This window comes from Callithrix jacchus, chromosome 10 (genome assembly GCF_049354715.1).
Source record: "Callithrix jacchus isolate 240 chromosome 10, calJac240_pri, whole genome shotgun sequence".
NCBI lineage: Eukaryota > Metazoa > Chordata > Mammalia > Primates > Cebidae > Callithrix > Callithrix jacchus.
Window position 1 is genome coordinate 6948969 of NC_133511.1, and position 60948 is coordinate 7009916.

The 60948-nt window shown below is 39.9% G+C and overlaps 1 long non-coding RNA gene across 1 annotated transcript; it reads left to right on the forward strand.

Moving 5' to 3' along the window:
* Positions 1–44572: 44572 nt before the first annotated feature.
* LOC144577955 (uncharacterized) lies at positions 44573–60738 on the forward strand. The gene is made up of 3 exons (XR_013522797.1): positions 44573–44963; positions 57736–57809; positions 58661–60738. It is a non-coding gene; the product is annotated as an uncharacterized LOC144577955 (long non-coding RNA).
* Positions 60739–60948: the final 210 nt, after the last annotated feature.

Here is a 60948-nt window from a genome sequence, read left to right on the forward strand (position 1 = left end):
CAACTCTTTCTACCTATAATTCTTTGATCAAAGTATTAACGTCTCTGAACTTGCTTTCATATCTTTAAATTAATGATAATACTTTTGCATACTGCATCTGTGAAGACTAAATAGACTAATATATGGCTACACCCTAGTATGGTGCCACTAAGCTCTAAACTCTAGAGAAAGCTGCAGTTCTGCCCAGCCTCCAGGACCCTGGTCTTGAGTAAGATTTAGGGCATTTACTTTATTTTTATTTGAGTCCAACCAAAGATGCTGTAAAATTAATGGTGACAATGGCTATATTGAAACGTGGGGTGCCAATCCTATTGACCAAGGGCACAGCCTCTTGGTTGGAGAAATTATTTTCAAAGTTCAAGGTTCCTGGAGTTTTACTAACAGAGACCACTTAGCACTGATTTTTCTATGTCTTTATTCTGTTCAAAATGTTATAGAAAAGACATATTTTTCCATAAGTCTCTTGTGCATATATTGCTGTGTTAAAAAAAAAAAAAAAAGCTAATTTCCAAATACAGCAGTTCAAAATAACCAAATTTAAAAAGCAGGGGTTTAGTTAGAAAACCAAAAACAGCTTAGCTAAGGGTCTCTGTCCCAAGGTCTCTCATAAGCTTATGAGGTCGTATTTGAGCCGTAATTTGGGACTATTGTTTCATCTGAAGCCTTGATGGGAGAAGTATTGAAGGGGATTGATTTCTAATCTGCATATAGTTGTTGAGATACCTTGGTCTCTCACCATGACAGCCTCTTCGCAAAACATGGCAGCTGAATTTTCCCAGGGCAAGTGATTTAAGAGAGTAGTGCTATGGTTTGACTATTTGTCCCCTTCATAACTTCTGTTTAAATTTAACCTCCAGTGTGGCACTACTGAGAGGCTGGGCCTTTAAGAGGATATTGGGTCATAGGGCTTCTGCCCTTATGAATGAACTAATTTAGTATGGATTAATGGATTAACAAGTTAATGGATTTGTGAGTTATTATGGGCGTAGAACTAGTGGCTTTATGAGAAGAGAGGTTTGAGTTAGTGTGCTCAGCTCCCTCACCATGTGATTTCCTGCGCTGCCTTGGGACTCTTCAGAGAGTCCCTTCCAGCAAAAAGGCCCTTTGCCAGATGTGGGCCCTCAACCTTGGACTTCTCAGCCTCCACAACTAGAAAATAAATTTATTTTCTTTATAAATTACTTCATTTAGGTATTGTGCTTTAAGCAACAGAAAATAGACTAAGACCATGAAAGAGTACAAAAGATAGAAGCACAGTGTTTTTTATAACCTAATCTCAGCAGCAACATTCCATTACTACTGCCATATCTTTTTCATTAGAAGTATAAGATCCTCAATTCATCCCACACTCAAGGAGAGGTAATTTCACAAGAGAATAAATACCAGGATGTGGGAATCCACTTAGTGGATAATCATTTATGTCTCAAAGAAAGGCTGGATGACTGCTCTCTGGCAGTGACCAATTTGTTGAGTTTCTGGACCATCGGAATCCTGCTGCTACCTCTCCCACTTCTTTACCAAGTTTTTAGGAACTAGAAACCCCTCACCCTTTAGCAAAGTTTGTATGTGATGAGTCTATCACATGGCTTCAGACCATGTTTATAGCCCATGCCTACTTAGTACAGTTTCATGATGTGGCTTTGTGAAAAGGGCAAATAAATAACATGCTCCAGAAGACCCTTGTCACTGGTACTTCTGTTCAAATTCTACTCTTGGCTAAGCGAATGCAATAGAGTTAGAATGCTGTGCAGTCCCTGATTGTCCTGGTATTTATAAGTCTTCCAACCTAAGCATGAATATTTCCATAAGCATTAGTTCAGCCCTCTGGAAATCTGTTTGGGCCACAGCGGAATACAGCAGTGTGTTAAATGTAGAGGTGTTACCCTTGAAGTTTGCTAAATGTTTCTCTTGTGACCCGACACAGGAGTTAATATGACACACATGGCTTAATTTGTAACGAGGATGGTAATTGAGCATTGAACATACCAAAGAAGCTTATATTGGTGTCCTACTGAGATCTGGCTTATAGTCTTTGGAAACAATGCATAAACATATAATGACTTTTTTCTTTTGTGCCTGGAAAATTAGAAATTATATTTAAACACCACTAGAACACAAAGATTATTAGCAAAAGGAACACACCATCAATTTGAAAACTAAGTAACTTTTCTTCAAAAGCCAGAAAAGGCATATTACTATGAAAAAACAAATAATCATGGCCATAAAGACAACTGAAGAAACAATAATTTTCAAACTGCATTACACGGCACCTTGGGATTCCCTGTAAAAGCTCCCAGGAACCTACCGACAAGGGAAAGGGGAAGCCGACTGGACGAGGCTCTGAGTGCTCCCGAGTTGGACTCCCGCTCCACTCAAGGTTGCTGTGCCTTTCTGCTTCACAAACAGGCTTAGTTTATAATGTTATGCAAAAATGGATTGTATTCGGCAAGGCAACCTTATGAGAAGTGAGATCTTATGCATGCACTGTAGGTGAGCATGCTAAACATTGTAACACCTTCGAGGGTGATCTATCTACAGAGTCTATCACAACTGTACTCTGAATACATTCTGCCCCAGAGAGCTTGTATCTGAAGTACTACAATGGGCTAATAGCCAGCTCTTGTGCGGCATAAATTCAAACAGAATGATACATTTACTAGGATAATAAACATCTTTTGACTTTGGGATAATAACATAGCCCCTTACTGATTTAATAAATTAAACTAGCCCTACCCTGTTTTGAACCCCTATGGTACACAGGCATTTACAAAATTTGGAAAAAAAAAAAAAAAAAAGACCATATTCAGGACAATGTTTATCTTTCATTGGACAATAACCTTTTTGTAAAAGAGTTTATATTTTGTATTTTCATATCCAGCCAGCATGACCACAGACTGATACAAAGGAAGTGTCTGAAAGATGTTTGCCGAGTCATTAAATAAGTGTTAAATAATATGTAAATACATAAAGAAGAAGTGATAATAACTATCATTGCTTGACAGTGTCCCTGGAAAGGGCTCCTTTCAGGACAATCAACCAGCCGCTTATTGTATACTATCTCCCTCATTTTCTACTCAGATCCACAAAAGAAAGAAAAAATGTCTCATAGAGAATGGTAAATTAAACGGATTGCTCCATTGCCATGGAAAAGATGGTAGGCTATGTACCTATGACAGTATCAACTCTAGGTATGTTTATTATCGTAAAGGGCAATAAACCTTTACCGTATTGGACATCTCCAGGTAACAGGGAAAAACGCAGTTCGTTTTGTACTGTCAGTTAGACAGCAAGTCACTAACATAATAATTCTACTAAGCATCTTCAGTGACAGCCTAGAGGAAAAGTTTGCCTGATCCGAAACATAATTTCCCTTGACACAGTCTGTGTCACTCCATAGTCTCACACTTTAGTGGACAAGATACAGAAATACAGCTTTTCTTCACATGCTTAGAAAAGCAAAAACTGTACAACGATGCCATCTCTACTGCACTTCTACCAAGAGGTAAAAAATTGTTTAATGCCCAAAGTATCAGCTCAATAAGGGAACGGAATATATATATATATTTAAATTTTATATTCAATAACTAGTATGTTATTTGACACATAGCAGATATCAACAAATACCTGCTGTTGGGTGATACTCCCAACAGTTACTATACATGCCCTACCTGACTCAGTATCATCTGTCTTTTCTACTCCACTGTCATTACTTGAAATAAGGGCCAAAATATCTGTAACAGCTTTATCCAGGTATAATTGACATATAATAAAATTCACCTGGGTGGTAGAATTGGTATTTTCTACTGGATAGGCCAAATATCTGAAACACCTATCATTTGCAAAGCTCCTTCTAAGGGGCTTCATCGAGTCCCCTTCTTAACAACTTTCACACCAGTCCCCATGCTACTGCCACATCACCTGTCAAACTGCAATTAGCTGATTTAAGGAGGGATGGGTCCTGACCCAAAGGCAGTCAGTCCACAGATATCCCTTGAATCATGAGGTGAGTTTTAAAAAAAGGTATCTCCATTAGGCAAGATGGTAAACACCTGTGCTGATCACATACCTCTGAGAGGGTTTGACATTAAGATATATAGAATTCAGGACCTAGAAGTTAAACTATAACACCCAGAATGTAGCAGAGACAAAGTGAGAAACTGTAAGCACACCAGAGGGAACATATAACCCCAGTTGTGAGGGGTCAATGAGAGAGTCTGCTCCCCAGAGCTGAGAGACTATTCTAGCCAACTCCATGGAGGGGTAAGTGAGCCCTATCTAGCAACTGAGGCACAAGAGTCATCAGTGTTCACTGTCTAGCCAAAGCTGCCACTGATCTCCCAAGACATCTTAACAATACTTGGTTTTGACCCTAGTTACGCCCATTTCCCCAGCCTTGTATGCTGTCCTTGTCCACATAGCTTCTTCGATTAAGTCAGGTAAGCCCCAGAAGCTTATCTTATTGCCTTGAGCTGCCAGTCAGAGTGCAGGTTCACTGATTTATTTTCTTCTAAGTCACTGGCAAAACTATTTTGCTTCTAATAAAAATGGTGGTGGTAATACCTGACATTTGCTGAGCATTTCTTCTTTACCCAACCCAACTTTATCAGACCGAATTTTTCCAAGAACCACAAGTAAGATTGGTCATTACCCCTATTGTACAAGTAGACTAAGTCTTAGAGAACAGTAAGTAACTGGACGAAAAGGCATGCCTGGTAAGTGGAGTCCAATTTTAAGCCAGGACTGCCAGATGCCTGGTCCTGAACATCTAGCCACTAAGCACATTGCCTTGAATTGATTAGGTTCAAAGGATAAGGCTATGACCCCGGGATATCCCAGGGAGAGTTAGATACAAGGAAGAACTTAGAAAAATATGTAGCAGAGCCAGTTGTGCTCTGCAGGAGAGTAAAAAGTGATGAAAATAAACCAAGGACCCTGCCACGTCCTTAAGAATTAACTTATACACACCCACCTCAAGGAGACTCTAAAGGCCTAACCATCCTGAAGAGAATGAAAGGGACACAGAGCAAAGGCAATCAAGAGCAGCAGGATCCTGCAGCTCATGGGTCTATTAAGATGACTTCCAGTTCCCCTGAGACCAAGCTGTGCTGTACTGTCAACTTTCCGTAAAGGCCATGGTAGAAGCTACTGTTCTCTCTATGCCTATTGATGTTCCCACAACAAAGTCCTATTACTTAAACTAGTAGGGGTGTGGCTTAGCTCCTTAAATCTAAAACCAAAACAGAACAAACAAAAAACTCTAAAACATATGTCATCGCAAGGAAAAGCATTCCTCCTTTGTTTCCTTCTACTAAAGAATGGACAGTAGAGCTAGGAAAACAAAGATGGGGTGCATAACAATTATTTATTCTTCATAACTTAGTTTTCATTCGCTTCTCTTTTTCTAACTTCTTAATGAGGTAAAAACCAAGAACACTAATTTAAGATTTTTTTTCTAATGAAGTTTAGTGCTATTAATTTTCTTGTATATACTATTTTAGCTGTTTCCTACATATCTTAATATGTTGTTTTAATTATCATTTACTTAAAATTTTTAAATTTTATATTGTTTCTTTGAATCTTAAATTATTTAGAAATGTGTTAGTGTATTTTTTCTGATTTTTTTAAATTGGCTATTTAATTCAGTTTTGCTCAGAGAAACTGCTCAGTATGTCTTGACTCACATAATTTATTCAGACTTGTTTTATGGACAGTGATATTATCTGTCTTAAAATATGTATACTTAAAAAGTACTTGTCATTTGGTGGTGCCGTCTACAAATGACACAGGTCAAGTTGGTCTAGAGTGTTGGTCAAGTCTTTACATTCTTGGTATTCTGTCTATTCATTTTAGGTATTATTGAAAGAAGACTTCAAATGACTGAACTACAATTGTGGATTTCTCAATTTCTATTCCAACACTTTTTGCTTATTTATTTTGGAGCTCTGTTAATAGGTGTACAAACATTTGGACATTTTTTTAAGTTCAGGGGTACAAGTGCAGGTTTGTTACATAGGTAAACTTGTGTCATGGGGGCTTGTTGTACAGATTATCACCCAGGTATAAAGCCTAGTACTCACTAGTTATTTTTCCTGACCCTCTCCCTCCTTCCACACTTCAACCTCTGATAAGCTCTAGTGTGTGGTGTTCCCCTCTATGTGTCCATGTGTTCTCATTATTTAGCTCATTTTATTACACTTCGGAATCGTACACCCTCTTGATAAACATATCCTTTGTAACATTACAAAATGATTCTCTTTATCTCTGGTTATATTTTTTGCTCTAAAACCTAATAGCCACTCCAGCTTTCTTTGGCTTAGGGTTACTGCGGCATACATATTGTGACCATCCACACTGCATTTAACCTAGTTGTGTCTTTATATTTAAAGTTCCGACTGACAGTTTCCTCCAGACCACTCTACTAGATAACCAAGAAATGCTAGGGAGGAAGAAGGTAAAAGAACTGACGACGAGCATTGAATTTGCTTATTTGTAAAACTAAGACTAAAACAAATGTGTGGATTCAGATCATAAGAGAAAATAAGAGAGGCTGTGCCAAGATGGCCAAGAGGAGACGACACGAGAATGCAGCTCCCAGCAAATGAGATGCAGAGGGCTGGAAGGCTTCACAATTCCAAGTGAGGTGCCAGGTGCATTTTGGAGGGACCAGAAAGACTCTGAAAGTAGCCCGGGGAGGGAGCCAAAGCAGGGTGAGAGCCGCCCAGGGAGAATGAACTAGGGCAGGGCGGGGAGCATCCCCACCTGGAACGTGCAGCCAGATCGGAGGCTCAGGAGACTTCACTCCCTCAGTGCTCCTGTTCAGATCCTGTGCTTACCTCATCCCCTCTGCAACCCATGGTCCATGAGAGCCCCGCCAGACTAGGGGCACCATGGGTTGTTCACGCAAATCTGAATGACAGCTCCCACCTGGTGCTGTAAGTTGTCAGCCAGACCAGGGCAGGAGTTTGCACTAGTACCAGTGGGACAGAATAACCTGTCCCAGAGAGAGAGCCAGAGTTGAAAGCAGGGAAACAGGTCACAAGGCCTGGCAAGCCCATCCCCTACAAAACTCAAACTGAAGCCCACGTGCCAGAGAGCTTGGCAACGAATACACCAATCTGACCCTAACCTGGAAGATCTAGATCAGGAAAGGAGAGATGCCATTGAAAAGGTGGGGCTAATTTCACCTGCAAACAAACCCCAGGGAAGACCACCCATCCAGCAACCCGAATGAATACGAGGCAGCCCAGCAGCGCCTCTATAGGCCAAAAGAGATATAGCTCCAACTGCAACAGAAAGGACAGACACTCAGATTTCTCCTGAAATCACCTTCAAAGATCAAATGGAGATAAACCCACGAAGATGGGGAAAAAACCAGCACAAAAAGGATGAAACCTTCAAAGACCAGAACACCTCTTCCTGTTCCAGGGATTGCAACTCCTCACCATCAAGGGAACAAAACAAGACAGAAAAAGGGTGTGATGAATCAGAAGCAGGCTTCAGAAGGTGGATAATAACAAAATTCTCTGAGTTAAAAGACCATGTTCTAACCCAACGCAAAGAAACTAAGAACTTTAAAAAAAGGCTAGACGAAATGCTAAATAGAATAACCAGCTTAGAGAAGAAGACAAATGACTTGATGGAGCTGAAAAATACAGCATGAGAACTTCACGAGGCATGCACAAGTTTCAACAGCCGAATCAATCATGCAGAAGAAAGGATATCAGAGATAGAAGATCAAATCAATGAAATAAAACAAGAAGACAAGATTAGAGAAAAAAGAGTAAAAAGAAATGAACAAAGCCTCCAAGTACTATGTGATTATGTGAAAAGACCAAATCTATACCTGATCAGTGAACCTGGATATGAGGGGGAGAATGAATCCAAGTTGGAAAATATTCTTCAGGATATTATCCAAGAGAACTTCCCCAACCTAACAAGGCAGGCCAACATTCAAATAGAAGAAATATAGAGAACACCACAAAGATATTCCTCAAGAAGAGCAACCCCAAGGCACACAGTGGTCAGATTCACCAGGGTTGAAATGAAGGAAAAAAATCCTAAGAGCAGCCAGAGAGAAAGGTCGGGTTACCCACAAAGGAAAGACCATCAGACTCACAGTGGATCTCTTGGCAGAAACTCTAAAAGCTAGAAGGGAGTGGGGGCCAATATTCAATATACTTAAAGAAAAAAATCTGCAACCCAGAATTTCACATCCACACAAACTAAGCTTCAAAAGTGAAGGAGAAATAAAATCATTTATGGACAAGCAATTGCTGAGAGATTTCATCACTACAAGACCTGCCTCACAAGAACTCCTGAAGGAAGTACTAAACATGGAAAGGAAAAACCAGTACCAGCCACTTCGAAAATATCACACCTACTCTAAAATTGATTACATAATTGGAAGTAAATCACTCCTCAGCAAATGCAAAACAACAGATTTCATAACAAACAGTCTCTCAGACCACAGTGCAATCAATCAAAAGCAAAAAGAACAAAGCTGGAGGCATCATGCTACCTAATTTCAAACTATACTACAAGGCTACAGTAATGAAAACAGCATGGTACTAGCAAAAGAGAGATATAGACAAATGGAACAGAATAGAGGCCCTGGAGAAAACCCCACAAATCTACAACCATCTGATCTTTGACAAACCTGACAAAAATCAAGGAATGGGGAAAGGACTCCCTGTTTAATAAGTGGTGTTGGGAAAACTGGCTAGCCATGTGCAGAAAGCAAAAACTGGACCCCCTTCCTGACACCTTACACTAAAATTAACTCCAGATGGATTAAAGACTTAAACATGAGACCTAACACCATAAAAACCCTAGAAGAAAACCTAGGCAAAACCATTCAGGACACAGACATAGGCAAGGACTTCATGACTAAAACACCAAAAGCATTGGCAACAAAAGCCAAAATAGACAAATGGGACCTAATTAAACTGAAGAGCTTCTGCACAGCAAAAGAAACAATCATTAGAGTGAACCAGCAACCAACAGAATGAGAAAAGATTTTTCAATCTACCCATCTGACAAAGGGCTAATATCCAGAATCTGCAAAGAACTAAAACAGATTTACAAGAAAAACACAAATAAACCCATCCAAAAGTGGGCCAAGAATATGAGCAGACACTTTTCAAAAGAAGACATATATGAGGCCAAGAAACATGTAAAAAATGCACATCATCACTGGTCATTAGAGAAATGCAAATCAAAACTACATTGAGATACCATCTCACACCAGTTAGAATGGTGATCATTAAAAAATCTGGAGACAACAGATGCTGGAGAGGATGTGGAGAAATAGGAACACTTTTACACATTTACACTGTTGGTGGGAGTGTAAATTAGTTCAACCATTGGGAAGACAGTGTGGCGATTCCTCAAGGACCTAGAAATAGACATTCCATTTGACCTACCAATCCCATTACTGGGTATATTTCCAAAGGATTATAAATCGTTCTATTATAAAGACATATGAACATGTATGTTCATTGCAGCACTGTTTACAATAACAAAGACTTGGAACCAACCCAAATGCCCATCGATGATTGACTGGACAAGGAAAATGTGGCACATATACACCATGGACTACCAAGCAGCCACAAAAAATGATGTGTGAGTTCGTGTCCTTTGTAGGGACATGGATGAATCTGGAAAGCATCATTCTCAGCAAACTGACACAAGAACAGAAAATCAAACACCGAGTATTCTTCTCACTCATAGGCAGGTGTTGAACAATGAGAACACATGGACACAGGGAAGGGAGCATCACACATGTCTGTTGCGGGGGACAAGCAGAGGGACAGTGAGGAGTAGGGAGTTGGGGAGGGATAACATAGGGAGTAATGCCAGATATAGGTGATGGGAATGGAGGCAGCAAACCACATTGCCATGTATGTACCTATGCAACAATCCTGCATGTTCTTCACATGTACCCCAGAACCTAAAGTGCAATTATATATATATATTTAATCTAATGTGAGTCTTGGTGTTGTTGCTTTGTCACCAGTACAGTTCCTTATGGAAACCAGTCTTGGTTTCTACTCTGCATGAACGGAAAAAGCAGCCAGGTGCAGTGACTCACGCCTGTAACCCCCACACTTTGGGAGGCTGAGGCAGGTGGATCACCTGAGGTCAAAAGTTTGAGACCAGCCTGACCAACATGGAGAAACCCAGTCACTACTAAAAATACAAAATTAGCTGAATGTGACAGTGCATGCCTGTAGTCCCAGCTACTCAGGAGGCTGAGGCAAAAAAATCTCTTGAACCCGGGAAGCAAAGGTTGCAATGAGCCAAGATGGTACCATTGCACTCCAGCCTGGGCTACAAGAGCAAAACTCTGCCCCCGAAAAACAAAAAAGCATTTAGCCAAATTGCATCTACCACTTAGGTGCTACAAATTTTAAACTCACTAAGTTACTATCCACAGGCACATTTCTTTTTAAAATCATAAAGATTTTATTTTCAAATGACACTGTAATCAGATTCAATAAAATTTAAAATGCTTCTTAATTCAATTTCCTTTAATGTTAAAATTCATTTGAGTATGAAATAACAAGCAAACAAAGATGCGTTGGTTAGAAATAATTCAAGTTTTATTTAACCAAATATACTAGAGTTTGGTTTAAGACATTTGCTAACACTTCTCAGCCCCATATCCTTCCATAGTTCTCTAGCATGAGGCCTGCCTCAGATTCTGCTCTGAGATCAACTGACTCTCAGGTAGTGTTATGGTCTCTTATTACTATCTCCAAATGTAGAGGAACACCTTTCAAAGTACCTTTGAAGAAATTCAAGAAAATAATTTTTCTACCTACTACGGATAGTTCCTGGGAACTCTGCCATCCCAAGTAGAAACGGAGCCCAATCTGTTTTAAGATAAGGTTAATAATTGAAACATGATCAAAAAATTAAATTGAGTACTGCAAACTTGACAACCCAATGCGACTATCTTCCAGAACCTCTAACTCGGTGTCTCGCGCTGAGTAATTAACATATCCCAGTATGGTAAGAACTTTCCAAATCTCTAGTCCTTTGGTGACTTTTTTAGAGCAGCATCAATAAAGGGCTGAGAAATAAGCATGGATTTTCCCCATTGGCTTTCTTCAAAGCCTGAAACTGCCTTGCAATGGAACAAAAAGGATTAACAAGTTTTAAATATTCAAAAGCAGTGGGCACAATGTTCCAGAGCCTGGGACATAATAGAAAAAACTGAACTGTTCCACTATGAGTAATTCAAGCAATTATCTGAGGAATGCAGATAGCATATATAAGGCTTAAAAATATAGGAGCACAGTCAAGGAAATATAATTGGAGCTGTTGGGTTGAGAGGGGAAAGCAGCATTGGTTAACTGGTTACTGAAGTCGCCACCTTTTGCATCGGGAAGTGTCCTGGGTTTAGGTGAGAAGGCCAGATTCCTAGACCACCTCTACTATTATCATCTGTACGACATGAGGTAAGTGACATATACCCTAATTCAGTTCCTGCAGAAGTAATACAATCTTCTTAGGACAGTTACAAGAATGATATTTTTAAATATAAAAGCACCTGGCATCTCAGCACCTGGAGATGGATTTAAGACTTGGCTTTAATGGTCTGAATTAGTGTCTTTAACATGTCACTCAACATTTCTGAACGTCAATTTCTTTCCTCTGTGTTTAAAAATTGCTGGTATGACTCTGATGCTTGGGCTGACTACCAGAGAGCAAACATAAACCAGGCCCATACCAAGAGATTAGGACTCGAAGGATGAGAACCAGAAATGGCTTAAGCTACGTGGACAATGGACACTGATATATACCTGTAATGAGCAGGGCTCAAAAAAACTGATGTCATTTGTGACTTTATGAATTTATGAATGCAAAGAAGAATTGGTACCAATCCTATTGACATTATTCCACAAGACAGAGAAAGACGGAACCCTTCATACTTCATTCTATGAAGGGAATACCACCCTAATACCAAAATGAGGAAAGAAAGTAACCAAAAAAGAAAACTACAGACCCATGTCCCTGATGAGCATAGATGCTAAAATCCTTAACAAAATGCTAGCTAACCAAATCCAACAACATATCCAAAAAATCATCCGCCATGATCAAGTGGGTTTCATACTAGCGATGCAGGAATGGTTTAACATACACAAGTCAATAAATGCCAGACACAATATTAACAGAATTAAAAACAAAAATCACATGATCATCTCATTAGATGCAGAAAAAGCATTCAACAAAATCCAGCATCGCTTTATGATTAAAACTCTCAGCAAAATCAGCAAACAAGGGGCATACCTCAGTGTAATAAAAGTCGCCTATGACAAACCCACAGCCAACATAATATTGAATGGGGGAAAATTGAAAGCATTCCCTCTGAGAACTGGAACAAGACATGGATGCCCACTCTCACCACTCCTCTTCAACATAGTACTGGAAGTCCTAGCCAGAGCGACCAGACAAGAGAAAGAAATAAAGGGCATCTGGGACGGGCGCGGTGGCTCACGCCTATAGTCCCAGAACTTTGGGAGGCCGAGGTGGATGAATCACGAGGTCAACAGATCGAGACCATCCTGGTCAACGAGGTGAAACCCCGTCTCTACTAAAAATACAAAAATTAGCTGGGCATGGTGGTGCATGCCTGTAATCCCAGCTACTCGGGAGGCTGAAGCAGGAGAATCGCTTGAACCCAGAAGGTGGAGGTTGCGGTGAGCCGAGATCGTGCCATTGTACTCCAGCCTGGGTAACAAGAGCGAAACTCCGTCTCAAAAAAAAAAAAGAAAAGAAAAGAAAAAAGAAATAAAGGGCATCTGAATTGCTCAAGATGAAGTGAAACTGTTGCTGTTTGCTGATAATCTAATTGTTTACCTAGTAAACCCTAAAGACTCCTCTGAAAAGCTCCTAGAACTGATCAAAGAATTCAGCAAAATTTCTGCATACAAAATTAATGTACACAAATCAGTATCTCTTCTATACACCAACAATGACCAAGCTGAGGATCAAATCAATAACTCAACCCCTTTTACAAGGGCTGCAAAAAAATAAAGTAAAATACTTAGGAATATACCTAACCAAGGAGGTGAAAGACCTTTACAAAAGAAATGACAAAACACTGCTGAAAGGAGTTATTTATAGACAAAACAAATGGAAATATACACCCCATGCTCATGGACTGGTGGAATCAATACTGTGAAAATGACCATACTGCCAAAAGCAATCTACAAGTTCAACGTAATCCCACCAAATATCACCATCATTCTTCACTGAATTAGACAAAAACAACTCTAAAATTCATATGGAACAGCAAAAGAGCCCTCATAGCCAAAGTAAGACGAAGAAAACGGAACATTTCTGAGGGCACCACATTACCAGATTTCAAACTAGAATATAAGGCCACAGTCACCGAAACAACATGGCACTGATATTAAAAATAGGTACACAGACCGATGGAACAGAACAGAGAACTCAGAAATAAGCCCAAATACTTACAGCCAACTGATGTCGTACAAGGCAAACAAAAACGTTAAGTGGGGAAAGGACACCCTTTTCAACAAATGGCGCTGGGATATTTGGCAAGCCACATGTAGTAGAAAGAAATTGGATCCTCATCTCTCATCTTACACAAAAATCAACTCAAAATGGATTAAGGACTTAAACGTAAGACCTGAAACTATAAAAATTCTGGAAAATAACATTGGAATAAGCCTCTAGACATTGGCTTAGGCAAGGCTTTTATGATCAAGAACTCAAAAGCAAATGCAACAAAAACAAACAGCTGCGTCTTAATTAAACGAAAGCACTTTGGCAAAAGAAACAGCATAGTAAACATACAACCCACAGAGTGGGAGCAAATCTTCAGTCTGTACACAAGTCAAAGAAGAAATCATCAGATCTACAGTGAACTCAAACAAATTAGCAAAGATAGAAACAAAAAATCCCATCAAAAACTGGGCTAAGAATATGAAAAGACAGTTGTCAAAAGAAGATGTACAAATCGCCAACAAACACATAAAAACATGTTCAACATCAGTCACTAATGGTCAGGGGAATGCCAATCAAAACAATACATTACCATCTTACTCCTGCAAGAATGGCCATAATAAAAAAAATCAAGAAATAGATGTTGGCATGGATGTGGTGAAAGGGAACACTTCTACACTGCTGGTGGGCACGTAAACTAGTACAACTACTATGGAAAACAGTGTGGAATTCCTTAAAGAACTGAAAGTAGAGCTACCATTTGATCCAGCAATCCCAATACTGGGTATCTACGTGGAGGAAAAGAAGTCATATGAAAAACATACTTGCACACGCGTATTTATAGCAGCACAATTCACAATTGCAAAAATGTGGAACCAACCCAAATCCCCATCAACCAACAAGTGGATAAACTCAGATATATACACACATATATACACACACATTATATATATACACATATACACACATATATACGTGTATATATATACACACACATATACATATATACACACACATGTATACACGCATATATATGTGTATATACATGTGTGTGTATATACATATGCATATATATATATGTCTCTGATGGAATAGTAGCCATAAAAAGGAATAAATTAATGGTATTCACAATGACCTGGATGAGACTGGAAACTATTATGCCAAGTAAAATAACTCAGGAATGGAAAACCAATTATTATATGTTCTCACTCAGAAACGGGAGCTAAGCTACAGGGATTCAAAGGCATAAAAATGACACAATGGATTTTGGGGAATCCAGGAAAGCATGGAAAGGTGGCGAGAGATAAAATGAAACAAATAGGGTGTAATTTATACTGTTCAGATGATGGGTGCACCAAAATCTCACAAATCACCACTAAAGAACTTAACCATGTAACCAAACTCCACCTGTCCTGCAATAACCTATGGAAATTTCTAAAAAATTAAAAAATATTTTCATGATGAAAATTCTCAACAAATTACATATAGAAAGAAATTGATTCAACACAATAAGTTAAAAGTCCCCAGTTAACATCTTGCTAAACGATGAAAGCTTTTTCTCCAAGATCTGAAGCAAGGCAAAGATGCCAACTCTCACCTCTACTCACCATTATACTGAAAGCCTTAACCAGAGTAATTAAGCAAGGAAAAAATACATCTAAATAAAGAAAAAAGTTAAATCACCTGTTTGCAGATATAGACAGAAAACCCTAACACTTCCACAAAAATGTTATAATTAATAAATGAATTCAGCAAAATTGCAGGATATGAAATCAACATACAAAAATTAATTCCATTTCTATATCCTAACAAAAATTAACCCAAAAAATTAAGGAACAATCCATTTTTCACCCAATTCTTTCTCCTCCTTGGTTACGTTTATTCATTAATATTTTTATTTGATACAACAATGTAGGGGGTGCATGGCAATACATTCAAACTTGGCATTTGAGGTGGGGGGCATGGAAAATTACAGAGGCACTGTGTATGTTATTTGTGTATAGGAATGAACCTCCTTGAACCTGAAAACAGGACAAGGAGTAGAGTGTGTGGTGTGATTCGAAATGCTGAAAACAGCCTCCTGAGAATGGAGTTTGAGTGTGTACAAGGTCACAGGTGCCTCAGCAACCCACCTCAAATGACCATCTAGTGGATGTCTCTAGTTAATACAAGCACTATCAATAAATACTTGGTGGATGGATGCTGGGACAGACTCTCTCGGAAGAGCTACGCCCTAGCCCTGCTCAGCTGGACCTGAGTACTTTGTTCTTGGTGGTCACCGCAAGCTATAAACTCTGCAACTCGTGCCCCCAACGTAAACGCTTTGAATTTATGCATGGAGGAGAGATCATCAATTTTGGGGGAATACTGCTAAGAGACAGTCCTGATTCCCATCAAAAGGATGGGACGCACATGTAAAATATCAGGGGCTAGGTTATCATGGGTCAAAAAATGCCCAAAGAGCAGAAAGCGTTATTTAAAACAGTGCAGCAGGTACTTAAGGCTATTCAGTGCCCTGCAGAGCCTGGAGCTCTGCGCAAGCTTATGCGCCTAACTTGGTAGGAAAGCCCTTGGTTTCCTGATCAAGGAACGTTAGATTTAGAGTTATGGGAGCAGGTAGGTCACTGCCCAAAAAGAGGATATGAGCAAGGTCATTTTACTAATGATGCTATTTTGACCACCTGGGCACGGGTACGCTTTGTATCATAGCCTCTTTATCTGCCAGATTGCAGTGAGTCAGACCTCCCATCTTCTCCACCTGAAGGAAATTCAGGAGATTTAAAGGAGAAGAAAACACAGAATCAAGAACAACAGGGAGAGTTGTCTTCCCATTTCCTTCCCTTCTATGGGGAATAAGCAGCTTTTTCTAGTGAGGGTAAGGATGGACCGGAGCCTTTTCCTCCCTCTGTAGAAAAGCCATTGCCCTCTTTTCCTCCACCTTTGAAGGGCCCTGTTGGCCCTGTTCCAATAACAGAGCCTCCCATCCCTCTTAAGGAGATTGGAGGCTGCCCAAGAAGACCCCCCAGTTAGTGAACAGCTATGTGATTGGGTGGCCGCAGCCCTTTGACAAACTTCCCTGCTGTTGGGGCGCCTCCAGGAGGGAAGGAAAGTGGCTGATTGTGATGTCTTCCTCACATGCAAGTTCTCACTTTCCACTTCCAGCATCGGCCTTTCTGGCCTTGTCTTTTTTCTGTTTCCCTGGCGTATAAGGGAAAGTCGCATGCTGCCTCCTGGGTTTATCCCAGATAGCTGCGGCTTTCTTGCTGCCCACAGAGGCCTGGGGCAGGAGAGTTGCTAAGACGCCATGGAATGCCCATTTCACTGCCACTAACAGTCTAGGCAAGTTGCCCCTTTTTGGGTTGTGGTAATAAGGGGAAAGCCAAGAGGCACAGACCGAGTCCCCAGGTGGCTGCAGCAGCTCCAGCTCAGTCCTGAGGATCCTCCTCACCATGGTCATGTGCCTTAGTAACTGTGCCCAGAAAGTGGCGTGCTGCTCGCTGTGCTGCTGTTTTGCCTACTTCTGCCCTTCCCTGCCACCCCTCACATGTCCCAGTTGACAAACAGTTTCTTGTTTTCCCTACGGAAAGGGCTAAGAAACAGTTCATGGGCACTCTGACTTTTTTAGCCGAAGGTGGGCCAAGGAGTGTGGAGCAGCCTGGAGTACAGAGCTCTGGAGGAGAAGCCCACTAATAAGGGGAGCTCTCCCATAGCCATAAGTTAAATGCCAGCTTAGGCTGAGGTGGACGAGCTCTGCCAGCTGCTGTCATCTTCAGAAGACGGAGGCAGCGGTAACAAATGTTTGTTTCCCTTTTTAACAAAATGTTTAAAAACGCTCTGGCTGGGAAACTTTACAGCAGACCCTGTGCTGCATGTCTGCTCCTCCCCTGAGCCTCTCTGCTTGGAGGTGGTAAAAATAATAAAGATATTTTCAGTACCTTACCTAACAGTGTTGGCTCCAAGCGTAGCTGGCCTGCAGGATGAGGGGAGTGATCTTCTCTCAGCCTGTTACCCTCTTGCCTCCCGCCTCTGCTCTTAGAAACTTTACCACCTGGTCATTCTCTGCTCTACTGCTACCACTTATAGCATAAGGGCAGCAACAGGTGCAGGCTGTTAAAAAAAGAGGCAGCCCAAGGCGCACGGAGCTGATGGGAAGAAACTGGCCACAGCCCTGCTTTCCCGAGCTCACCTGTAAGACATTCCAGCTAAAGGCTAATGCAGGAAAATGGCCAGGGCCTAAAGACTTTTTTAAAAAAGCTTTTTGGCAATATTTTTTCTTTTCCTTTTTTTTTTTTTTTTTTTACACACTTAAGTTAACTAAATGCAGATTTATTATTCTGGCAGCTTGCAGTCACATTCTAATAATTTTCAAAGGCCAAAATATGGTAAAAATCACTCAAATATCCATCCCTTCCATGTCTTAGTTTAGCAGGTAGGCTTTATCTTATCCCATTTCTGTATTTTATATGTTAGGTACCTGTCTTATAATCCCTCTAAACACATACAAAAGACTACAGATTTAATAGCTTCTCTTATTATAAAAGGGCACCAATATTGCATCCAGTTGTCCAATTGCCCCGCTCCTCTTTTCCTACCTTTAAGAAGGAACAATTTCATACTCTCTTAGCTTGTGATCTTGACTGGCAAGCAGCAATGGCTGACGTTATTGGTAATATCACTTCCGTTTACCAAACTCTACGCTCCTAAACCTTTTACAAACTGGACCTGTTAAATGTGTGTCTTTCGTTGCCTCGGAGCCCTTGCTTCATGCCACTACTGTCTTTATAGATGGTTCAGGAAAAAAAAAAGTGAAAGCAGCTATAGTGTGGCAGGAGGTCATGCAAAATTGGCAATACAAAATCCAGGAGCATTTTAAAACTATGCAACACGTGGAGGTAGGTGCCCTAATATTGGCCTTACAAGGTTTCCTCACCAAGACATACATATGGTTAGTGATTCTGCTCATGTGGCGCATAGTATTGTATTGCTCATATAAATCTTGCACATGTGAAGGGCATTACTAGTGAATCTCTACTAGCTTAGTTTCTCGCAATGCAAGAGCTCCTCTGTGCCCATCGTCACCATTTTTTACATCACACATATTTGCTCTCATTCTAGGTTAGCTGGTCCCTTATCAGGAGGGAACATTCATGTTGACGCTCTGATACAATCACCAATGTGGTCTGCAGACTTTCCTGCTTTTTAGTGAGCTCAAGCTGATCGTGCTTTTTTTCATCAGAATGCCAGAGTCTTAAACAACACTTTCATCTGACACGTGCTCAAGTTTGCATGATTGTTAAAACCTGTCCTAATTGCCAATAGCATTCCCTCTCCTTTCTCCTTAGGGCTTGAGGCCTACCAGCAAGATCTGGTGCCTAATGCTTTCTGGCAAACTGATGTCACTCAGTATCCACCCTTTGGATGTTTTAAGTTTCTCCACATTACCATGGACACTTATACAGGTTTAATACACGTTACCCCTGGACCAGAGAAAAAAACTAAAGATGCAGTTGCTCATTTGTTTAAATCTATTATAACTTGAGGCCGTCCACAAGCTATAAAAACTAATTATGACCTTACTATCTTAGAGCTCACTTTGCATACGCATTGTGACTTTGGCCCATACAACATAAAACTAGCATCTCTTATAACTCAACTGGTTAGGCCATTGTTAAAAGATCTCATCAAACTCTTAAAGTGTATCTTAAACAAAAAAGGGGGAATGTGGGCTCTCTCCTCAAGAACAGAACCTGTCAGTGGAGAATCGACCAGCAATAACAGTGATGACTCAGAAGGTGCCTGGCATTACCTGAGGACAGCTAAAGAAACTGGATCAGGCCGGGCGCGGTGGCTCAAGCCTGTAATCCCAGCACTTTGGGAGGCCGAGGCGGGTGGATCACGAGGTCAAGAGATCGAGACCATCCTGGTCAACATGGTGAAACCCCGTCTCTACTAAAAACACACAAAAAATTAGCTGGACATGGTGGCGCGTGCCTGTAATCCCAGCTCCTCGGGAGGCTGAGGCAGGAGAATTGCCTGAACCCAGGAGGCGGAGGTTGCGGTGAGCAGAGATCGCGCCATTGCACTCCAGCCTGGGTAACAAGAGCGAAACTCCGTCTCAAAAAAAAAAAAAAGAAACTGGCTCAACAAGCAACTATCCCACTAGCCGCCGTGGAAGCCCCTGCAACTGCAGAGAACCAGCCTCTTTTGTATCTGGTGATAATTGGGGAAACTTCTGAGAAAGTCAGACAGACAGGGGTGTTAGGGTGGCTGGTAATTCGTGTCCTTTGCCGAGTGGAATCAGCTCAAGAACACGTTTATTCGAGTCATGTTCTGAGTCCCCCTGTTTTTAATGTGATTACACGGTGGCATGCTGACCCCTTTGTCATCTAACGATACTTCCTGGACAGGAGGTCGATGGATGCCCCTGTCTTACCCCTTAGCTGAAAATTTGAGATGTGTTTAACTTAATGACTCCTTGGCTTTATTGCCTACTAATCTCCCTCTTAGTTTTTCCACAATAGCACATGGCAAGTGTGTTACGCTCATTCCTCGGGAGTCTCTTTATTCTCAGCGCAGAAAGGGATGCTAAGCTTGTGAATTTAACCTTTATTTCTGCTGTTACTGCTAATCTTACTGAGGTGTCTAATGAAGCTACACAAGTAACTGATTTTCCTATGTGATATCTGAGTAGGGACTGAAGACACATAAGTTTAAGGCCGTCCGTTAGTCTCTGTGCAGACAACCTGTGCCACACCAAGGGCCTCTGTTTAATAATGGTACCTTACTTGATTGGGGTCCCCATGTTTATGTCTGCAAATCAGACTATTGGATTTGGGAGTCCCTCCAATAGTTCTATCACCTGGTCAGAGTATGAGCTTTCAGGACCAGTATTACAACTAAAAGGGAAACAAGCTTCAAGCCCTGCTCATACCCAAATTTGGAGATTAGGTCCTTTTTTTTTTTTTTTTTGAGACGGAGTTTTGCTGCTGTTACCCAGGCTAGAGTGCAATGGTGCGATCTCTGCTCACTGCAACCTCCGCCTCCTGGGTTCAGGCAATTCTCCTGCCTCAGCCTCCCGAGGAGCTGGGATTACAGGCACGCGCCACCATGCCCAGCTAATTTTTTTGTATTTTTAGTAGAGACGGGGTTTCACCATGTTGACCAGGATGGTCTCGATCTCTTGACCTCGTGATCCACCCGCCTCGGCCTCCCAAAGTGCTGGGATTACAGGCGTGAGCCACCGCGCCCGGCCTGGACTTTTTTTTTTAATGGGTTCTTTAACATGGTGAGTACATTCCCAGTGGTGGCAACTATACTTTCTTTTTGCAGAATAATGTTACTGATACAGTCTTGAATTGTACTTCACACCCTTCTATACTTCTGTTTGAGCAAAGTGTTCCTAACGTAGAGCAGAATCAATCCTTTTATAGTATGAAAGTCTCTTCCAGTAGCTGGTATGCTACATACTTGTCTCATCAAAATGTTATACAGCTAAATATAACCTATGTCATGATCTTAATACAGACAGCAGAATTGTGGCTCCCTGAAAGTTTAACCTGGAATTGGGAAGGAGATTCCACCTTGAAATTATTTAGAAAAGTACATCTGCAAGAAGCTTATCACGACAATTTGCCTTCTCAAATGTTCACTCTTGAGTGTGAATTAAAGAAACATGAAAGCGTGGCTGCAGCAGTTACAAACAAGTCCCTTCAGCAATTACAAGAGGGCTTTCAACTTCAAACCCAAACACTTGCTTGTCTAGGTTAAACATACACCTTTGGGTGATTGGCTGCTATACTTAGTCTTTTTTGTATCTATTTGCTAGGTATTTGCAGATGGCTCTGTGCTGCCACCCCTGATGCATCTATGACCAGGGAAGAACACCAGAAGCTTACCTTATACTGCATGACAAGCACGCTCTAAGAATTAAACAAGGGGAGATGTAGGTGGTGGATGGCAAACTATTCAAGCTTACGTACAAGGCATTTGAGGTCGGGGCTTGGAAAATTACTGAGGCACTCTGTATAATATTTGAGCATGGGAATGAAACTCCTTGACCCTGAAAACAGGACAGGGAGTGCAGTGTGTGGTGTGATAAGGAACGCTGAACACAGCCTCCTGAGAATGCAATTTGAGAGTGTACAAGGTCACAGGTGCCTCAGTAACCCACCTCAAACGACATCTAGTGGATGTTTGTGGTTAATACAAGCCCTTTCAATAAATACTTCATGGACGGATGCTGGGACAGACTCTCTCAGAAGATCTACCCACTAGTCTGCTCAGCTGGAACTGGCTGAGTACTTCATTCTTGGTGTTCACTGCAAGCTATAAGCTCTGCACAACAGCATCAAAAAATACTTATGAATAAACTTAACCAAGGAGGTGAAACAATTGTACATTGAAAACTATGAAGCACTGATGAAATAAAGGAGCCACAAATAAATGAAAAGACATCTATTTTAAAAAGTAATCCAACGAAATACAAAAAATAATTCCTCATGACCAAGTGAGATATACCCAGAAATGCAGAGTTGATTTAACATTATAAAATCAACCAACGTTCCAAGCATGGCTGCATTTAAAGTTTTAAAAAAGATATAAAGAAAAGAAAATCAACTAATATAATCTACCATATAAACTAACACAAATAAAACTGTTTAATCATCTTTATAGATTCAGGGAAAAAAGAGCATTAGAGAAAATACAGCATTCATACCTCACAAACTCTCCTAGAAAACTAGGAATATAAAGGAATTTCCTCAACTTGATAAATCACTAACAGTTTATGTCATAATTAATGGTGGTAGATTGAATGCTTTCCCTCTGTGACCATGAACAAGGTAAGTCAAGGACTCTTACCATTTCTAGCCATTATTCTACTGGGGTTTCTGGCTGTGTAGTCAGACAAGAAAAAGGGATGGCCAGGTTAGAAAGGAGTAAACTAACTTTATTTGATACATGTTAAGTTTATGTATAAAATTAAATATAATCTAAAGAGAATCTACTAGATTTAATAAGTAAATTTATTAAAGTTTCAGGATATAAAAGCAATGTATAAATATTGAATGTATTTCTGTTTTCCTTTCTTTTCATTCATGCCAGAAGACCCTAAATCCAATGTATTTCTGTATGCTAGCAACAAATGATTAGAAATTTACACTAAACAAGCCCACTTACAAAAACATCAAAACTATAAGCTACTTATGGGTGAATTTTACAAAAGATGCATTAAGACTTGTAGGCTGAAATTTTTAAAAAAAAAACACTGCTGGCCAGGCGCAGTGGCTCATGCCTGTAATCCCAGCACTTTGGGAGGCCGAGGCGGGTGGATCATGAGGTCAACAGATCGAGACCATCCTGGCCAACATGGTGAAACCCCGTCTCTACAAAAAATACAAAAAATTAGCTGGGCATGGTGGCGCGTGCCTGTAATCCCAGCTACCTGGGAGGCTTAGGCAGGAGAATTGCCTGAACCCAGTAGGCGGAGGTTGCAGTGAGCCGAGATTGCGCCATTGCACTCCAGCCTGGGTAACAAGAGCGAAACTCCGTCTCAAAAAAAAAACATAAAACAAAAAAAAAACACTGCTAACAAAAATTTTAAACTATTTAAATAAAGTGACAAAACATATTCCTGAATTGGAAGACTAAATATTGTTAAGATACTGATTCTTCTCAAAATGATCTTTGGATTCAATACAATGTTGAATGTAAAAATTTACAAGCTGATTCAAAACTTTATATGCAAATATAAAGAAACTAAAATAGCCAAAATGATTTGAAAACAAATCTGAAGAGCTTGCACTACTTGATTTCAAAATTATCATAAAGCTACACTAATTAAAACAGTGTGGTATTAATGTAAAGATGACCAAATCAGTCAATGGAACAGACTAAAGAGCCCAGGAGTGGACCCACACATATATGGTAAAGTAATTTAGGTGTTTTAATAGAAAAAAAAAACTATCCATTTGGCAAGAACTGTAGTTTGTATGGATTCTAATGTCACACCTCACACACAAAATTTACCTAAAAATATATCATAGATTTAAATATAGAAGCCAAAACTATAAAATGTATAGAAAGAGACATGGAGAAGATCTTACCTCAGGCTCGGCAAAGATTTCTTAAATATGACACAAAAGTATAAATTTTAAAAGGAAAATATCCATAAAATGTATTTCATTAAAATTAAAAATATACTTCAACAGACACTGTCAAAAAAATGAAAAGACAGAATGGGAGAAAATATTTGTACAACACGTATGCAACAAAAGACCTGTATCTAGAATATATAAATAACTTTCAGAGCTTAAAAGAAACAAAATACCTAACTTTAAAATATGGGCAAAAGATTTTAAACAGATGATGGCAGATGGGAGGCATTGTTAGCATGCCTGTTCCGTTTGGAAAAACAAAATAGTGAGTAGAGATTCACCTGTGAACTTTTTTCCAAGAAGCAGCACAGAAACTTAACAGAAAAACTGAAGGAAACCACAGACCCTTTGAAAGAAATGGCCAGCAAAGGCCTACATGGTAAACCAAACTGAAAACAGTGAGTCTCCAGAGCATGAGATGGAGAGACACTAACAATATGACATACACTTGAATAGGAGAGCCAAGCAATCTAGGCCATGGGAAGGTCTTGACTCTCACCAGTGCAGGAGCTGATGTAGGGAGTGGTGGGGAGTACACAAGAAGGAGAGGAATTGAGATGTGCTTTGCATGCACTCCCGGACTCCATCAGGGATGGAAGGAAGCCATTACTGATCCTACTTCACGGGGGACCTTGCAGAAATTACATGTAATGGTCACAGATTGAAGAAGCCCCCAACCGGATTTGAAATATAACCTTGAGTGGGGATAAGCCCCACTGGCCAGAACTGAGGGATAAGAGGGGCACATGCTACAGCCATTAGCACAGGAGCTGGATACCCTTGCTTCGTGGGCACACAAAGAGAAGCATGGCCTTAGAGCCATGGTTTCTGTCTCCTTCAGGAAGGCGTACGGCCTGGGGCGGTTTTGAGTTATGAACACAGGCTGCCTGGAACCTAGGAAGCTGCTGTTAGCAGCTAACACTACGGGTATGAGACCAGCCTTGCCAAGTGTGTGGGAGCTGAGTGGGGCTTACTGCTGTGTGCCATTCCCTACTCCCCATGTAGATCCGTTTGTGCCACACACCCCCCCCCCCATCGCCCCTGGCAGGTACAGTGACCGGGTGGGCCTCCTCCCTGCGGTGATGCTACAGGCTGAAGGGCTGGGCGCACTCCTGAGAGGGACAGCTGCACTTCTCCCTGGAATGTTACCCCATTGTAAAGGGAACTACTCTCTGATCCCCATTGGGGCCACTACTCGTCCCCACATGTGGGGAGCCAAGGCACAAACTTGGCTGACACAGATCCCACTCGTTTTCACCCTCCACCTACCCCGGTAGCATAACACGATGAACAGGAGCATTTGGGACCTCCACGGCCCCACCCACTGCCTGAAACACCAGATCACCTCCCCTGGGTAACATAAGGTAAGCACAGATTCCACCATTCTCACCACAGCTGGTGCTCTTTTGCAAGTGCCACATATTGGCTGGAGGCCAACTTGCGCAGCCTATACATTATCTGCAAACACAATAATATAGCACTCAGGAAGGAGAAAACTTTTGTTCAACCTCAGCCAACAGCATTGTTTGCATCACCCTGGCTAACCAGGAGGTCTTGAGTCTGACCACATGCCCACTACATTACTACTACAGCTGGCATTTAAGAAAGCCAACACACGAAGGCTATTTATAACAAAGGAAATCTCAGTGTCTACATCATTCCTATCCCACCTTCATCAGAGCTGGTGCTGGGAGCCTAGAGGACAGGCCACATCACTGGATCCTTTACAGACATTCCCCAGCACCAGCCTAGACTGTTGCAGCCCCACCAGATGGCTAGACCCAGAGGAGCAGCAGGTTAATAATAGACTGGTCCTCAGGGATAGCTCCTCCTAGGGGAAAGATGAGGGCAACACATTGAGGGAACATCCTATGGACAAAAATACCAGACTGCAGGCCTTGCGTGCAGGAACTTCCACCTCTGAGAAGTTTTTTCAGAAGAGGCATAGGTCCAATGTTGTGCTCAGAGACGAAAATCTGCAACTTTTCCTCAATAGTCAGGTATTCCTGGTGCTCATGAAGGGTCTTAGAGAAGACTTTTTCTCCCCCTTCCCCACCACTGCAGACACAGCTGGGACTTCTCCCAGAGAGCTTGGCATGGGTACGTCTGTAGACAGCCTTTTTGGAACACTTCAGGGTAACTATATAATTACAGGAGGAGTGCCCCACCAGGGTCCAGGCTTGCATGAGAGTTAGAGTTACAATCTCTCTTGCATGGAACATCAACATTCCTGCAGATGAAAGGAGGTGTCTGTCTGATCTGAAGAGCAAGAACACTGGGTCTGGAGTGTGCCTGAGAGGCGGATCACTTTCCTGCTGGCCTGGAAGATCTGTGTTAGCCCCTGAAAACACCTCAGTGCCTTTCACTAAGAGCTTCCCTAGCCACCTCTGTCAAAGCTGAGACCTCTGCCCACTATTGGGGTATAGCGTTTACCCACCTGCTTTAGCACAGCTATTTTTTAGCTAAGCTAAATGCCATAACCTTTATGGGACCTCTGCCATTCAGTCCCAAAGGAAACACTGAACATGCTCCCACACCTACTACTATAGAATCTGAGAAAATCATCACACAAAGATTCTCTATAACTAAGTGTATTAGTCTGTTCTCACACTGCTATAAAGAGATATCTGAGACTGGGTAATTTATAAAGAAAAGATGTTTAATTGGCTCATCGTTCTGCAGGCTCTATAGGAAGCATGGCTAAGGAGCCTCAGGAAATTTATAGTCGTAGCAGAAGGCAAACGAGAAGCAAGCACATCTTATATGACTAGAGCAGGAGAAAGCTGGAGGGGAGGTACCACATACTTCTAAACAGTCAGATCTCATGAGAACTCTATCACAAGACAGTACTAAAGGGGTGGTGCTAAACCATTAGAAACTACCCCCATGTTCCAATCACCTCCCAACAGGCCCCACTTCCAACACATGGTATTATAATTCTTTGACATGAAACTTTGATAGGGACACAGAACTGACCCATATCATGAAGGAACTCATGCAGATTCTTCACCATTGAAAGGACTCAGAGTCAAAGATATTTGACAGTAAACATTAAAGTCACATCCTCAAGGGGGAAAATTTTTTTAATCCAGTTGAATAAAAAATAAACTAAAAAATACTTAGAAAAGTAATTCTGGCAACATGAAAAATTAGGGTTTTATAACACCCCAAAAATCACACTAACTCTCCAGCAATGGATACAAGCAAAGATGGAATCATTGAAATAACAGATAATGAATTTAAAAGATTATTAAGTTATTCAAAAAGATACAAGAGAAAGATGAAAAAAAAACATAAAATTTTTTTGAAAAATTTTCTAAAGAGGTAAATATTTTAAAGAAAACAAATAAGAACATCTGGAAATGTAAGACACACGTGGGAACTACAACATGCAGTGGAAAGTTTTAACAATAGACTACACCAAGTAGAAGAAAGAATTTCAGAGCTCAAAGACAAGGCTTTTGAATTAACCCAGTCAGAAAAAAATAAAGAAAAAAGAAAAGCAAGAACAAAGTCTCCAAGAAATATGAGATTATATAAAATGACAAACCTAAGAATTATAAGTGTTCCTGAGGGAGAAGAAAAAGCACAACCCTATTTGGGGGAATAACAGAAGAAAACTTCTCTCGCCTTGCTAGAGATTTGGGCATACAGATAAAAGAAGGTCAAAGAGCTCCTGAAAGACTCATTGCAAAAACGACATCACCAAAGCATACAGTCATCAGACTATGACTCAAGTCAACAAGAAGGAAAGAATTCTGAGAGCAGTGAGACGAACACGTCAGGTAACCTATGAAGGAAAACCTGTCAGACTCACAGCAGGTTTCTCCACAGAAACCTTACAAGCCATAAGGAATTGAGATTCTCTCTTTATACACCTTAAATAGAATAAGTGCAGCCAAGAATTTTGTGTTCAGCAAAACTAAGTTTTGTAAATAAAAAAGAAATAGTAATTCTCAGACAAGTAAATGCTGAGAGAATTTGTCCATTCTAGGCCAGCCCTACAGAAATGCTAAAAAGAGCTCCAAATCTCAAAATTAAAGGTTGATATGTACCAGAATAGAAATACCTAGAAGCATACAATTCACATGGCTTATCAAACAGTAACACAATGAAGAAAACAAAGTCACTGGAAACTATCAACATGATGGCTGGAATAGTACCTCGCATCTTATTGTTAACAATGAATGTAAATGGTCTAAATGCTCCAGCTATAAATATACACACTGACATAATGGATAAAGCAGCACAAACAAAATATGTGCTGTCCTCAGGAAACACACCTAATATGTAAGGATTCTTATAGATACAAGGTATAAAGAAGCGGGGAAAGATCTTTTATACAAAAGGAAACCAAAAACAGGCAGAGGTAGCTATTCTCATATCAGATAAAACAGATTTTGAAACAATAATTTAAAAAAAGACAAAGGTCATTATATAATGATAAAAGGAACAATTCAACAAGAAAATATAACAATTCTAAATATGTATGCACCTAACCCCAGAGTTCCCAGATTCATAAAGCAATTACTACTAGACCTATAAAAAGAGACAGCGGCACAGCAATAACGTGGGACTGTAATACTCCTCAGGTGGCACCAGACAGATCATTGAGGCAGAACATCAACAAAGAAACACTGGATTTAAACTGCAATCTGGAATAAATGAACCTAACAGATACTTACAAAACATTCTTCTCAAGACCTGCAGAACGTACATTACTCTCATCACCACATGAAACATTTGCCATGATAAATCATATGCTAGGCCACAAAACAAGTCTCAGTAAATTTGTAAAAGTTGAAATAATATCAAGTATCTTCTCAGACCACAACAGTGTAAAACTAGAAATCAATACCAAAAGGAACTCTCCAAACTATGCAAATACAAGGAAATTAAATGATCCACTCCTGGGTGGTTTTGACGTTAATAATAAAATCAAGATGGAAATTTAAAAAGTTTTCAAAACCCAAATCTAGCAAAAGAAAAGAAAGAACGAAGATCAGAGCAGAACTAAATAAAATTGAAACCAATATGACACAAAAGATCAATGAAGCAAAAAGCTAGTTCTGTGAAAAGATAAACAAAATCGATAGACCACTACTTATATTAAACAAGAAAAGAGAAGATTCAAATGAGCTCAGTTAGAAATGGAAATGAAGACACCACAATGTACACCACAAAAATACAAAAGATCATTTGAGACTACTATGAACAACTCTATTCACACAAACTAAAAAAAGCTAGAGGACATGAATAAGTCCTGGAAATGTAACACTCCCCTAGGTTGAATCAGGAATAAATAGAAATTGTGAACAGACCAATAACAAGCAGTAAGGTTGAATCCGTAGTTTTAAAACTGCCAACAACAACAAATCCCAGGGCCAAATGGATTCACAGATAAATGTGATCAGACATTCAAAGAATAATTGGTACCAATTATACCAAAACTATTCCAAATGATTGAGGAGGAGGGAGTACTCCCTAAATTATTCTACAAAGCAAGAATTAACCTGATACCAAAGCCAGGAATGAACATCACAAAAAATAAAAATAAAACTACAAACCAACATCCCTAATGAATATAGATGCAAAAACGGTCAATGAAATACTAGCAAACTGAATCCAAGAGCACATTAAAAAGAAATTCACCACGATCAAGTGAGTTTTATTCCGGGAATGCTGGCATGGTTCAATATAAGCAACTCAATAAGTATAATTCATCCCATAAGCAGAACTGAAAATAATACCACATGATTATCTCAATAGGTGCAGAAAAACTATTTGATAAAATTTGGCACTGCTTTGTGATTAAAAACCCTCAAAAAACTAGCCATAGAAGGAACTTACCTCAAAATAATAAAAGCTGTCAATGACAAAACTACAGCCAACATCGTAATAAATGAGGAAAAGTTAAAAGCATTCCCCTTAAGAATCGGAACAAGACAAGGATGACCACTTTCACCAATTCTATTCACCGTAGTACTAGAAGTCCTAGCTAGAACAATTATGCAAAAGAAAGAAATAAAGGACATCCAATTGGAAAAGAGGAAGTCAAACTAACTCTGTTTGCCAATGATATAAACTTAAACCTAAAAAAAAAACCCAAAACCTCCTTAAAAAGACTCCTGGATCTAATAAATGAATTTGGTAAAGTCTCAGGTTACAAAATCAATGTACACACATCAGTAGCACTACCATACATCAACAGCAGTCAAGCTGAGAATCAAATTTAAAATGCCATCCCTTTTATATAGTTGAAAAAAATACCTAGGAATATACTTAACTAAGAAGATGAAAGATCTCTACAAGAACTCCAAACACTGCTGAGAGAAATCATATATGCTACAAATAAATAGAAATACTTCCTATATTCATGGATTGGAAGAATCAATATCACAAAAGTGACCATACTGCCCAAAGGAATCTGTAGATTCAATGTAATTCCTATCAAAATAGCAACATTATTTTTCATCGAATTAGAAAAAAAGTCCTAAAGTTCATATGGAACCAAAAAAGAGCCTGAATAGCCAAAGTAATCTTAAGGAAAAAGAATAAATCTGGAGGGATCATATTGCTTGACTGCTAACTATACTATAAGTCTATAGTAAGCAAAACAGAATGGCAGTGGTATTAAAGTATATACATAAACCAATGGAATGTATTAGAAAAGCCAGAAAGTAAGCCAATTAGTTACAACCAACCGATCTTTGACAAGCCATACAAAAACATAAATTGGGGAAAGGACACCCTATTTAATAAATAGGACTGGGAAAATTAGCCACACATAGAAGAATAAAACTGGACCCCTGTCTCTCACCATATAAAAAAATTAACTCAAGGTGGATTAAAGACTTAAATCCTAGACCATAAACCATAAAAATTATAGAAGAAAAAAAACCCTAAGATAAACTCTTTGGGACATTGGTCTTATGACTAAGACTACAAAAGCAAATGCAAGAAAAACAAAAATAGATAAATGAGATTGAATTAAGCTAAAGGGATTCTATAAAGCAAAAGACATAATCAGGGTAAGAAGACAATCTACAGAATGGAAAAAAATATTTGAAAATTATGCATACGACAAAAGATTAATATCCAGAATCTACAAAGAACTCAAACAAATCAGCAAGAAAAAACAAATAATCCCATTAAAAATTGGGCAAAGGACATGAATAGACATTTCTCAAAAGAAGATATACAAATGGCCTACAAACATATGAAAAAAATGTTCAACATCCCTAATCATCAAGGAAATACAAATTAAAATCACAACAAGATACCTCCTTACCCCAGAAGAATGGCCATTTTTAAAGTCAAAGAAACAATAGATATTGGCATGGATACAGTAGAAAAGGAATGCTTATACACTGGTGATGGGAATGTAAATAAATAAAACCACTATGGAAAACAGTAAGGAGATTTCTTAAAGAACTAAACAATGTCACTACTGGGTATCTACCCAAAGGGGGAAAAAAGTCACTATATCAAAAAGACACCTGCACGCACATGTTTATAGCAGCACAGTTAACAATTGCAAAGATATGGAATTAACCTAAGTGCTCATTAACTGATGAGCTGATAAAGACAACGTTGTATATATACACCATGGAATACTACTCTACCATTAAAAAAGAAAAAAAATAATGTATTTTGCAGCAACTTGTATGGAACTGGAGGGCATTATTCTAAGTGTAGTGACTCAGAAATCAAAAAACAAATTGTACATATTCTCACATTGTAAGTGGGAGCACACAATGGTACACAGCATGATATAACGGACACTGGAGTTTCTGAACTGGGTAAAACTGGAGCAGGGTGAGGGATGAAAAATTACCTATTGGGTACAATGTACACTACTCAGGTGATGAGTACGGTAAAATCCTAGACTTCACCACCATGAAATTCATCCATGTAACTGAAAACCGCTTGTACCTTTAAAGCTATTAAAACTGAAAAAAATTGTAAGATTCACACAAATGCTTCGTCAAAGATAATATATGAATAATAAATAAGTACCTAAGAAAAGGATCAACATCATAAGTTATTGGGATATTTAAATTAAACTCACAGTGAGATACCACTCATTAGAATGGCTAGAATTTTAAAAACTTGATTAAACCAAGTATTAGCAAATACATAGAACAACTAGAACTCTCACACATTTTTTGTTGGAATATAAAATGGTACATCCTCTTTGGAAGACAGTTTTGCAGTTTCTTAAAATAAACATACACCTACCATATGACTCATCCATTCCACCCCTAGATGCTAATCTAAGAGTAGTAGTTGAGCCAACGTTCACAGCGAAGACTTGTACACAAATGTTCACAGCGAATTCTATTTGCAATAGCCAAAGATCAGAAACAGCCCATCAACAGGTGAAGGAATAAACAAATTGTCGTATAACCATAGAAACGAACTCACCAAAAGGAACGAACAGTCAGCACATCCAAGAACATAAATGAATCTCAAAATAATTAGGTGCTAACTGACAGAAGACAGACGTAAGAGTAGCTTCTTCTGTCTGATTTCATTTATTTAAAATTCCAGAAAACGCAAAGTAATTCATAGTTCGAGAAAGTACAGCCGTGTTTGCTTGAAGGTATCAGGAAAGTGGACACAGAGGGACGATTTACAAAGGGGCTTGAGGAGATTCTTGAGGGCAATGGATATATTCATTAATTTGATTGTGGTTATGGTTTCAGGTGTGTATTCACACATCAAAATTTATCAAATTATATACTTTAAATAGAATCAGTTTATTAGACATTATGTACCTCTGTAAGGTTAAAATGAAAGTGGTACTCTAAGTATGTGGGTCTCAAGGTTTGTGAAAGATGTTTTAGATAATTTTATAAACTTAGCTAGTATTTTTATAATTCATAATTGTATATGTACATTTCAAATGCAAGAGAATTCACTGGAAATATTATTTTATCTCCTCTCTTTTCTCACCTTGGATTAAGTCCTATTTGACACGCACTATAAAAGCTCAGTGTAACTTCTGGTGGTTTAGATAGGTTTTATAATTACCGATCCCGGCTGCAGCTGTTTATGACAAGCTTGAATTAAATGGAAGTATTTCCGACAGTTTCTAATCTAAAGCCAACACAAAGTCTCATTTTTCCAACATACAATGACAGCCCAAGACTGCACATATCTGTCATAATGAAAATGAGAAAAACTGAATTATTAAAGGGAAAACATTGTCCGACTGGGTAAAACACACACACACACACACACACACACACACACACTTCTGTCCACAAAAAATACATGTGCATCGAAGTCATTTAAAGAGTGGAAATAAAACAGAAAAATTATACTGGGAAAATACACATAGAAAAGCAGGGAAACTAGAAGATGGATATTTGTATCAACCAGCATTTCAAAAAAAAATTGAGATAACAAAGGACAACTGATAACAATAAAATGTAAACTTCTTATTGTTGTATTTTAATTTTCATGTATTAAACAGTAAAATATCATTTTTCAAAATGTAATCCTCCCAAAAATAAAACAGAAAGTACAATAATATTAAGGAACTTTTAATTCACCTTTTTCATCTCATAGAAAATTAAATATATAATCAAAGTAAGTAACAATATGGAGAAGACTTTTTTAAAGGGTGGACCAAAGACCACCTGCAGCAAACTTTCCCAGGATTCTTGTAAAATAAAATCTATTTCAAGACTGCACTCTGGCCTATGAAATCAGGTTTTCAGGGAGTGGTTCCCAGAAATCATCCTTTTTCTCAGCACCTTAGATGATTTTTAATGCACTGAGCATATAAATTATATACTTAATAATATAATGCTAATATATTTACATATAAGCATTGCACTCAACAGAATATATAACGTCTCATCCAGGGACTAATAAATCCTTATAAAAATGAACCAGAAAGTGTATGAATTTTTTTATATACTGTAGAAAGAGTAAAGGCCACACTCATTTTAATCATTTTAAAAAAGAGAGAGAAAAGCTATAAATTAATGTTTTTAGAAAAAAAGGAAACAACACCTTGACCAGCTGAAAATTTAAAGTTTTCTCTTAAACAATATGGGCCAAAGAGATAAACCAAAATGTAGAAAGTTTAGAAAATAAAATAGAGGTGATGTACATATTAGAACCTATGGAACGTAATTAAGTCGTGCTCAAGAGCTATTCCTAACCCTAAACACTTAATTACTATGCAAGAAAGAATAACAGCAAATAAATGCATAGCTCCCTTTAATGAATTTGGAATATACCAGTAAAATAAAGCCAGCAAAATAGAAGAAAGCAATTATAAAGATAAAAGATTAATGGACTTAAGCTGATTTATACTACATATAACAACATAATAAGCACTGGAGCTGCGTCTTTAAAAAACAGTAAAGTTAATAGCTGCCATGTAATCAAGAACAAAAGATTATACATTTTCTACTTCCATTTATAAAACATCAACAGTTTCTGCAGCTAGAAGGAGGAAGAGGAATTGATTGCAAATGAACATAAGGACAATTTTTTGGGTAATCATTGAATATGAATTGAAATGTATTAATTTACTAAAATTCACCAAACCGTGTATTTAAGATGGGTAACAAATTTTATGTTTTATATTTTAATTTTTACCAAAATTAAACTACAAAAATATTTATCTGCATAGATCTCACTATAGCAATAGAAAAAAATGCAATACCTAAGAATAATGAAGGTGATATTTTGTGAAAGGCAGTGACAAAGACTTGAATGGATAAAATGATATGACTTATTCTTGGACAAAAGAAAGAATGTAAAATACCCCTGAGTTTATCTGTAGATTTAACGCACTCTCAACAAATAAAACAGAGTAAAATGTTAATTTTTTTTTTTTTTTTACAAATCTCATTTAATTGTACAAAATTTGATTATTCAGTGGATAGTTGGGAGGGCCATTAAAAGGGGGATAAAAAAATAAGAGCCCAATTCACTCTCAACACCTTAACATACACTCAGTGGATAAAAGAAAGAAAACATTTTGTGTAATTTATAGTGTAATTTCTAGAAAGCACACATAACTCAAAAACCATGCAGAAGGAAATGGGTCAAATCAACTGTATAAAAATTAAAAATGCATGAATGGTACACACACCAAACTATCCAAAATCCAAAAGTTTTGACAAAGATGTTATTTTATTGTTGTAGAAGCAACTCTTTAAAATTCCAGGTCCAATGTATCAATAAAACTTGTTGACTCTATTGCCAACACATATTTAGACCTGAGCATTTCTTATCACCTGACACTCCTCCCGTGAGCCAGTAAACATCACATTCTACCTAGTTTATTTCAATAGACTTCTAATTAATTTATATCTGCCCTTGCTTACTTTCAAATGATTCTCAAACAACAACTAATGTAATCCAGTTAAAACTATGTAAATCAACACTTCTGCTCAAAAACCTCCAATATCTTCCCATTTTAAAAGGCTGTGGGAGAAACATTCCATGTTCATGGTTAGGAAGCATCAATATCGTGAAAATGGCTATACTGCCCAAAGCAATTTACAGAATCAACGCTATCCCCATCAAGCTACCATTGACTTTCTTCACAGAACTGGAAAAAACCACCTTGAACTTCATATGGAACCAAAAGAGAGCCCGCATAGCCAAGTCAATTCTAAGCAAAAAGAACACAGCAGGAGGCATCACACTACCAGACTTCAAACTATACTACAAGGCTACAGTAATCAAAACAGCATGGTACTGGTACCAAAACAGAGATATAGAACAATGGAAAAGAACAGAGGCATCGGAGGCAACACAACATATCTACAACCATACAATCTTTGATAAACCTGACAAAAACAAGCAATGGGGAAAGGATTCCCTGTTTAATAAATGGTGTTGGGAAACCTGACTAGCCATGTGCAGAAAGCAGAAACTGGACCCCTTCCTGACACCTTACACTAAAATGAACTCCAGATGGATTAAAGACTTAAACATAAGACCTGGCACCATAAAAACCCTAGAAGAAAATCTAGGCAAAACCATTCAGGACATAGGAGTAGGCAAGGACTTCATGACCAAAACACCAAAAGCATTGGCAACAAAAGCCAAAATAGATAAATGGGACCTAATCAAACTCCACAGCTTCTGCACGGCAAAAGAAACAGTCACTAGAGTGGATCAGCAACCAACAGAATGGGAAAAAATTTTTGCAGTTTACCCATCTGACAAAGGGCTGATATCCAGAATCTACAAAGAACTCAAACAGATTTACAGGAAAAAAACAAGCAAGCCCATTCAAAAATGGGCAAAGGATATGAACAGACACTTTACAAAAGAAGACATATATGAGGCCAACAATCATATGAAAAAATGCTCATCATCACTGGTCATCAGAGAGATGCAAATCAAAACCACATTGAGATACCATCTCATGCCAATTAGAATGGCGATCATTAAAAAAATCTGGAGACAACAGATGCTGGAGAGGATGTGGAGAAATAGGAACACTTTTACACTGTTGGTGGGAGTGTAAATTAGTTCAACCATTGTGGAAGATAGTGTGGCGATTCCTCAAGGATCTAGAAATAGAAATTCCATTTGACCCAGCAATCGCATTACTGGGTATATATCCAAAGGACTATAAATCATTCTACTCTAAGGACACATGCACACAAATGTTCATTGCAGCACTGTTTACAATAGCAAAGACCTGGAACCAACCCAAATGCCCATTGATGATAGACTAGACTGGGAAAATGTGGCACATATGCACCATGGAATATTATGCAGCAATCAAAAACGATGAGTTCATGTCCTTTGTAGGGACATGGATGAATCCAGAGAACATCATTCTCAGCAAACTGACACAGAACAGAAAATGAAATACCGCATATTCTTCACTCATAGGTGGGTGATGAACAATAAGAACACATGGACACAGGGAGGGGAGTACTACACACTGGGGTCTATTGGGGGGAATAGGGGAGGGACAGTGGGGGGCAGAGCTGGGGAGGGATAGCAAAGGGAGAAATGCCAGATGTGGGTGAAGGGGAGGAAGACAGCAAATCACACTGCCACGTGTGTACCTATGCAACTATCTTGCATGCTCTGCACATGTACCCCAAAAGCTAAAATGCAATAAATAAATAAATAAATAATAAAAGGCTGTGAAGCTAACAACTAGCTTCATGAACTTAGAAGTGCCTTCTCTACTTCTAGTCAATCCTTCAGATGGCTGCATTTTCAACTAACACCTGCGCTACAACGTCATAGTAAATCCTGAGCCAGAACCACCAAGCTAAAATCCTGACCTGTAGAAACCATGAGACATAAGAGTCTTCTAAGACTAATACAGAGCTTCTCAATCTACCTTTCTTGTCTTATCTCTTCTTTTTTACAGTTTGCATCCATACATCTGGAAACATTATGGGCAATTTGATTCTATCCTCTGGTCAGAATCTATTTGGCTGACTGCATTTTTATTTCAATCATGATATTTCTCATACACGTTGCTCTTTCTTCTTTTCTTCCTTGTTTCAGGCTTTCTGATTCTTTTTTAATGAAGTGATATTTTCATTTAGGCCTTTGAATGTCTTCAAAATACTGGTTCTAAGCTTTTCTCAGGAACATACTCATAATAATTAATTTCATCTGGATTAGTTTCAACATCTAATTATTTATTGTATTGGCTGCCTTTTTCACTTTGGGGATCTTCATTTTTAGCCTCATTTTGAGTGAGAGTGTTTTTGTTATTATTGTTTGTTTGCTTAATATATGTTCACTCTTTCCTTTTGTTGTTCTTCCCTCCCTTCCACGAACCTAATTTTATGGTTATCTCTACCCAGCATTTGAGCTACTGATTCAGAACCAGGCTTAGGGTGTGCTTTTCAGGGTAATGGACCCATGATAATAACAAAAATCCTATAGATCAAGCCATAAAGCCAGTAATGGCCTTTACTCAAGATTATTTGAGAAACTGTGGCCATATCTTCTTGTTTCTTTGAACTTTCAGCTTGCAACTACTAAAGACCCGGGCATCACAAAAAGAAAATAGGAACACAGCTAACTAGAGAGGTGAAAGACCTCTGCAAGGAGAACTCAAACCACTACTCAGAGAAGTCATAGATGACAAAAACAAACGGAAAAACATTCCATGCTCATGGATAGGAAAAATCAGTGTCATTAAAATGGCCATACTACCCAAAGCAATTTATAGACTCGATGCTCTTTCTGAAAAGGTACTATCAGCATTCTTCATAGAACTAGAGAAAACTATTTTAAAAGTCATAAAAGAGCCTGTATAGCCAAGGCAATCCTAAGTAAAAACAAGAAAGCTGGAGCCATCACTTTGCCTAACTTCAAACTATACTACAGGGCTACAGTAACTAAAACAGCAAGGTGCTGGTACAAAAACAGACACATAGACCAATGGAACAGAATAGAGAACACAGAAATAAGGTCACACACCTACAACTATCTGATCTTTGAAATAACAGACAAAAACAAGCAATGGGGAAAGGATTCCCTATTAAATAAATGGTGCTCAAATAACTGGTCAGCCACATGCAGAGGATTAAAACTCTACCCTTTCCTTATACCATATACAAATATTAACTCACGATGGATTAAAGACTTGAATGTAAAACCCAAAACTACAAAAACCCCAGAAGACAACCAGGCAATACCATTTAGGACATAGTCATGGGCAAAGATTTCATGAAGAAAAGGCCAAAAGCAATTGCAACAAAAGCAAAAATTAACAAATGGAATCTAGTTAAACTAAAGAGCTTCTGTACTGCAAAAGAAACTGTCAACAGAGTAAACAGACAACATACAGAAAGAGAAAATGTTTGCAAACTATGCATCTGACAAAGGTCTAATATCCAGCATCTATAAGAAACAAACAAATTTACAAGAAAAAAACAACCCCATTAAAAAGTGGGCAAAGGACATGAACAAACACTTTTCAAAGGAAAACAAGCATGCATCCAACAGTCATTTGAAAAACAGCTCAACATCATGGGTCATTAAAGAAAAGCAAGTCAAAACCACAATGAGACATCATCTAACACCAGTCAGAATGGCTATTACCAAAAAGTCAAAATAACAGATGCTGGTGAGGTTGTAGGGAAAAAGAAACACTTATACCCTGGTGGTGGCAGTATAAATGAGTTCAATCATTGTGGAAGACAATGTGGAAATTCCTCAAAGACCTAAGGACAGAACTATCATTAGATCCCGCAATCCCATTTGGGTATACAGCCAAAGAAATATACGGCATTCTATGACAAACACACATGCACATGTACATTCATTGCAGCACTATACACAATACAAATGACAAGGAATCAACCTATCTGCCATCAATGGTAGACTGCATAAAGAAAACGTGCTACATATATACCATGGAATACTATGTATCCACAAAAAGGATTGAGATTATGTCCTTTGCAGGGACATGGATGGAACTGGAGGCCATTATTTTCAGCAAACTAACACAGGAACAGAAAACCAAATACCATATCTTTTCACTTACAAGTGGGAGCTAAAATGATGAGAACACAGGATCACATAGAGGGGAACAACACATACTGGGACCCATCAGAGTGTGCAGGGTGGAAAGAAGGAGAATATCAGGAAAAATAACTAATGGGTACTAAGCTGAATAACTGGGTCACGAAATAATCTGTACAACAAACCCCCAAGACGCATGTTTACCTATATAACAAACCTGCACATGTATCCCTGAACTTAAAAGTTGGAAAAAGAAAAAAGACCTGAGCATCAGTCCAAAGCAGTTTTTCAATGTCCTATGTTTTGATGGTTGCACATAGTTCCAGTCCAGCACCTGGCTTTAAGCAATGGGCATGAGCTGGCCATCTCAAGTGGAGTCCTTTAGGTGTCTCTTATTCCTCAGAAGCTCAAATCCTAACCCATGAAAAAAGACTAGTCAGAAAAAATAATACATAAAACTGTCAGAATCGAAGTTTATGGTTCTTCTTAAAGACAAGATGCTTAGAAATAAGTCTGTGCTTACTGAGACCATAATTTCATGCCTTCCAAGTAATCCTCACACCTTACGCTAGAGTGAGCCCTTTTCATGACCCACGCCTGCTTCCAGGGTCTCTTGAAAACATCAAAATTTAAATCACACAATTTTCTTTTCCTATGAACAATGCAGTGCCACATGCAATTCCCTTACAATTTCTATAAGCATATTCTATGTAGATGAGGATTTTTTTCAAGCATAAGAGAAAGTGCGTTTTTTCCTTGCCTAGTTTTCATGAGTCTTACGTACGGTCTTGTATTAAAGCATGTTCACAGAATCCGTCCCAGTTCTCCACAGTTATCATACTTTAATGCTTGAATGCAGAGAGTTCTGCCTTTCATCACTTGCCTTTGTTCATTTGCGTGTCCATCTGTTTTCATCTTGGAATTAATCTTCCTTCACAAGATGAATAATGAGATTTTAGATGACATGCAAAATATTAGGAGTTCCTATATGCGAGGAAATTGTGTGTGTGTGTGTTCCATATTAATAAGAAAATATCATGTTATTTTCAACAATGGTTTCAATTAAATAATTGAAGCCCTGAAAGGAGAGCCTAAGAAAATCTCCCAGAAGGTTATGATGCCAAAGATAAGCTGAAGATCCAGGCATGGGAAGAAGTAATAGACTGGAAAATAAGCCCCTAGGTGGGGGTAAGTTCTTTGTGTCCAACCTCATTGCTGATTCATCTTTCACGGATAAATGGCTACACTACCCTATTCAGTATTTCCATTTGCTCATTCTTCTGAGCCAAGCTTCAATGGCATTTCAAGGCTATACATGTCCCTGATTCTCACATCAGCAAAATAAGTGTTCCTTTCATATGCACTTCCACAGTGCCTTATGTATACCTGTATTGTAAGTATATGAAATTGCCTGCTTAAATATATGATTACCCTTTAGGCTAAACTGACATCTCAGCATCTAACTCCAGCAAAACTATCAGCAACAAGGCTGCCTGCTACGGGAAGCCTTCCCTGACCCTCCCAGGAACACTTAGAGTCTCCTTCTCCAATGCTCCTGATGCAAGGCAGGCAAGCCCCGAAACTGGGCTTATCCCAGGAGACTTCTTGGCTTCATCCAGGAAAGAATTCGAGGGTAAGCTGCTGGTGGTAAACAGCAACTTTTCCTTAAGCAGCAGTGTATCCCAGCAGCAGAGGTACTGCTCCTTGTGAAGCAGGCCTATCCCGCAAGCCGTGTGCTCAGTTACAGCTCAAAGGCAGTTCTGCAGTTATATTTACACCCACTTTTCATTACATGCAAATTAAGGGGCAAATTATGCTTTCTTTCCTGAACTAGCAATATTCCCAGAAAAATAGGCCAGTACCTGTTATTGTACACTGGCTGATTTTTTGCTCCATCTGAAGTTTTCTTCTGGTTAAAGAAAACGAATCCTTCAGGAGAATTTTGCTAGTGCTATTATTTGCTCAGTATGTCTTCCTGTCCAAGACAGGTGTAATACCATCTTTACTTTACAGCCATGCCATACGGTAAGAGCCGTGCCATATATATATATTGAGAATGGCTTGGTAAGGGGATAAGAACAGATGGCAACTGGATATCCAAGATGCAACTGACTATGGGTATTTCAAGGGAAACTTGATGACAATTTGAACTTGATTTTTCATTTTACATAATGCAGCATGGATACATTAGATGCTGCTAACCATGGACATTTCAAGGACAACTTAATAATTTGAACTTGATTTTTCACTTTATGTGATTGAATATATCTGAAGGTCTCTCTAAAATAAGATTAACTCAAAGGTCTAGCTCCAGGAAGAAACAGCTGCTTTTGTTGAGCAAAGGTGCTGCATCCAGAGGCAGAAGGGCAAGCCTATGGTTTGAATGTGTTCCCACAGTTCATGTGTTGGAAACTTAATCTTCAATGCAACAATGTTGTGAGGTGGGACTTCTAGGAAGTGATGAGGTCACAGGGCTCTGCTGTCATAATGGATTAATGTTGTAATCGAGGGAGTGGGTTAGTCATTCCAGGAGTAGATTCCTCATAAAAGAATGAGTTCAACCTCCTCTCTTGCTCTCTTTCTTGCCAATGTAATGCTGTTCATTATGCTGTGACACAGCAAGAAGGGCCTCACCAAATGCATGCCCCTGGGCCTTAGACTTCCCAGACTCTAGATGTGTAAAAAAGAAATCTCTATTCTTTATCAATTACCCAATATCCAGTATTCTGTTATAACAACAGAAAACAAACTAAGACAGTCAGCATCAAGAATCTTTCTTAGAATGGCTGTAACTGCAGACCCATATGCACAACATGTGTTCATAAACATGCAAAAAAGACTTGCCGTCACGAATTGCTGCTTCTAGGCATCCATACACTGTGACACATTATTTCAAAGGCCATTCTAGCTATTTTCTCATTGCCGGAAAACACATCATGCTTTCTATAAAATTACCGTCATCATCATTATTACTGTTATTGTTAGAGGTTTCGATGGATCAGAAATGGAAACTGGCAAAAGAATTCTCCTCTTCAAAGTCACACACACACACACACAGAGACACACACACACACAGACACACACAGACACACGCACAGACACACACAGACACACACAGACACACACACAGACACGCACACAGACACACACACACAGACACACACACAGACACACACACACACTGTTAATAGTCTCTGTTAATCCTGCCTGCTGAGCTGTCATTACAGAAATTTTCCCAATATGATGGGCAAAAGTAAAATAGTTCAAGTGACAGAAACAAGCTTCAGTGTTTAATCTACAGATTATAAAGAATGAAATGTATATATGAATAGATGATTAGCGCTACTTCACTAGTTATGTAAAGTCCAAATTGGACCTCACTCAGGAAAATTTGGAATGAAAATTCAAAGTAATTTTTGTCATATGCTGTCTATGTCAAGATCTTAGATTGAAAGCAACAGAAATCAACTGTAGCTTGAGCAAAAAGTTGAATAGAAAGATAAGAAACATTAAGAATGGATAAATATGCTTAAAAATGGGTAAGAACAAAAAAAGAAACAACAGAGTCTTAGCAGAAACAATTTGGTCAAGTCACTGCCAGAATGAAGGTATTCCTACCAAGACACAAATTTCAGGAAGAAAGCAATTAATTGGCTTTGTCAAATGCCTGCCCCTGGGCTAAGAAGGTCAATGCACATGCTTAACATTTCCTTGAAATTATACCCAATAAGAATGACATGACACTTGGGAGGCTGAGGCGGGTGGATCACGAGGTCAACAGATCGAGACCATCCTGGTCAACATGGTGAAACCCCGTCTCTACTAAAGATACAAAAATTAGCTGGGCATGGTGGCGCGTGCCTGTAGTCCCAGGTACTCAGGAGGCTGAGGCTGGAGAATTGCCTGAACCCGGGAGGCGGAGGTTGCGGTGAGCCGAGATCACGCCATTGCACTCCAGTCTGAGTAAAGAGCGAAACTCCGTCTCAAAAAAAAAGAATGACATGACACTATTTCCTGAAAGGAAACTAGAATGCTTTGGAGTAAAGGAAATGAATACTTAATAAACTAAAAATAATCCATTGAATCCAGAAAGAATCAAACAACAAAACTGCTGTTCACATGGACTATTGTTTTTTCATTGGCAAGTCCATTGCTAAATCACAATGGGGACATGAAAGTTCATTTAACATTCACTTAATAAATTTAAGACATTCTGAGTTTTTCTAGTGCTGCATCTACTGTCTAATGAACAGCTCGGGGTAATTAACGATGTTGACATTTATACCCCTCATTTGTGTCACCAATTCCTACATCACACTAATTGGCACTTAGAGCCACAGGAAACATGTTTTCAAACTGAACACTGACACCGTCATGCTGATGCAGGTTTTTTTTAACTCAGATTGGCCCATTGACGTATTAGTATCATTTTTAATTGCATTCGTTTAGAGACATTACTCTGAATACATGAGAACTTCAACTAGGTACATGTTACGTCTATTTTTACAGTTAGAAGTTACAAACGTGAGTTCACTGCCTAAGGCACTTTTCAAAGTTAGTATGTAACAAGCATGACCATAGGTACATTTGGGTTTAGTAGAAGTCTGTTCAGTACTTCGAATGTAAGCAAAAAAAAAGATACCTGAAAGAGTGCATAACTATGAACACTAAACTCCCGAGCCAAGGAGTGTATATTGTGCCCCTTTTCTAAGTAATTACAAAATAAACTGACACTAATACTCTTCAACATGTTGAGTTTATTAGACAGTTTTTGGGTTTATGGAAAGAGAAGAAAGAGATTAGGAAAGGAGGGACAGAAGAGGGGCGACAAAAAGGAAGGAAAAAGGAGAGTAAGGGCCCGCTCCTTTTCCTGTCATTTCTGTACTTCCTCTCTTTTACACAAGGACCAAATAAATAATTATTCTTCAACAATCTAAGTGACTAATGTTCAGTCACAAGGGCTCACTCCCACCACCATTAGATTCAGCAAATTTAGATGATTTGCTGAAATGCCTAATAGATGTAAACACAGTATATCCAAGAGCTTCCAAAGGCCAACAATATATCTTTACCTTTGTATCTGTTACAGAATAGTTTCTTACTAGTTCTAACAAACCTCAAGATTTATTGTTGTTGTTGTTTTGTTTTTGTTTTTGTTTTTGTTTTTCTGGAGGAAGTGAGGCAAGATTGCCAAATGGAACCTTCTGGCAATCACCCCCCACAGGAAGAACACCAAATCGAACAACTATCTGCATAAAAAAAAAAAGCATCTTTATAGAACCAAAAATCAGGTGAGTGATTACAGTGCCCGGTTTTAACACTAGAGCAAGGGAAGAGGCACTGGAGAGGGTAGAAAACAGTCCTGGATTGCTGGGGGATGAAGGGAGCAGTGACTGTGGAACTCTGCATTGGAACTCGGAGCTGACATGTCACAGTGAAAAGGAACACAGACCAGAGTTCAGCCAGCACCAAAGGAGGGAGCATTTAGACCCAGCCGAGCCGGGAGGAACTGCCCATCCCAGTGGTCAGAACCTGAGTTCCAGCTGGGCCCACCATTGTGGGCTAAAGTGCTCTGGCATGCCAAATAAATTTCAAAAGCAGTCTAAGCCACAAGAGTTGCCATTTTGGAGCAAGTCCTGGTGCTGTGCTGGACTCAGGGCTAGTAGACTCGGGGTGCATGCAACTTAGTAATTACTAACACCAGTAGGGTCAGTGAAGGCACTGCTTCCAGTCCCAGGCAGGGCAGCTCACAGCACCAGGAGAGACTCCCTTCTGCTTGAAGAGAGGAGGAGGAGTAACGAGGACTTTGTCTTGAAACTTGGATACCAGCCCAGCCACAGCAAGGTAAGGCACCAGGCAGAGTACTGAGGCACCATTCCAGGCCCCATCTCCTGGCTGATATTTCCAGACACAACCTGGGCCAGAAGAGGACCCACAGTGCCTTAGAATCCAGTCCTGGCGGGATCCTAAGAACTGCTAACTAAAGAACCCTTAAGACTCAAATAAATATATCAGCAGTGCCCAGGCAGTGCTTGCTGTTGGCCTTGGGTGAGACCCAGGACTGTGCTGGCTTCAGGTATGACCCAACACATTCCCAGCTGTGGTTGCCAGGAGGAGACAGGCTTCCTTGAGAAAAGCAGAGGGAAGAGTAAAGAGTACTTTGTCTTGGGTACCAGCTGAGTCACAGTGGGTTAGAACACCAGACAGGCTCCTAGGGGCCCCACTTGCAGGCCTTAGCTCCTGGGCAGCATCTCTGGACCCACCCTATGCCAGAGCAGAGCCCATTGCCCTGATGGAAGAGACCTAGGCCTGGAGCATTTATCACATGCTGTTTGAAGAGCCCTTGGGCGTTGAGTGAATCTCAGAGGTAGCGATTCAGTATTTGCTGCAGGCCTGAGGCAGTGGTGGCCATAGAAGAGTCTCCTGCTCTAAGAAAATAGGGAGGAAGAACAGGGAGGACTTTGTTGTGTGACTTGGGTGCCAGTTCAGCCATGGTAGAATAGAGCACTACTCAGATTCCTAAGGTCTCTGACTCCAGGATCTGGCTCCTGGATGGCAATTCTAGACCTTCCTTGGGCCGGGGGGAGCTTGCCATCCTGAAGGGAAGGGCACAGTCCTGGCTGGATTTCCCATCTGCTGCCTGAAGAGCCTTTGGGCCTTTAGTGAACATCACTGCTAATCAGGCAGGGGTGGCCTCAAGCCTATGGTAGGACTCAGTGCTGTATTGGCTTCAGGTCTGACCCAGCAGAGTCCCAGTGGTGGTGGCCTCTGGGACGCCTGTGTCACTTGTGTTGCTCTTTCCCCAGCTCCAGGCAGCTAAGCACAGAGATATGAATTCCACTTGTTTGGGTGAAAGTTATGGAAAAGAATAAGAGCCTCTGCCTGATAATTCAGGGAATTCGTTCTGATCTTACCCAAGATCACTACGGCAGGGCCTTGATGAATCTGCAAGAGTCACAGTGTTCCTGGGCTCGGGGTTCCTCCTAAAGCATATACAGCTTCAGTGACCAAAGAGTTAGATCACAACAGTCAATACCCTTTGAATACTGGGAAAGGCTTCCCAAAAAGGATGAGTACAAACAAGCCCCGACTGTGAATGTTACAATAAGTGCCTTGTTCTTCAAGGCCCAGACATCAACAAACAGAAACAAACATCAAGAACATCCAGAAAAAGTGTCTCCAAAGGAACTAAATAAGGCACTTGGGACTAATCCCAGAGTGACAGTGATACACAATTCAGACAGGGTATTCAAAGCATCTGTTGTTTTGAGGAAGCTAAAAAAAAATTCAAATTAACACAGAGAAAGAATTCAGAATCCTATCATAAATTTAACAAAGACATTGAAATAATTTTTTAAAATCAAACAAATTCTTGAGCTGAAAAATTCAATGAACATACTGAAGAATGCATCTGAGTCTCTCAAGAGAAAAACTGATCAAGCAGAAGAAAGAATTAGTGAGCCTATCTGAAAATGTATGGTCAGAGGAGAAAAAAATTATTTAAAAAAACATGAAGAATGCCCACAAGGTTTAGAAAATAGCCTCAAAAGGGGAAATCTAAGAGTTATTGGCCTTAAAGAGGAAGTAGAAAAAGAAATTGGGGTAAAAAATTTATTCGAAGTGATAGTAAGTTCTTTTTTAACTGTACTTTAGTTCTAGGGTACATGTGCAGATCATGCAGGATTGTTGCATAGGTACATACATGGCAATGTGGTTTGCTGCCTCCATCCCCCCATCACCTACATCTGGTATTTCCCCCCATGTTATCCCCCCACCTCCCCAACCCCCCGCTATCTATCCTTTGCCCCACAACAGACCCCAGTGTGTGATGCTCCCCTCCCTGTGTCCATGTGTTCTCATTGTTCAACACCCACCTGTGAGTGAAAAACCCAACAGGAAGCTGAAGATAAAGGAGTCCTCTTATGCAGTCTATACAGGTCAGCCTCCTGAGGGACAGAGCGCATCTGGAGAGGTAACTAGATTATATCTGATACCCAGGCATTTCCAGGCTCATCCTCTCTAGCTGGCCGCACTCACAAAACCTCACCCATTATGCTGTTTACAGGGATTATTAAATACATACTCCTATGTGTTGTTCTATCAACACTAATATTCAGCTTTTTTTTTTTTGAGACGGAGTTTCGCTCTTGTTACCCAGGCTGGAGTGCAATGGCGTGATCTTGGCTCACCCTAACCTCCACCTCCTGGGTTCAGGCAATTCTCCTGCCTCAGCCTCCTGAGTAGCTGGGATTACAGGCACGTGCCCCTGTGCCCAGCTAATTTTTTGTATTTTTAGTAGAGACGGGGTTTCACCATGTTGACCAGGATGGTCTCGATCTGTTGACCTCGTGATCCACCCGCCTCGGCCTCCCAAAGTGCTGGGATTACAGGCGTGAGCCACTGCGCCCAGCCCCAATATTCAGCTTAAAAGAGCCATGGTGGTTTCATTGTTGCTATAGTCAGGCAACTTAAACAAAGGCAAATAGATATGAAGAATGTGATTATACTGTGATGTAAGGCACTACGGAGAAAACGAGTGTCTCCTTTCAAGGGGGCCCCCAAAATGTACACATATTTCCTGATCTTATTTATCCATAATCAAGCCCCAACATCCCCTCACCCCTGAGAGAACACGTGGAAGGAAAGGTGAGCCCTAGGCCTAGCAGCTTCCACCAAGGAACTATTAGAGAAACATCATTCACACAAGGACAACGTTTTGTTTTACAGCCAGAATGTCCTTAGCAGCTACTGAATGAATTACTGGGTGTCTTTTACCTTTCCCTCGATACAAAATTAATTTTTCTAAATCCTTCGTTATCTGTTCTGGCAATATTCCAAAGGAGAGCCATCCCCAGCAGCACTTAGGCTGATTACTTTGGGTTTTACCTATTTAGGAATTCAAATTACTCCTTTAGTAACAGATATTTTCCTTGCCAACATTTAATTCTTCGTATCCAATGCTAAAACTGATATTGGCCCTAATGCTTTTCTACCAAGGAGATTGTAATTCAATTCTTTAAAAAAACGTTTTAAAATGTCTCTCTTTTCATAAAAGCCTAGAGATTCTCTTCCTTCTTTTTATTTTCTCTCAACTCTCTAAAAAAAAAAGGAAATCAAATTAAAATATTTTCTCATATTCTCTTAATAGAAAATTGGTTTCAACCAGTGTATCCTAATGCTGAGCCAAACGGACTGACAATTGTCACTTGGACCATGGAAGACTTGTTCATAGTAACATGAACCAAGGACGTGTGTGACTTTCATCACACAGAGCTCAGGTTGCCTGATTTCCAGGTCTTGTCTTTGATTCCACTGTATCTTTGTGTTTTCACACACGCATGTCTAATTAATTCCCAAATCCTGTTACTTTTATCTCCCAAATTTTGGAGAAAAAAAATGAGATGATAAAATTGTGCCCTTCTGCTCACTAACCACCTGTGTCTTGATTTAAGCTTTACCGTCCCTCCCCTGAGCTGTAACATCCACTTCCTAAGGGCCCCCACACTCCAGTTTGTTCCCACTCAATTCCATTTCCACCAAAATGACCCTTTCGAGCTCAAACACGGTATGTAGCTTTCCTACGGAAAACTCCTTAATGGTGCCTCACTGCCTACAGGATACAGTCCAGACTCACTAACAAGGGACACAAAGTCCTCCAAGGACTGTTATGCCCAACCCACACTATTATTTCCTTCTCATAACCTGCATCACATCGCATTCTAATTCCCCAGGCACGGCATGTGCTTTTACACCTCCGTGTCTTGGCTCACGTTGTCCTTCTGTCGGGAACATCTTCCTCCCACCCACTTCGCCTTTGCCTACCTCCTTTCATGCTTTAAACTCATCCCCAAGTCTCATTCTCACCCTCACTCCCAGTGCCAGGATCCTAGAAATCCTTCTTCGTACTGCTCCAACCCATGCGCGTGCCTCTGTCCTTGCACTTAACATAGGCTGTATTCATCTGGAATTTTCTAGAAAAGTTCATTTTCTCCACTTACGAACAGGAATTATGACTTCATCTTCTTTGCGTGCCCATGGCCCAAAAATACCTGAATAAATGTTTGTTGAATAAATGTAGGAACTATTGCTAAATAGCATATTTCCCATAAGCTTCAAGGTTCTTTGCTGCCACTGCCCCAACGTGTCCATTATGTGGTTCACATTTTGGTAAAAATATAACATGAGCATGATCCTACAACTGAGAGTTTCTCACTCTGGGTAGGGCAAATACAAAAAAACCACTTTTCCCTAAGTATAGTGTTAAAGCTAGAACGGAGGAGTTTATATTGAGTCTGATCTTTGCTTCTAGTAGAGGAGAAAAGAGAACAATTACCATAAAATTTCATAACCTCTGCGCAGGAAGGTCATCTCATCCAAGCCCGAGTCACCAGAAAAAGAATGCAGCCATCTTAGCTAGTCCAGGCCTCTCTTTATCCTTTAGTCACCTTGCTATAGTGGCAAATAGAGGTCTAGGTTCAAGTAGCTCAGCTCCTTACACTGTGCGGCTGTTCCGACATGAGTCACTTCTTCCTGCTGATTTCCAGGAAAGGGCAGGTAGCAAAGGTATGATAGCCATACGTTTACTCCATAACACCATCTACCGTAATTATCAGCACAACTCAGGAATCATCTGGCACCAGTTTGCTGGATGCAATGAGACAGTCAGTCCCTGACTGAAGGAGCGGAGGTAGAAGAGGAAGAGTACAGACAGCTTTAGGAAGTGTAAGTGAAGTGAGTCATTTAGTCAGGGGGGTGGGGTGGGAGCTGAAATAAAAAGAATAAAAGGAAAATTTGGTATGTGAATTTGTGGCCAGCCTAGTCCAGAGGAGGAAGGCAGCACTTTTACTAAACAGAGGGTATATCTTCCTGGCTGTAAAGAATGAACTCACCTTCAGGACCTCTCTGTTCTCCCAGCTTGGCCTACTGCTGGGTTTTGCTCCTTTCTGGCCGCCATATTGAATACGTGGTGGCTCTACCCTCAAGGGAATAGGCACAGCCATGCAAAACAGGTTTTGTTTTTGATGTTTAACTACCTTTTAAAATTACTACAAAGTATTCTATATTTATTGTAGGAAACGTTTACTACAAATAAGCGGAAAAAAATAAAACCTTCCATAATCACACAACTCAGAAATCAACACATATATAGGACAAAAAATAGAATTACAGTACCTAGGAAACGTGCTTCCTGAAGTTAACAACAGGTTATGCACATCTGTCCATGTTGTGAAGTATCCTTTTATAATGTCATTCTTAGTGGCAGAATATTTCTCTGTCCAGATACACCATAATTTATTTAACCAATTATATAAATTGATCAACATTTAGATTATATTCAATTTTTACTTTTAGCACTTGCATGATGAATGTCTTTGTAGGTAAAATGTTTACGATCTGTAATTGCCCTAAAAGAAATTGCTGCACATAGAACTGCCACATCAATTATATAAATATACTGATGCTACTTATATGTAAAGCTAAATTTCTCTGCAAAAAGTTGCACAAATTCACACTCCCACCTGCAGGAGATAAAGGTACACATTTCCCAATTTCCCACAAAGAGTTTTTAAAAGAAAAGCAATTGAATACATTCTACAAAGCTTCTATATAGAAACCAGTCTATTGATCACAGTTATTTACCTGCTTGATTTCAGTTCAACATTTATTGAGTACTTCCGTGCTGAGCCATATGGATAGAACCAACACACTTCATGAGCCTGATAACGAATGCTCTACTTACCTTGGCCCAAATAGTCACACTGGCTGAAACAGAAATACCTGTACAAGTATTTTTAAAGTGTTTTAGGGTTAAACTTTCCATTCTGAAGCCCATCTTCTATAGATTTGGACGTTTATTTAGCCGCTACCTAAGAATTAATGACCACAAGTTCATTGCTAACCTAACCCATGTCCAAGTCGAGAGTCTTTAGGGAAATGCCTTCATGCTATTAAATCTAAAATTTTTCTCTATAAATTCCACATATGGGTTCTGCTTTTACCTAAGGAAGAATCTATTTCCTCTTCGTATATGTTCTCTGTTCTTCAAGATAAAGAGCCCAAATTCCTTCCACGTTCCTTATAAAACATTATTTCTAAAATCTTTCCACCATCTGGAATGCCTATAATTATTTTCTGTTCCTTTTCCTCTACATCCTGGTGAATCCCTACTCAACCTTTATGGTTCAACACAAATGTCACTTTCCTTGACACGTCATCCCCTATATAATCTGTCTAGAATCAATGGCTTCCCTTTGCATATTCCCATAGCATTTTGTACATATCTTTATAATAAGCCTTCACTATTGAGTGTGGTAATTATTTCTTTGCATTACTGTCTGTAGCACTCAGCTGTGACTACTTTGAGGACAAAGTCTATGTCCAAAGCACCTGAAATCATACCTATTGGACATAGTAGGTATTCAAAAATGTGTATTAAAACAAAACAGTAGGACTTTATAATCTAGTACTAATCTGGTATCTAGTATCATAAGTGAGACATGGATACAAATGAGTCATAAAATATAGAAGACAGCAAATATCGTGAGAGTATTACAATTAGGTTCTGTGTAAACACAAAGATAAGGCATTCAGAAGGTAAGAAAGGTGGATATCCTTGGAAGCCAAACTGAGGACACTGTCTTCTCACCATGGACCATGTGAACACATCCTGAGCAGTGTGGGCAGAAGAGCTCAGAGGGAGGAGCAAGGGAACAGTCCATTTACAAGCTATAAACCAGGATCAGCAATAGTACACAAAGGACAAACAAGAAAACCACTGGGAGAAAAGAAGCAATCGCATTTGGTCATGGATAACTTAAGGGTCAGGGAAGAACAAGGAGGGAGGGAAATCTGTCCAAGATATTCAGTCTAGATAATTAGGATACTATTGCTACCCAAATGTTGTAAATTCATAACTCCGGAAGATGAAGCTTGCAGATGTGGATTTATAGCCCATGCACTGAGTTAACTTTTTTTAATTTAAAGGCTTTTATAAGTGCTCTGTTACCATCAACACACCGCGATCCCCACTACTTTCTTTCGTCATAAACTCAGGGCATTTTACTTATTTATATTTCATATCTGGCCCCTGTAGGCATTTGATTTTATGATTCCTAGCAACAAAAATTAAAAGCTCGGCTGGGTGCGGTGGCTCACGCCTGTAATCCCAGCACTTTGGGAGGCCGAGGCGGGTGGATCACAAGGTCAAGAGATCGAGACCATCCTGGTCAACATGGTGAAACCCCGTCTCTACTAAAAATACAAAAATTAGCTGGGCATGGTGGCGTGTGCCTGTAATCCCAGCTACTCAGGAGGCTGAGGCAGGAGAATTGCCTGAACCCAGGAGGCAGAGGTTGCGGTGAGCCGAGATTGTGCCATTGCACTCCAGCCTGGGTAACAAGAGCGAAACTCCGTCTCCAAAAAAAAAAAAAAAAATTAAAAGCTCAATAGTAGAATGAACTAGTTTAGAACAAATTGTGGTAGCTAAGAGGTTTCCAAACATTTCTTTACCATTATAATCCTTGATTAGAAAATTAAATCTCACTTAGAAGTCCCACATATTAAAAAAAAAAAAGTGAGAGTGCCCCAGTTAGTGGAAGCTCTAGAGTCCTCATTTTCATAACCGCCAGTCCCAATCTCACTTAGCACTGAAGATATTTTCATGAAACTTAGGGATATGGAAACCACAGTTTGAAAACCTCTAATACGTGAATGAAAAATTGAGATTTATATATATTGCTTGGTGAAAATGTTCAGCAAGCCACTGAGTAGACACAATAGGAGACTGGGAGTGAGTTCAGATCTGGGTAAAGACTTGAGAACCATCTGGATGAAGGTGATATTTGAAGCCATGTAAATAAATGAGAAGAGTGAGAAAATAAGTGGGCAGGAAGATAAAAGATTATGGATAAGAATAGGCCTTTTGGGATTGCCTACATTTTTAAGGTGGGTGAAGAGGGAAAAGTCAGCCCAGCAGACAGATGAATAATCTGACAAGTAGAAGGAGAATCTGAATAGTACAAAACATTAGAAATTAAGGAAGCAATTTCAGGAAGAGAAGAGTGATGAAGAGTCTCAGACAAGGCAGAAAGGAAAATGGGATTGAAGAAAGGTCACCTGTTAGACCACAAAAGAAGCAACTTCGGAATTCCGGTGGAGGCAGGAGGCAGAGAGCACACGGGATGAGGAGGGAACGGGTGCAGTGTTTACTCTCTTGAGACATTTGGAAGTCAAAGAAAAGATACAAACAGGTTGGTAATGTGAAGACCTCATGAGAAATATGGCAAGATTACTGAGAAATGTTGTGTTAGGTGATAGTGAAAACACTTTTATGGCAAGTGAATGCCTATATTCCTTTAGTTCAACCCAGCTGAAAAGTGAAGACATACCACAAGCTCCCCGTAAGTGGTTTCTAAATTGTTGTAGGGGCAGTTGGCACTGAAGGGCTAGTGATGTCGCCTCCAGGCTTGAGTGTCTGTGGCTACGTATCAGGTACTGTCTTAAAGGAGATATCCTCCCCAATTATGAATGAAGATGATATAGAAATAGGGCAAGTTAGTTTGTTCTGCCAGAAATGTAGGCCAGAGGAAAAGGAGCCGTCCCAGGATGATGAAAGCATGCGGATAACCTTCAGGCTGGGAAACATCCTTCCAGGATATACCAGATGTACCAAGATCTGCCGTGACAGTTTGGCTCTGCTCAATGTTGTAAGGTCACGGTCAGGGCTGCAATTCCTGTGTGAAAATACCCATCTCTTTATTTGAGCTGGAGGCATATTATATCCAGGGCCAGCAGTCTTGTAAATGCTCGTCACTGAACATCAACAGAATCAGGAGAAAGTGAGAATGTATCTGAACAAATTATCCTATCGCAAAAAGTAATTCAAAGCAATGCCATAACGGTGTGAGTCAGAAGAGACTCTTTGCAGACAATACTTCTTATTGAAGCCAAGCCCAAAAAGAAATAAATTGGACTATAATTGGACTATCAGAATCTCGAAAATGTAATCATAGAAAATATAATGCTAAGAGTTCGATGATGAGAATTATAGCCACTCTCATTTATGGATCGTCTAATATACTCTTTACATACCTTGTCTCATTGAATCCAAATAGAAATTACATAAAGTAGACATTTCTGATTTTACTTTTTATTTGAGGAAAGAATGATTCACAAGGGCTAAGAAACTATCTAAGGGCGCAGTCAGTAAGCGACAGAGCAGGATAATAACTCATATCTCTTTTTCTATGTTAAGAGCAGCATTCTGCACTGTGTGACAGTAATGTTAGTGTAACCCTCTGCTCTGCATCTGCAGATTGACTGAGAGAGAGCCCTGTTTACTCTCCGAAGGTCAACTTTTCACCAATAGACCAAGTGCTTTTGGCAGCTTTCTGCCTCAGCAGGACTGTTTACCTCAGTGGGCTCAGACCACATTTCACGTGTCCCAGAAAGGTAGACTGTGTAATGGAAATAAAAGATAAAACTGTTTTAGTCTTGGAGCAGCACCAGACAAGAAAGCACACAATATAGTTAGCAATCCCCGACACCGGAGAGACTCCAGATCAGCAGGGTAATCTTATCCAAATAATGACACTTAAAAGCCAAGACTATTCAAGTAAGAATTAGATACGTAGAGAGATTTTCCAAAGGAGAGGCAGTAAAACTCTTTCCTTTCTTTTCTTTTTTTTTTTTTTTTTTTTTTTTTTTTTGAGATGGAGTTTCGCTCTTGTTACGCAGGCTGGAGTGCAATGGCGCGATCTTGACTCACCGCAACCTCCGCCTCCTGGGTTCAGGCAATTCTCCTGCCTCAGCCTCCTGAGTAGCTGGGATTACAGGCACGCGCCACCATGCCCAGCTAATTTTTTGTATTTTTAGTAGAGGCGAGGTTTCACCATGATGACCAGGATGATCTCAATCTCTTGACCTCGTGATCCACCCGCCTCAGCCTCCCAAAATGCTGGGATTACAGGCATAAGCCACCACGCCTGGCCAAAACTCTTTCTTCACACAAGCTTATTTTTCCCTACCAAAGCTTTGGGAGGGAAGGAAAGATAAGAGTCCTAGCCAGCCTTCTGCTGGGAAGCATCAGGCATGCCTAGAAGCCCATCATTCCTCATTGTGTGGCACAGATAATTAATATGAACTGCATGGGGATCCATAATAATGATTGGATTCAGTTTTCCATTTATCGAATCCTATCTGTATGGTGGATAGAACCTCAGTCTTGCTGTCAAGCCTTACAGATCAGTTTCTACTATGCTAATGTAAATCCCGAGGTTTGGTTCTCTTGCCAAAATGGATCCCATACATACATAAGTACTAAGGGAAAACAAAAATACCATATCTCTCTTATTCCTGAATGAGTTTTAGGACATTCAAAATTATCTAGTGCCCAAAGGAGATAATACAGTCATGGATTCCTAGTTTTCATTTCTGGTTGGGCCAGTAAAGCCCCTTCCTCACTCCCGTTTTCCACTTATCACTAGAGATAGACACTAAAAACCGTGGCTTCCGGCTGCTAAAGCCTAAAACAAAACCAAACAGAAAAACAACAATGAAATAAAGTGGGTTGTACAAACTTGATATGGTCTTTCCCTTTGTTCCTTAAAAAAGAAAAGTGTGGCCACACATAAATCATTCTACTATAAAGACACACACACATGTATGTTTTTTGCAGCACTGTTCACAACAGCAAAGACTTGAAACCAACCCCAATGCCCATCAGTGATAGACTGGATAAAGAAAATGTGGCACACATACACCATGGAATACTATGCAGCCGTAAAAAGGATGAGTTCCTGTCCTTTGCAGGGACATGGATGAAGCTGGAAACCATCATTCTCAGCAAACTAACACAGGAACAGAAAACCAAACACAACATGTTCTCACTCGTAAGTGGGAGTTGAACAATGAGAACACATGGACACAGGGAGGGAAACATCATACACTGGGGCCTGTTGGGGGATGGCGGCTAGGGATGGGACGGCATTAGGAGAAATACTTAATGTACATAATGGGTTGATGGGTGCAGCAAACTACCATGGCACGTGTATCTCTCTATGTAACAAAGCTACACATATACCCCAGAACTTACAATATAATAAAAAATAAACCAATAAAATAAAATAAAAGTGTTGCTTGTTGGTCCTCACTATGCTAAGAGCACTCTACTTGAGATTGGGCACCATGAGGTGTAAACTGATCATCAAAATTCAGATCAACAGTGAAAGCAGTTCTCTGATTCAGAGAAAGCTACTGGATTCCCATGGAATCTGGCTGGGTGTGGGCAACAGGGAAAGAAGGAGTAGGTGATAAATGAACCAGATCAGTGGTTTCATGATAGTTGTGACTACATTTCCTTATCACTAAAATAAAGAATACCAGTGATATCATCCAGAACCACTAGCCCATAAGAAGTCTATGCCCTTCAAATATCACTCACTACCTCTTCAGAATAACCAGGAACTTTTACTGCTTAACTAAAGCAAGATGGGACTCTATGAACCTACTACTTTCTTTTTGCTACAGTAGACTAGATAATCTTTGATGTCAAAAATAAAGAACCAAAGTCCATACTGATATCAATATTAATAAATGACTGAATAAGTGGGAGAGAGAGACAAATCTCTTGTGCAGAAAAATTTTAAATTATTTGTATAGCTATTCTGCTCACAGAGATGGAGCGTAAGTCCTTACTCCTTAAGCATAGGTTGTGCGGTGACTTCCTTCCAAAGAGTACAGTATGAAAGGGGAGGAAAAACAGCATCTTCACAGCGGAGAAACCTGACATACACTACCACAGCCAGGTGATCAGTTACCAACAGCAATAAATTATACTCATATGATGTGATGACAATGGCACTTCAGGCTGGGCATGGAGGCTCATGCCTATAATCCCACCACTTTGGGAGGCCAATGTAGGTAGATCACTTGAGGTCAGGAGTTTGAGACCAGTCTGACCAACATGGTGAAATCCCATCTCTACTAAAAATACAAAAATTAGCCATGCATGGTGGTGAGTCCCTGCAATCCCGGCTACCCTAGAGGCTGAGCCACGAGAATCACTTGAACCAGGAAGCAGAGGTTGCAGTGAGCCAAGACTGCAACATTGCATTCCAGCCTGAGAGACAAGAGCAAGACACTGCCTCAAAAAGAAGACACTTTAATTTCACGACCTTCCTCCCAAAAACCCATAACAGACTAGTTATTGGAAAAACATCAGACAAATCCCAGTAAAGGTCCTTCAACATGCGTGACCAGTACTTCTCAAACTTGTCAAGGTCATAAAAAAGAAAGCAGGTCTGGGCTATGGTCTGAATATTTCTTCCCCCCAAAATTCGCATGTTGAGATTCTAAACTTCAAGGTGATGGTGTGGGAGATTATTAGGTGGTGGAGCCCTCATGAATAGGATTAGTGCCCTTATAAAGGAGGCTTCAGAGAGATAGTTCATCCCCTACACCATGTAAGAACAGGAAGAAGGTCCTGTCTATGAGAAAGGGGGCTTTTACTGGACACAAATCTGCCAGCATCTTAATCTTGGACCTCTTAGCCTTCAGAACCACAAGAAACAAATTCCTGTTGTTTATGTGTCACGTAGTGTATGCTATTTTGTTATAGCAGCCCGGACAGACTGTGACAGCGTAACAAGCCATCACAGCCAAGAGGAGCCTAAGGAGACACGATAATCAAAGGTAATGTGGAATCTTGGGTAAAATTCTGGAACAGAAGAAGGATATTAGGTAAAAACTATGAAAACCAGAATAAAATATAGACATAGTTAATAATAACTGGTAACAGTATTAATAATTAGTTGACACTGTATCAATATCTGTACATTAATTACAATAAATATATAATATTAATATAAAATATTAAGAATAGAGTAACTGAAAGGCAGGTATATAGGACCTTTTTCTATCATCTTCACAATTTTTCTTTACATCTAAAACCATTCTAAAAAAGTGAAATCCATTTTAAAAATGAATGAATGTGTAAACAAAGACCATTTCCTTTTAAGATCCTACAGTAGAGAGTTGTAAAGAGGAACAGATCAGTTATGCCTCCCATTACATCATCTGTGATAAGGCTGCCTCACCCTCCCAGCCTCTGTCTTCACGTCTGCGAAAGGCACTGTGGTGTAATGGGTAAGAAGCACAGGCTTTGAACCAGACAGTCCTGAGTTTCCATCCCAGCTCGATTTCTATGAGCTCTATGATCTCAAACCTTGGTTTCATTACCTGATCATGCCTACCCCGTAGAGTTAATCTGAGGATTAAATGAGATGGTGTGTTTGGAAGCATTTAGGTAAGTAGAAAGCATATAAAAGTGTCAGGGATTAGTCACTGGAGGAAGCTGGAGCCTCAGTAGGAATAAAGCCCCATGATCACTCGTATAAAAGGACAAAGCTGTATCAGACATTGTTAACAGAATGACTTGCCCTCAAAGTCAAGCAGTAAGGAAGGCAAGGACGGTAGGATCAAACCTACGTGGCATGCAGAGGTTGGGAGATGAAGCCCCTCTCTTGTCTCTTTTTGGGCACCAGGTCTGATCCTCTCCCCCCCTAAGAAGGACGAGGAGCTACAAAAACGAAGCAGAGCTGCTGGTCTGGACCTGTAGTTGAAGAGGAACCAGCCGGCAACACCGTCTTGGACAATTTATAAAGAAATCGAATGACAGTTTTATTTATTTCAGCTGCTTAATGGAGCACATTTTTGTCAGTGGATGTTGAACTCCTCATTCCTTTCAGGGGAATGATTGCTACACCTTCCTCTTTAGGACCACTCACCTCATGTTTAAAATACAGCTTTGGAGAAGAATAAAATGTTTTTCAAGAGCACATAGAGGTTGCAGCTTTTGCAGTGAAGTTTCCTCATCTAGCTTCAGAACTCATCACAATGAACTCCCAGCAGGCCTCAGTCTCTGCTGTCTTATCCTGCGAGCCCAAACTCCCAGGAGCACTAGGCCAGGACTATCCTGAACCCCCCTGCCAAAGACGCAGAATTCAGGCTGATGTCCATTCTCTGAATCCTCTGACATTTACTCAATGCTGGATTTAAAATTATCCATATACTTTTCTGCTATGATGTGACCCTAGAAAGACACATTTAGAATCATTTTCAAGGGTCTTGCCTTGGCACAGGTAAGATTCTTTTCATATCAATCTTTGTCTAAGATCACACTGGGCAATGGAAAGACCTGGGCAATGGTCTTCATGTATCAAATTGTGATTCTTCGCGTATCAAAAAAAAAATGGCAAGATCAGAGAATGGCTCTGGAGTCAGAAGATGGAGTTAAAATCCTGATGCGGTCACTTACTAGCTGGGTGACCTTCTGGCAGGTTGCTTAACTTCTGTGTGCCTCTGTTACCTTATCTCTAGAAGGGCAGGACAGTCTTTACAAGACTCAAGTTAGATTATGAATGCAAAGGGCCTCGTGCCGCAGTAGGTACATGCTTGGCATTCACTAAATGCGGTTAGCAGATTGGGGGTTTCAAATAAAACAGAGATGGTTCCAGGCACGTGCTTGGCATTCACTAAACAATACATTTAGCAGATTGGGGGTTTCAAATAAAACAGAGATGGTTCCATAAGTCTTTGGAAACTTGCTTAAGGCAGAAGGTGAAACAAGCTACATAAATGGAGCCTAATATTTGAAATTGATTGAAAAAAATGAACTCGATAAGATTATGAATCGTTCTAGTTGGTTGCTTGGATTTGCTCCAAGTATAATCATCGTGGTTTCAATTTACAAGATGAAATAGGAGCTGCTTCTGCGACCAAAGGGAGAAACACGAGGGTGGTCTGACCAGTCCCTGCCACCCACACTCAACGACCCGCATGGCCAGCACCAACCAGTGGCCCTCCGACTACCGCAAAGTCCCTGGAACAGCTTCATGTCCCCAGAAACGGGTTCTCTTCCTATGTGTTGTCATGACAGAGGCCCATAGGCCCAGAGAGGACTGCACCTGTTCCTGCCACAGGTGACACAAGTTCCAGCCAGGCTCTTCAAAGCACATCCTGTGCTGTTCCCTCTGCCCACCCCCTCCTGCTAGCTCAGGATGTCAGTGAAGCTGAAGAACTCAAGACTGACTGATACCAGCTTCAATCTCCTGAGGCTCACTTGTTTCTTTTAAAAATATTTCATTCTGCTTACCGCTGCTTCTGTTTGTAAAAGGCTATGGAAACAGCACCATATGTCTCCTGGTTATCTGGGTGCCTAATGCAAATGTATTTAAAGGATTTATCAGATTCTAATAGACAAGGAAGCATAGGAATCAGCCTAAAACAAGAATGAAAGTTCTGGTTTCCTGCAGACACTTCAAATTTTCTCTTTCTTTTCTTTCAGGAAAGTCATGGCCCATAGCCTCAGGCTCTGCCAGCTGCTCCCCCTCCCTCCTCAGTTTGCCTCTAGTGCCTGGCATGGAAATCTGCATCTGTGCATATGGAGTAGATACATATGAAATTTAAGGGAACCCTGAATATAAGGGGAGAATTGTCCTGAGTTACACAATTAATATGAGCACAGGGCTTGGCATCAATTTTAAGTTAGAGTTCATCTGTTAAGTCATGAAAATGTATTTGCTTATGAGGAATGATGTATTTTTGTATCTCTAGCTATAGGTTGGGGAATCATTTCTGTGCATACTTTTGATTTTTTTCTTGAGGCATAGACTTGAATGCCTTGCTTTTAATCTATGAATTGGAGAGGACTACACTCATTTACCACTTCCCCTGGAGAACCATAAACCCCACTCTTCCTCCCAAAAGACTCAAATTAACTGACTATTTACAGATAATGAAACTATATCCCTTAATTTAAAATCAATAACTA